The sequence below is a fragment of the Nannospalax galili genome, unplaced genomic scaffold (assembly GCF_000622305.1).
Source record: "Nannospalax galili isolate Female #2095 unplaced genomic scaffold, S.galili_v1.0 scaffold205, whole genome shotgun sequence".
NCBI lineage: Eukaryota > Metazoa > Chordata > Mammalia > Rodentia > Spalacidae > Nannospalax > Nannospalax galili.
In genome coordinates this window covers 3,185,091-3,248,522 of record NW_008353921.1, presented here as the reverse complement: position 1 = coordinate 3,248,522, position 63,432 = coordinate 3,185,091, and the positions used below count along the sequence as shown (strand labels likewise).

General features: G+C 43.5%; 2 protein-coding genes across 6 annotated transcripts in view; one reads left to right on the top strand and one right to left on the bottom strand.

The window, feature by feature from the left end:
* Positions 1 to 14,919: 14,919 nt before the first annotated feature.
* Serinc3 (serine incorporator 3) lies at positions 14,920 to 46,264 on the top strand. 2 transcript variants are annotated; one of them, XM_008851012.3, is made up of 10 exons: positions 14,920 to 15,075; positions 21,025 to 21,186; positions 23,213 to 23,406; positions 25,640 to 25,719; positions 26,409 to 26,546; positions 38,355 to 38,524; positions 39,400 to 39,490; positions 40,342 to 40,522; positions 44,393 to 44,617; positions 45,321 to 46,264. In XM_008851012.3, exons 1-10 carry the CDS (start codon positions 15,037 to 15,039, stop codon positions 45,457 to 45,459), a joined length of 1,419 nt encoding a protein of 472 aa, XP_008849234.1. In that variant the 5' UTR covers positions 14,920 to 15,036; the 3' UTR covers positions 45,460 to 46,264. The 2 variants fall into 2 exon arrangements, with proteins under 2 accessions (XP_008849234.1, XP_029410840.1); XM_029554980.1 differs by lacking the exon at positions 14,920 to 15,075 and adding an exon at positions 15,504 to 15,524.
* Positions 46,265 to 51,656: 5,392 nt separating this feature from the next.
* Ttpal (alpha tocopherol transfer protein like) overlaps positions 51,657 to 63,432 on the bottom strand; it is a 20,245-nt gene continuing 8,469 nt past the window's right edge. For 3 of the 4 annotated variants that reach the window (XM_017802696.2, XM_008851010.1, XM_029554987.1), the window contains exons 3-5: positions 61,144 to 61,337; positions 58,236 to 58,346; positions 51,657 to 55,477 (exon numbers count right to left, since the gene is read on the bottom strand). In XM_017802696.2, coding sequence (XP_017658185.1) covers positions 55,199 to 55,477; positions 58,236 to 58,346; positions 61,144 to 61,337 — 584 coding nt within the window. In that variant the 3' untranslated portion in view covers positions 51,657 to 55,198. The remainder of the gene's footprint in view (positions 55,478 to 58,235; positions 58,347 to 61,143; positions 61,338 to 63,432) is intronic. The other variant, XM_008851011.3, reaches the window with a different exon arrangement.

The window sequence follows — 63,432 nt, the reverse complement described above, 5'->3', positions numbered from 1 at the left end:
GCCGGCGCCGAGCGCCTCCCGGGGGCCGCCTGGCGCCCGCAGCCCGCCGCTGAGCCGTTGCCTAGGCGACCCGAGAGGCCGAGCTCCCGCGGCGCCTGCGATACGGCGGCCGGGAAGGGCCTGGAAGGACTCCGCGGAATGTTCGCGAGCTCTCCAGCAGCTGGCGGAGGTGGGGAAGCGGGAGCCCGGCCGGGTCCTGAGCCAGAGCTGTCAGGGCTGGGGTTGGCAGCCTGGAGCTTTAGCCGGAGGGAAGGTGGGCAAGGGTGCAAGACCCCTCCTGGCCTCAGTTCATCTGTGTCACAGGAAAGGGGACCATTTGTAGAGGGGCCCTCGGGCCCAAGCGTGCCAGGTGGTGATATATGGTTAATTCGTTTTTTTTCTTTGATTGGTTTGGGGTTTTTTTTCTTTTCTTTTTAAAATTTTGTTGGGTGTGTGTGCGTGTGTGTGTGTGTGTGTGTGTGTGTGTATGAGTGTTTTGCCCACATGTGTGCAAGTGCACCCATGTCATGCAGTGCCCACAGCCGTCAGAAGAGGACGTTGGATCCCCTGGAACTGGAGTTATGGATGGTTAGCCAACCTGTGGGTGCTGGGAACGGAACCTGGGTCCTCTGCAAGAGCAGCCAGCGCTCCTAACCACTGAGCCTTCTCACCAGCCCGTTTGTTTGGTTTGGGGGGTTGTTTGGTTGGGTTTTTTTGTTTTGTTTTTTGCTTGTTTGTTTTCGTCTTTTTGAGTCAGAGCCTCCCTGTAACTCCAACTGGCCTGGAACTCGCTATGTAGGCCAGGCTGGCCTCTAACTCACAGAGATCCACCTGCCTCTGCCTCCTGAGTGCTGGGATTAAAGGCCTGTGCCACCACACCCGACCTTTTTTTTTTAAAAAAAAAAAAAAAAAAAGACAGGGTCTCCTGTAGCCCAGGCTGGCCTCAAACTCACTATGTAGACTAGACTGGTCCTGAGCTCCTGATCCTCCTCCTTCCATCTCCCAAATGCTGGGATTACAAACTTGCACCACTAGGCAGGGCTGGATTTTTTTCCTGTTTTGTCTTTGGGTGGTGTGTGTGTGTGTGTGTGTGTGTGTGTGTGTGTGTGTGAGAGAGAGAGAGAGAGAGAGAGAGAGAGAGAGAGAGAGAGAGAGAGAGAGATGGGAGGGGGTCAGAGGACAACTTTGTGGACTTGGTTCTCTCCTTTCACCTTTATAGGGGTTCCAGGGATCGAACTCAGGTCATCAGGCAGCAAGAACCTTTACCAGCTGAACCATCTTGCTGCCACTTGGACTGGGCTTTTATTTGGTTTGGTTTTGTTTTTGTAAGATATGTGTCATGGAGCCCAAGCTGGCCTCCAACTGAGTAAGTAGCAGGGAATGACCTTGAGCTCCTGATCCTCCTGGCTTCACTCTCCAAGTACTGAGATTACAGGCTTGTGCCACCAGGTCTAGCTTTATTTATTTTTTAAATTATTGTTTCGGTGGTGCTAGTCATGGAACCTAGGGCTTGCCTGCATGTTAGGCAAGAGCAGCCAGTGCTCTTAACCACTAAGCCATCTTTCCAGCCCTTGGGTTGTTTTTACAAGCAAGAGTCTTAAGGCTAAATATACATTAGTAGGACATTGAGTAAGTAAATGATGGTACAGCCATAAAATGTTACTGTAGCAAGAATTAAGCCAGTCTAGCCAGGCACCATGGCTCACAACTCTAATCCCAACAATCTGGAAAACTATAGTGTTTTGAATGAGAGGTAAACACCCCCCATAGGCTCAAGTATTTGAAAACTCAGTCCCCAGTTGGTGTCACTGTTTGGGAAGGTCATGAACCTTTAGGAAGGATAGCCTCACTGAAGGAAGTGTGTCACTGGGGTCAGCCTTTGAGTGTTTATAGCGTCTCTCCACTTGCATTTCTGTCTCTGCTTCTTTGCTACTGGAGATATGCACTCTTAGCTCCCTGCTCCAGCTGCCTGCTGTTGGGCCTCTCTGCCGTAAGTCACTTTTGAATATCTTTGAGTTCTAGGTCAGCCTAGTCTACATGACAAGTTTCAGGCACCCAGCCAGGGCTACATAGTGAGACCCTAGCTAAAAAATAAAGTAAAATGCAATACAATACAATACAATACAATACAATACAATACAATGCTGGGAATGTAGCTTGTTAGTAAAATGCTTGAGCCATTGATAGAGTCACAGCAACAGAAAAGTAAAAATACAATCACCATGAGTTCCAGGCCAGCCTAAGCTACAGAGTGAGTTCCATATCAGCCTGGGTTAAACTAAGACACTGCCTAAAAAAAAAATCCAACAAAAAAACTTTTTTTAAGGATTATGAGGGTCCAAGCTGGGCCTGGTGGCACACGCCTTTAATCCCAGCACTCAGGAGTCAGAGGTAGGCAGATCTCTGCGAGTTCAAGGCCAGCCTGGTCTACATAGCAAGTTCCAGCCAGCTGGAGCTACAGGGAGACCCTGTCTCAAAAAAAGAAAAAAAAAAAAGGATTATGAGCGTCCAAAGTAGTTACAGCTATAGACAGTTTACATGTAGATTTATCTTTTTTTTTTTTAATGTGTGCAAGTGTATTGTCTGCATGTATGTGAGTACACCCAGGCCATGCAATTCGGAGGAGGTCAGAAGAGGGCATTGGATCCCCTGGAACTAGAGTTAAGGATGGGTCTTAGCTACCATGTGGGTGCTAGGAATCGAACCTGGTCCTCTACAAGAGCAGTCAATGCTCTTAATGGCTAACACATCTCTCCAGCCCATATGTAGATTTATCTTTAAGCTATGGACATAACAATTATCTCCTAAATAGTCCTTTCCTTGCCTCTATTCTCCTTTAAATTTTTTATTTATTTGGGGCTGGAGAGATGATGGCTCAGCCATTAAGAGTACTGATTGTTCTTGTAGAGGAGTAAAAAAAATTTTTTACTTTTCTTAATTTTATGTATATTGGTATGTATGAGTATGTGCTTTTAACTACTGACCCATCTCTCCAGCCCCTGCTTCTACTCTTAACCCCAACCCTACAGCAACCTGTACTCCAACCAGCAGCTAGAATGGTTCCTTCAAAATGGGAGCCTGGCATGGTGGCACAAGCCTTTAATCCCAGCACTCAGGAGGCAGAGGCAGGTGAATCTCTATGAGTTCAAGCCAATCTGGTCTACATAGTAAGTTCCAAGCCAGCTGGGGCTATAGGGAGACCCTGTCTCAAAAAGACAAAAAAAAATATTGCTCATCTCTTTTCACTAGAGTGTATACTCTTAAGGACAGACACATTGTTTTGTTCCCTGACATTAGTTACCTCATCACTGGGAACAGTGCCTGGCACATAGTAAAAGCTTAGTAAATATTTATCAAATGAATAAGTTAAATGTATAACACCATGTGTTTTGAATGCTACCACATGTAAAGAAGAGCAATGGATTATATATGTGTGTGTATACACACACACACAAAATATGGACATGCACATTTGAACACTGGAAGTGTCAGTAGTGGTGCCACAAGGTTGGAGACATAGCAGAGTGAAGCCTCCTGTAGCAGCCTGAGGAGTTCTTTCCAGACATCTCTACTTTGGTGAAACCAGGATTCTCAACTTCACAGAAAAGAATTTCAGGAGCCAATATGAAACATAGGTGGGATTTATTAAGGTATTTTGATATAGATTTAAGCCTGGGGTTTAATAAAAACAGAGGCACCCAGGGAAAGGGTAAGACACCCCCAAGTGTGGGTGTGGGCTCCCCAAACAAGTCATCACGCTTATTAGTAGCTATATATGCTATATATACAATTTCAGTGACTTCCGAAGTTCCTTCTTCAAAGGGCTGTTAAGGAAAGTCTTTTAGTTTTTTTATCAGTAATTAGGTAAAACCTTGGGTTAAAAGGGTTGCTCAAGGGAGTTAAGACATGTCTTCTTTTGTAAAAAGGGGCCCTTCTGAGATACCCAGAAAATTGCAGGTTCCAGCTGGAAAGGAGAAAGGCCCCATGCAAAGGTCATATACCCTTGGATTTAAATATGATTCCGTCCTATTTTAACATTCTCTTTTAAATTTATTTTTATGTGTATGAGGTTTTGCCTGCATGTACCCAAGGAGTTGGAAACCCTGGAACTGGTTGTTAGCCACCATGTGGGTACTGGGAACTGAACCTTGGTCCTCTGTAAGAGCAGCCGGTGCTCCTAAGCACTGAGCCATCTCTCCAGACCCTATTTTAACATTCTTACTTGAAACATCTCTACATAAAAGGAATACTGTCTCTATGTAGGCAGCCCTCACAGCAAATGTTAACAGGGCTGGAATTTTTAAGCTCTTCTTGCCAGACTCTCCAACTGGACTTCAGGGTGAAGGGGTTCCTTTACTTTCAAATGACCCTTAATTTTTCTTGTCTTTTTATCCTATCTTAGAAGGAGGAGATCTAGGAGATAGGGGTGAGAAGATGGGAAGAATACACACACACACACACACACACACACACTTGTTTTGTTTGTTTGTGACAAGGTCCTGCAATGTAGCTTAGCCAGACCTAGAACTCACTATGTAGCTCAAGCCAGCCTTCAACTCATGGCAATCCTGCCTCAGTCTCCCTAATGTGGGGATTACAAGCAAGTGTTATATGCCTGGCTTTTTGTATTTTTCTAGCTGAGTATGTACGTTATCTTTTCAAACAATATATGGGGGGGGGAATCTAGTTTTGACAATGGCTATGTACATATGGGAGAAACGGCTCTGGTTGTCAGTGAATTCTGTACTCCAGAAGAGATGTTGAAGTGGGTCCTGCATGAGGGGGGAAATTAGAGTAGCTGATCTCAAAGATGTGCTCTTCCACCTTATACCAACTTAGGAGATAGACATGAGTATTGAAGGCCAGAAACCACGGGAGATGGGTGGGATCCCATATTAGGGAGGCTACAGGTTTGTAACACCAGGCTCCGTTTAGATTCAAGAATTTTGAGAGCATCCAGAAAGGTTCAATGATCCTGAACAGACTGATTTGGATAGGTGTGTATCATGAAAATCCTGAAGAAAATTAAGATAAAAAGCAACTTTTAAAGAACATTTCGGGGCTATGGTATAGCTTAGTGGCTAGAGCACTTACCTCTCATGCACATGGCTATGTATTCTATCCCCTGGCATCACCAATTTAAGAGAAATGCAATTGAAACTGAAATCCCCAAACATGCACTGTGCTGCTTCCTGGGAAAGTGAATCCTTGAAATATCCAGGGTGGGGAAATGGCATAGAAGTACTAACCTTTGAAAGTGGTCAAGGTCTGTAAAGCAAATACCATCTTTTTAATTTATTTTTATTTTATGGATATGAGTGTTTTGCTTGCATGCATGTAAGTGGCAGCAAATGCATGCAAAGCCCAAAGAGGCCAGAATGGGACATTGGGTCCCCTGGAACTGGAGTTATGGGTACTGGGAACCGAATCCATGTCCTCTGCAAGAGCAGTCAGTTCTCTGAAGCAGTGAATCATCTCTCCAGCCCCACAGTTAACATCTTTATTGTAAATTACCACTGAGCAAGTGTCACACATGACCAAAGAAATCTCACTTGCAGAAAGCCCCAGTATAACAAGGACTTAGAGGTTGCTTTTTGTTAAGTGCACTACAGGCCCAATAGGAAATTAAAACCAGGATAAACATTTGGATAATCTATATTAAAAAGGAGGGGGAAGGAGGGAGTGGGAAGGGGAGAAGAAAATGAAGATGACTTGGGCTGAGGAAATAGCTCAGTCAGTAAACTGCTTGCCTTGCAAGCATGAGATCTGAGTTCAGATCTCTAGTACCCACATACAAAGTCAGTTAAAAGCATGTGCTTATAATCCCAGTGCCGGGGATGCAGAGACAAAAGGATCCCTGGGGCTTGCTCTAGCCTGATCAGTGAGCCATAGGTCCCAGTGAGAGATCCTGTCTCAAAAAATAAGATAGGGGACTACAGAGCTGGCTCAACAGTTAAGAGCACTGGCTGCTCTTCCAGAGGACCTGGGTTCAGTTCCCAGCACCCATATGGTGGCTAACAACCATTTAAAGCTCCATTTTCAAGGAATCCGACATCATCTTCTGGCTTCCATGGGCATTGCACAATATGGGTGCACTTACATGCAAGCAAAACACCCATACACAATATAAAAATAAAAAATACTAAGATGAGGAGGGTCGCTGGAGAGATGGCTCAATGGTTAAGAACACCTGCTGTTCTTCCAGAGGACCCAGGTTTGGTTTACAGCACCCATATGGCAACTAACTACTATCTGTAATTCCAGGTACAGGGAAACCAACACCCTCTTCTGGCCTCTGTGGGCATTGCACACACATGGTATACTTATATGCAGGCAAAACAGTCACACACATATAATAAATAATAATAAGTAATAATAATATGGATAGCTCATGAGGAATGACACCCAAAGTAGACCTCTGGCTTCCACATGCACACACACACACACACACACACACACACACACACACACACACACAAGTTTAAAAGCTATTTAGAAAAAAAAGACTTGAGGGCCTAGAGAGATAGCTCAGTAGTTAAGAGCACTGGTGGTGCTTGCAGAGGACCCAGGTTCAGTTCCCAGCACCCACACGACAGTGAACAAACTATCCATGACTCTAGTTCCATGGGATCTGACATCCACTTCTGATCTCCGCAGGCATTGTACAACATGAGTGCACTTACATACATGCAGGCAATACACTCATACACATAAAATAAAATCATAAATAAAACACTAAATGATGAGACCCTGTCTCAAAAAAGAAAAAAAAAGTCAGCAGGCTTGAAGGCTGTCCTGGTTAGCTTCAGCTAACACAGGACACAGATGTAGAGTCACTGGAAAGAGTCACCTAAGTGAGGAATTGTCTCCATCGGATTGGCCTGTGGTCATGTCTATGAGGTATTTTCTTAATTGCTAATTGATGTAGAAGGGCCAAGCCTACTGTGGAAGTGCCATTCCTGTGCAGGTGGGCTTGGGCTGTATAAGAAAGGTAGCTGAGCAAGCCAGGGGAAGCAAGCCAGTAAGCAGCAGTCCTCTGGCCTCTGCTTCAGTTTCTGCCTTGAGTTCCTGCAATGGCTTCCCTCAGTGAGGGAAGCTGTAAGCTGTAAACTGAAACAAACCCTATCCTCCCCCAAGTTAGTTTTGGTCAGTGTGTTTTGTTTTGTATTTTTGAGACAGAGTCTCATACTGTAATCCTATCTGGCCTGGAACTTGCTATGTAAACCAGTCTGGCTTTGAACTCACAGAGCTCCACTGCCTCTGCCTTTAGAGTGCTGGGATTAAAAGCATGCACCACCACATTGGCCATTGGTTAGTGTTTTATCACAGCAACAGAAAGCCAACTGGAACAAAGGTCATTGAAGCTGGCACTCTCCCTTCTCCATCCCTGATAACACATTTATTTTGTAAGTAAAAAATAGTGATAGGTAAAGGGAGGAGGGAGTATCACAATTGCTGCTCCATAAAATTTGAAACACCAGGTGAGATAATGGTTACAGATTAGACCTAAGGGCAGAAGTGGATGTAGCAGGGCTTTGTTGAGGCCCATCAAGGGAAGGTTATTCCCTCCTGGTGAAGTTGGGCTCTTCACTGTTCACTTGAGTTTTCTTCATGTTGTTGCTTTGTTTTGCTTTTTAGAGATACAGTCCCACCCTACAGCCCATGCTGGTCTGGACCTCACAATGTAGCCCAGGCTGGGCTTGAATTTCAAGCTCTTCCAACCTCAGCCTCCCAAGAGTCAGCATACCTGCTTACATAACTATTATTTTAATTTTTAAAAAATTACATTATTGCGGGGTCTGGAGAGATTGCTCAGCAGTTAAGAACACTGGTTGTTCTTGCAGAAAACCTGGGTACGAATCCCAGCACCCACATGGCAGCTAACCACGGTTCTAACTCCAGTTCCAGGGGATCCGACACCCTCTTCTGACCTTTGCAGGCATTGCATGGCATGGGTACACTTAGTACATACAGGCAATACACTCATACACATAAAATAAAAATAATAAAATATAAAAAAGCAAAGTTACATTATTCTGCATGTGTGTGTGTGTGCCTAGGCCATGGCATGTATGTGGAAGTGTAGGACAACTTGCAGCAATCACTTCTCTCCTTCTAGTATGTGGGTCCAGGGGTCAAATGCAGGTTGTGGGCTAGAGAGATGGCCCAGTGGTTAAGAGTTCACACTATTGCAGGCAACAGAGTTCAGTTCCTAGCACCCACGTTAGGCTGCTCACCATCACTTGTAACTCCAGCCCCAAGGGATCTGATGCCCTCTTCTGGTCTCTTTGGGTATTGCACACATGTATACACACACACACACACACACACACACACAATTAAAAAATAAAACCTCTTTATTTTTTGAGACAGGGTCTCACCATGTAGCCCTGGCTGACCTGGAACTCACTGTGTAGACCAGGCTGGCCTAGAACTCACAGAGATCTGCCTGCCTCTGGCTCCCCAGTGCTAGGATTAAAGGTGAGCACCACCACACCTGGCCTTATGTATGTGTATGTTTAATTTTATTTATTATTAAGATGTAATTTTAAAAAAATTTATGTGTATATGTCCAAGTATGTGTATGTCACATGTGTGCGGGCACTCATGGAGACTAGAAGAGGGTATCAGATCTCCTAGAGCTGAAGTTACAGGCACTGGTGAACCACCTAATGCAGGTGCTGGGAACCAAACTTGTATTCTGTGGAAGGATGGTAAGTTCTTTTAACTGCTGAACCATCTCTTCAGCCCCGACCCCGTGATTTTTCTTTTTTCTTTTGTTTTTTTTTTTTTTTGAGACGGTCTCCCTGTAGCCCCAGATGGCCTGGAACTCACTATGTAGACCAGGCTGGCCTTGAACTCACAGAGATCTACCTGCCTCTGCCTCCTGAGTGCTGGGATTAAAGGTTTGTGCCATCATACCTGGCCCTCTTCAGCCCTTTTAAAGATTATTTTTAGCTGCACAGTGAGACCTTGTTTCAAAAACAAAAAAAAAAACAAAAAAACACCACACAACCAAACAGCAGCAACAACACAAGTCATCAGGCTTGGAAGCAAGCTTCCTTACCTACCCATCCTATATGACTGTTTTATAGATTCATCGTGTTTTTTATATATACTTCTGTGTTCTCTCTCTCTCTCTCTCTCTCTCTCTCTCTCTCTCTCTTCTCTCTCTCTCTCTCCCTGTCTCTCTCCTCTCATAATCCCAGGAACAGCCTAAGTGATCATTATCTCAGTTCTGGCTCTCCAAGGGTTTCTGGAATTGTTATCTCTGTCATCATTTGAGGATAGCCGCCTGGCACCCAGGAGATAATTATTCCTCTAGGAAGCAGCTTCACCAGATGGGTAATTGCACTCATTTGCTGGAGTGATCTGTCCTGTGACTCCAGGGTACTTTTGGTCTCTTGTCATAAAGATGTTTGTCCATCATTCCTGTCATTCCCAGGATCCTTGGTAACCTCAGAAGAGAGTGACTCAGGAGGAAAAAAAGTTAGAGGCAAAAATGGAGGGACAAATCACTTAGGCCAGTGACTGGTGCCCTCCTTCAATGGGAAGGAGGAGTAAATATAATCAAAATACACTATATATATGTGAAAGTGTCAATTACTGTACGCTGATAAAAAATTCAAAATAGGCCTGGGTGTATGCCTTTAATCCCAGCACTCGGGAGGCAGAGGCAGGAAGATCTCTATGAATTCAAGGTCAGCCTGGTCTACATAATGAGCTCCAGGTCAGCTGGGGCTACAGAGAGATCCTGTCTCACAAACACACACACACACACACCACACAAAAGAAATGTCATCCCAAAAACGACTAGCCAAAATCATAGGGGGTAAAAGTACCAGAGCAGAATTAATATAACAGATTTTAAGATTTATTTTATTTTTATTTGTGTGTGTGTGTGTGTGTGTGTGTGTGTGTGTGTGTGTGTTTACAAAGGCCAGAAGAATGTGTAAGATCCCTTGGAGCTAGAATTACAGGCGTTTGGAATTGCTTGATATGGTGCTGGGATCTGAACTCTGGTTATCAGAACAGTAAGCTCTTTTAACTCCAGCCCCTAAAGGTTTTAATAAAGAATATATGCTTGAGCCAAGAATATGAAATATAGTTCAATGGATAAAGTGTTTTCTGTGCAAGCAGGAGGCCCCTTATTCCTTCTCTATTAAGATTTAAAAAAAAAAGATTTGGTGATATCTACAATGCCTATAAAATTTCTGATTTCAAACAGGTCTGACCTCTAATTTCTATCATCATTAATGATAATTAGGGTATGAGAAAAGACAATTTTATTTAAAAATTTAAATACCATATTTAATGTACATTACTTCTATAATGTAACTGTTCATTTACTTACCCAAACTAAAGTCTGGTATAATACCAAGATTTAAAAAAAGATCAAGTCAGTATCCACAAATAAAAGTTATAATAATCTAGATATCAAAGACCAATCTTTCATAAAAATTAGAGCTAGCCATTCTACAGGAAATTATAGATGTGAAATCAAACTGACCAAAACTCCAAAGTTAAAAGATAATAGATGTTTAAATACTCTAAATATAAAACAAAATAATTCATAGAACATACATAAATATACATATATATGGGGAGACATAGTTAATCTAGTTTTAAAACAATATAATTTTGCTTGGTTATATCATCCGTTTCTCTCATCTGCCAACTTTACTTAGTTTGGCAGACAATATCTTTAGTTATTTTAACTTTATGTATACTACTATTATATGTCATGTGCTAGTCAAATACAGGGAAAAAATATAAATCAAACCTGGATCATAATGACTAGGTTTGGATGATATGATCCAGGAATATATATAATGTGTATGAATGAGTGTATTGCCTACATGGATGTAAGTGCACCCATGTCATGCAATGCCCATGGAATCCAGAACTGGAATTATGGATGGTTGTTAGCCACCATGTGGGTGCGGGTAATCAAACCCAGGTCCTCTGCAAGAGCAGCCAGTGCTCTTAACAGCTGGGACATCTCTCCAGCCCCCAGAAGTTTCTTCTTTAATTGTTTTACCAGCTATTCCTCTCCTTAAGACTGCTTTCCTGCCTACTAGTCAGCCTCATCTACATCAGATACTAGGAATGAGCCTTCCTAATAAGGAGGGAAAATTAATATTTGGGCCCTCTATGCACAAAATGTGATACTTGGCCAACAGGGAAACTGCGAATGAAAGTTCCTGGAAATAACCTTACACTGAACCTTCTGCAAGGCTGATTCACTGGTTACAACTTCAATGCTTGTGGAAAGGTTGGAATGTTGCAGATCTAGTGACTGATTATAATTTCTCTTGGGCTATCTTTAGCCCCTTTAATAGTCATTCCTTGCCCGCCTCTACATCTGACCTAACATTCTTGTGACCAAGAGGTAAACCTTTCTGAAATGTATTAACAGACCATTAGCTTTCACCAACCAAAGCTACCATTGTTGTGAGATAGCATCTGACACCTACAACAGAGACTTCCCCCTGCTCTGCTGTAACTGTCTACCTGCTGTTTCCATCAATGCATTTGAAATGCCCCGATTTGTGACTTTCTTTGTTCTGATACTTTAAAAGCTTTATGAATCTGTTACCATGTTGGAACATGGAATTTAGGATAAACTAAATATGTGTCCCCAGGTCATGGTCACTCATATTTAGATCCAGAATAAACTTATCACCTTTGAGGTAAGAGCTGTGTTTTTGCCTTGACAACCTCAAATTCATGGCAATCCTCCTACATCAACCTCCCAAGTGCTGGGAATAGAGGCATGAGTCACCACACCTAGCTCTTGAATATGCTTTTTTTTTTTTTTTTAAATCAGATTTTCATGTAACCGAGGCTGGCCTGGAACTCAATATGTAGCAGAGGATGAGCTTGAATTTCTGATCCTCCTGCCTCTATTGCTCAAGGGCTGGGATCACAAGCGTGGCCTATTATCCTAGGTTTATGTGGTTCTGTGGTTCAAACAAAGGGTCTAGTGAATGCTGAGCAAGGACTTTACCAACTAGGTCACATCCCCAGGCCTTGAATAGATTTTCACTGAAAAAACACTCTCCTGTAGTATTTTTTATCTTCCCATCTCAATTCTAAGATTATAGGCATGTACCAGCACTTTCAGGAACAACTTCTTCCTCCTCCTCCTCCTTCTCCCTCTCCTCCTCCCCCTCTCCCTCCTCTTCCTCCTCCTCCCCTCCCCCTCTTCCTCTTCCTCCTCCTCTTCCTCCTCTTCCCCTCCCCCTCCTTCTTCCCCTCCTCTCTCTGGGTCTTATGTAGCCCAGACATGCCTCAACCTTAATATGTAGCAAAAGCTAGACTTGAACTCCTGGTCCTCAACTTCCACCTCCCAAATGCTGGGATGGCAGTCAGGATGCCTGGCCTGCTTAAACTTTTAAGTTTAAAACTGTTGCCAGGCATGGTGGCTCACACCTTTGGTCCTAGCTCTCAGGAGGCAGAGGCAGGTGAATCTCTGTGAGATTGAGGCCAGCCTGGTCTACATAGTGAGTTCCAGGCCAGCTGGAACTGCAGGGAGACTGTGTCTCAAAAACAGAAAAACAAAACAACCCCACAAATGTTTGTGTCTGTGCATAGACAGGTGGAGGTGCCTGTGCAGTCCAGAAGTGGGCAGTGGATCCCCTGGAGCAGGAGATACAGGTGTTTATGAGCCTGGTTCATGAACCCCCAAAATTTAGTAAGTAAGCTATGTAACTTAGCAACTGCTACCTTTCCTATGTGCTCTGGAATGTGAACCCCACCGCCCTCGTTCACCCTACCCTTGAATGCACCAACATAATAGTCAAAACATTTTTTCACTCAAGGTTATAAAGTAAAAAGTTACCAAAATAAGAAAAAATCACTAACTATAAACTACCAGATGGCACCAGATATAAACATAGTTTGTGGTCAAGTTGACCATAACATTCCTGTAAACATTTTTGTCTGTTTTCTTTTCTAAAAATCCCTTTCATATTTTTCTTGGAGATAGAATTAACCAATCATATAATGTTGAGTAGTTAACTGCTGATGCTTGCTATTTTTTTTTTTTACTAGAAAATGATGTGTAAAAATCCCAGTTTGCAGCCCAGATTTCTTTGGAGCCTGGGCCCTGGGTCCTGGCTGGTTAATAAAGCTGTTTTCTTGTGACTCAGTTCTTGTCTTCTTGGTTCTTTGGCCTAATCCTGCAACAGGTCAACTGAAGTGTGTCCTGGCCTTTGCAAGCGCTGTACAGGCTCTTAACCACTAAACTATCTCTCCAGGCCCCCGCTTGAACTTTTAATAGGCATAAAACAAAGTCATTGTAAGACTGATGAGGAAAAATTATATTTTATAATTTTGCAGTTTTCTTTGTTTTACTTACAAGATAGAGACCTTGAAATGTGGCCCTGGGATGCTCAGAGATGTTTTATTACTCTGTGATGTTTGCATTACCCTGAGATATCTTATAGCTCTGCATTAAGGTCTTGAAGCTTTATGATGTTTAGCACTCACTATATCTGACTATTGATAAGGATGTATGTTAAAGGAATTTGGAAAAGTTCACAAAATGGTTTAACGAGGCACCTGGTCAAATTAGTCTAGAAATGTGTAGCTCAAACATGTCAGAAATCTAAACGCCTGATAATGATATCTGATTTTGTAAACTGAAATGACTGTTTGGGTTCCAGTCCAATTAGCCTAACCTAGTCATAGATCAAAAGGTGGCAGATGTCCTGACCCAGAGCTGGGATATAGATGTGCTTTAAAAACTATGTTGGGAGCTGGAGAGATGGCTCAGTGGTTAAGAGCACTAGCAGCTACTCTTGCGGAAGACCTGGGATTGGAATCCCAGCACCCACATGGCAGCTAATGACCATCGGAGATGTGACTCCAGTTCTAGGGTATCTAATGCCCTCTTCTGGCCTCCGCAGGCATTGCACCACATAGTGCACTTACATATATGCAGGCGTTAACACTCATACACATAAATAAGTTTTAAAAATTAAAAACTAGGTTGGCCGAATGAACACAGGAAGAAATTTTCTGAGATAACATGGTCCGTCATGAAAAGAAACATAGGGCTCAGGTGCTAATCATAAAATTGACTATAAAATTCTCATCTGTACTACAGATGGGGGCCCCAGAATCTAATAGCCATCTGTTGCTCACTGGGATCCTCATGCTTGAGTAAGGAACAAATGAGCTTTCCAGCTCTGGGTGAGTGCTTGTTCCCTTTGCTGTCTGAAGAATTTCTCCATAACAAGACAATGTGTTTTCCAATTACATTGGTGGGAGCATCAGGCAAGCTATAGCAAGGTGGGGAAGTCTAATAGGTTTCAGATGTTCCGTCATTACTAGCTTTAGAGTTGATGGAGGACAGAGATCCAGGTAAGCTTAGTGATCTATTTAGAGAAGTTTATCTGTGAGTTACAAGAATATTAGGTCAGATACAAAAGTTAAGGTCAATGGCTTTTTGTTATTGTTTTGGAATAGGGTCTCATGTAGCCCAGACTAGCCTGGATGGAACTCACCATGTAGCCTAGGATAGCCTTGACCTAATCCTGCGGAATGCTGGGATTACAGGTCCTAAGTGGTTATTAAATGGCTTACAACCTGTTTGCCTCTGACCTACAAACATTCCATCTCTCCATAATCACAACGCTCTAGCCAGTCACAATTAAACAGTCTGCAGGATCTTTCCTACGGACGCAGCTTCTTCAGGGAAACTTAGTTCGCAGGGGACACGCGGAGTCTCTCTGCACCTCTGTGCCCCCTTGGATCAGCCGCAGGGAACCCCAAAGGAACCCAGGCGCCCTAAGCCACAAAGCAGCATCCCCAGCAACTCAAGCGGCTTTGGCCCCGCCTTCTCCCCAAAGGGTCAGCCCCGCTGTCCGCCTCAGCCAATGACACTGCGGCTGCGTGTGGGGCGTGGTATGGGCGTGGCCATTCGATTACGCGAGCTGGGCAGCGGGCGAAGGGCGGGTCGGGCTTCCGGTTAGAGAAACCGTCGCGTTTGTGGGGCGCCGCCTCAGCTGGCAGTCACCCCCGCGCAGGGCAGGGAGCCTCTCCGACACCATGGGGGCCGTGCTGGGCGTCTTCTCCCTCGCCAGCTGGGTAAGTTCGGAGGCCTGGGTCCCGCGGTGTGCGGGGAACGGCAGGGCGGCCAGGAGCCCCGCGGGCCTGGCCTGGCTCCCTCCGAGGCCGGCAGGGCGCAGCAGGCAAGCCCGGGGCTGTGGGGCCTGGCCTTGCGGGGGTCCAGGCCGCGGCTGCCGGCTCGGCGGCCCGGGGCTCGGCCCAGTTGGGCCTCGGGGTCCGCGGGGGATCGCGGGAGGCCGAGCGCCTTTGTTTACAAATTCCGACGCCCTGCCCCCGCAAACCTTCCGGACCCGGGATTCCTTCGCTGCCGCGGGAGGAACGCTTGGGGCTCTGCTGACCCGGCGCGGGCGGAGGGTTGGTGCCCTTATGATGGCGTCATTGAATTTGGGGTCGCTGGAGTCCTGTTTTTTTTTCTAGCACGGGATTTTGTTCGAGCTACGGAGGACGTGGCAGAACGGGGGTTTTAGGTAAGGCCCGCCGCAGCCCTCGTAGCTGCGGGACCAAGCTGCTCATTACCCAGGATTAGAAACCGTGCGGCCTCTGGGACAGCTCCTGGTCATTTTTTTAATCTGCGAGGGTTAGCACCCTAGCGTTCCTTTCCCCTAGAACCGTTGTGAGGATAAGGTGAAGAAACTAATCACGTTGTAAACTGTAAAACATTTGAAAAGGGAAATTTCAGCGTTCGAGGAAAGAGAATATATCGAATTCTCTCATCAGTCTGTCTCAGAGGAGCAGGATACCATGAAACCATTTCCGAATTGTTTCCTGATTCCCTATCAGATGTAATTGACCTGGGATTCAGGCTTCACACATTTCACTATCATTTTCTAGGGGCAAAGGTATCATAACTATCTTGTTCATCTGAAGTACATTTTTCCTTTGATTATAATAGGTTTGAATGGTGCTATTCAGGCATTTATATCTAGAAAGTGCTTTTATATTTTAGTAAACCTCCCTCCCTCCCTCCATAAGGGGTTGTATACCCGAGAGCGGAATGGGAGAGAATAATGGGAAATGAGATAAGGAAGCCTGTCAGGGTGGAACGTCTGTTATCGCAGCACTTCCGGAGATTGTCTCAAAACAAACCAGCAGGAAGGTGCGACTATAGCTCAGGGCCAGAGCCACTTGACCAGCATGTTAGAGGCTGAGGGTTTGATCTCCAGAGTTGCCAGCATCCAGTGCACCCAGATACTCTGGAAGAGCAGCCAGTGCTCTTAACCATTGAGCCATCTCTCCAGCATTTTTTTTCCTTTTTTTTTCTGGTTTTTTTTTTTTCTAAAAGGAGTTTATAGGCCAGGCATTGTGGCACACATCTGTAGTCCCAGCATTTGGGAGGCAGAGGCAGGTGGATCTCTTTGAGTTCAAGGCCAGCCTGGTCTACATATGTTAGGTTTTTGCAGACTAAAAGGAAAGATGGAGGAGTAAGAAACAAGAAACCAGAGCCAGACCTGCAAAAGGCAAGGAATATATCTTCCTTTATTCAAAGAAAACACTGAGAGGGAGAGGTTACCTCGGGATCAAGCATCTACAACGTGACAAAGAAACTGGGGGGTTTTATAAGAAAGTTGTTAGACCCAGCTGCACTTTGCAGGGAGTTGAATTAGTGCCCGGATTTGCTGTCCTTGGAGTGATTGAGGGTCTTTTTCCTAAGATTATTTCCTCAGACTTGGCAAGTGTGTTATCTATGACCCTAGAGTAGACAGGTGGGCTCCACAAACAGTCGTTCTCAGTCCCGGCAGTGAACAACTGATGAGGCTTGAGCAAGGCCAGACTGACTGACGTCTAGAGCCGTTTGGTCACTTGGAGAACTTTATGCTTTTACAAACAATTTAGAGCTGTTTGGCCACTCTAATGATTTTATGCCTTTATGGACTCCTCTGATGAAGCTTATGGCTTTCCTGAGGTTCACACACTCAACATAGTGAGTTCCAGGCAAGCTAGGGCTACAGGGAGACCCGGTTTCAAAAAAAAAAAGGGGGGGATTTAATTTATGTGAATAAGACATACAGGAATGCTTGGTGATGAGTAACTCAAAGAGGTGGTTAGATCTTTGGCTTGTATGTTTGAGGAGAGAGAAAAGGAAGCAAAACTGGGCTTCAAATATAAGGCCAATAATTGTTTTTTAAAACGCAAATGAGATAGAAGTTTTGTGATAAGATTTACTTACAAGCGTGAGAAGTAGTTCTTCCATGGCCTTAAAACTTTTATTTTGTGGGTTGTTTTGTTTTTTTTTCCTGTACCTCAGCTGGCCTGGAACTCTATGTAGACCAGGCTGGCCTCCATCTCACCATGTCTGGTGAAAATTCATCTTAAAAGGGGATTTAGCCAGGCGTGGTGGCGCATGCCTTTAAAGCCAGCACTCGGGAGGCAGAGGCAGGCAGATTTCTGTGAGTTCAAGGCTAGCCTGGTCTACATAGTGAGTTCTAGGACAGCTGGGGCTACAGGGAGACCCTGTCTGAAAAAGACTGTCATTGCGACAGTCTCAATTTCTAGAAGCTGCTCCTTTTAGTCAGATGGAGGAAGCTCTAAGAAAGCTTTTTAAAATTTTGAGGTGTTAGATACTGAATCTAGGGTCTCTTGCTAGGCAAGAGCTCTACCACTGAGCCATATCACCAGTCTGAGCAGCTTTGTTTTCTTGGCATCTGTTGAATTGCCAGTGTCTTCAAATTAAAGTAATCTTTAAAAACTTAACCTGTGTTGGCCGGGCATGGTGGCGCACGCCTTTAATCCCAGCACTCCGGAGGCAGAGGCAGGCGGATCTCTGTGAGTTGGAGGCCAGCCTGGTCTCCATAGCAAGTCCAGGCCAGCTGGGGCTACACTGAGACCCTGTCTCAAAAAGACCAAAAAAAGAAAAAAAGAAAAAAAAAACCCAAACTTATCTGTGTTGTGCATGTGTGTATGTGGGGGGCGGGGCATGTATGTAGAGTTTAGAGGGTAACCTCAGGTGTCAGTCCTTGCCTTCTGCCTTATTTGAAACAGGGTCTCTTTGTTTTTCTGCCAGGCTAGATGTCCTAAGAGCATCTATGGTTTCTCCTGTCTCTGCCTCCCATCTTTCTTCCCATAGGTATACTGGGATTAAGCTATCACATCCAGCTTTATGTGGGCTGCGATTTGAACTTATGTCCTTACACTTGTGCATGGGTTCAGTCCCCAGCACCACATACCAGGCATGGCAGCACACATTTGTAATCCCAGCACTGGGGAAGTAGATGCAGGAGGATCAGGAGCTCGAGGTCATCCCCAGAAAGTGGTCAGATCCTGTATATTGTTTGAGGGCAGAGACTATGTGCTGACAGATTGGATGAGGATTGTGGGAAAAGAGCAGGTATCCAGGATGACTCTAGGGTTTTGCCCAGAGCAACAGAAAAGAGTAGAGTTGTCCTTTTCCAAAGTTGGGAAAAGACAAAACGGATAGTAGGACAGTTTGCTTTATGACATTTACTGATTTCCTAGTGTATAAAGGTGCAGGAGATAAAACACTACAAGTATCCCCCCTTCCTGTTGTAAAGGTATTTACAACACAGAAGAGTAAATAGGTATATTGGTTTGCTAGGACTTTATAACAGAGGACCACCAAAAGGTGACTTTAACAACAGCAATTTGTCTCTCAAGTTTGGAGGCTAAAAGACATTAAGGTGTCTTGAGTTAGTTCCTTATGAGGTTGGAGAGAAGAGACTGTTCTGTGACTCTGCCCCCTTGGTTTGCTGGTAGTCTTTCACTTTCTTTGGTTTATAGATCTGGCATTGACAGGCAGTGATGTGAATGAATTTACCAAAGACAGAAGCAAACAGAAGTAAAGGATTTCTTAGATACACTAGTACAGCTGCAGCAGGACATTCGAAGGGCTGCTTTATGGGGTGGGGGGCTCTCAGTGGGCAGTCTGGTACTCTGGGTGTCTATGTGAGGTTCATTTCTGGGTGGTTAGACATTTCATTATTGTGCTGAGGAATGTTTTGTAGTATGCATTTTTTTTTTTTTTCTGGTGCCCTGGGTATCTATGTGAGGTTCATTTCTGGACCTTTCATTATTGTGCTGAGGAATAAGTTTTACAGTATGGGTAGTTTTTTTTCCTTGGAATTTGCTGTCTGTGCAACATAGGCATGGGTCACTAGGAGGTCAAACTTCTGAGAATCTGAACCTGCTCATTAAAGAGTAGAATTCTCTACAGTGATGTCAGGAAACCCTCAGATAGATTGCAGCCAGGGCCTTTTGAAGTTAACTCTTTCTGGTCCCACTTAAAGGCAGCAGGGGCCTTGCTCTGAGCCCAGCCTACTTTGAGGCAAAAGTAGGCTTGTTCTGTAAAGTTAGAATAAGCTGGGCGTGGTGGTGCACCCCTTTAATCCCAGCATTCAGGAGGCAGTAGTGGCAGGTGGATCTCTGTGAGTTTAAGGCCAGCCTGGTCTACATAGTGAGTTCCAGGCCAGCTGGGGCTACAGGGAGACTCTGTTTCACAAAGACCCCCCCCCCCCCCCAAAAAAAAAGTTGTATATAGTCATCCATCCCAGAATGCTGTCCACAGCCTTTGTCTTCATCTGACTTCTCTGATTGGATTTCATGCATTCAGCCCTGGCTTACATGGAACTCACTTTGTAGACCAGGCTGGCCTTGGATTTGTGCTGCTCTTCTGTCTCTGCCTCCTAAGTGTTGAGATTATAGGCCTGTACCACCAGGCCTGGCTCAAAACAAAGCACCCTAATTTCAGTTGCCAGATATAAACCACAATTTTGACCTTTTGACATGAAGCTGGGTGGTCTACTTCACCCTTTCTGTACCATTACAAAAAATAATGTTTGTCACAATATATTGAGCCTGTTCTTGGGCATTATGTCCGTACTTCATATTCCAGACGTGTCATTCTGCACACAGTAACCGTTGAGAAAGGTGGCATTAGGCTCATTTTTCAGATGAGAGAGCTAGGCTTTTAAGTTAATCGACTTCCTCTAACACAAAAGCCTGATAAAGATAAAAACTCTTGAGTGGGCAGTTGCCGACTGTGAAGGGTGTAAAGATGGCTACTGGGACCATATTATAAGACAGGGTCACCCATTGTTTACAGTTGCCACTTCTGCTGCCATCTGTCTTAGCCTATTCTTGGTGACCTCACATGTCACGGCAAGTCAGGCAGTTTCCTGAGCAAGTGTGTAATGTTGCCTTATGCTGTAACACTGGCTTGGTAGCTAAGATTCTCAGGAACCACAAAGTAGAGTTAGGTTATATCATATCTGAATGTGGTATTTGGGAGTTCTTAGTGTGTGGAAGACTCACTTACTGTAGCAAAGTCTGAAGGAGGAATATTTCACTGAGTCCATTTTACAGAGAGAAAACTAGGGTTAGATTATATAATTGGCTGAGGTAAAAATGGCAGAAATAACGTTGATTCTAGAGCCCTTGCATTATTGTTTTATATTGTTTTGTGTTTTGAAATAGTCTTCCTGTGTAACCCAGATTAGTGTCAAACTTGTGGTGCTCCTCCATCAGCCTCCTGAGTGCTGAGGTTGCACACATGTGTTACTATGCCTGGTTTTCCTTTTTCAAGATTTTTTTTTTTAAAGATTTGTTAATTTTTTCTGTATGAGTGTATTGCCTGCATGTATGTAAGTATACCCATGTTGTGCAGTGCACGCAGAGGTCTGAAGAGGGCATCAGATCTCCTGGAACTGGAGTTATAGATGGTTGTTAGCTGTTATGTGGGTTCTAAGAATTGAACCCGGGTCCTCTGTAAGAGCAGCCAGTGAGTGCTCTTAACTGCTGAGCCATCTCCAGCCCCCCATGGTTTTTCTTGATGTTTAGCCTAATTGACCTAAAAATCTCAATCTTTCTTGCCTCTGCCTTCTCAGTTCTAGGATACAGGAATGTGCTGCATTAACCTCATAATACTCTGTTTTAAAACTGTCAAACCCCAGTTTGCCTCATCTACTGTATACCAGCAGTCAAGGAGCTCTCATGGCCTGTGGTGTGTTCCTACAGGTTCCATGCCTCTGCAGTAGCGCCTCATGTTTGCTGTGCAGTTGCTGTCCCAGCATAAAGAATTCTACTGTGACTCGACTCATCTATGCTTTTATTCTCATCCTTGGCACTGTTTTGTCTGCGATCATGATGACAGAAGGCATACAGACGGAGCTGAAGAAAGTGAGTAGATGTTATAGCACCTTACCATGAGGGTTATTTTTATTGCTTTTAAATCTTTGATTGGAATTGTTCTTACTGTTATACTCAATCAGGATCACTGCAATTGGGGAGGGAGTATTATCATCATCATCATCATCATCAAAGATATGATTTCACCCTGGGCATGGTGGCACATGCCTTTTATCCCAGTACTCCGGTAGGCAGAGGCAGGCGGATCTTTGAGACAGGGGCTAGCCTGGTCTCTATAGTGAATTCCAGGCTAGCTGGGGCAACATAGTGAGACCCCGTCTCAAAAAACCAAAACCGGCTGACCAAAAAAAATAAAGACAGGGTTTCATGTAGCCTGGGCTGGCCTTGAACTCCTGACACTCCTACCTCCACTTCCCTAGTACTGGGATTACAGGCATACACCACCAGCCTTGGTATATATTATCTTTGGAGAGTAGTGAAATGTATAAAATATAAGGGATTAGCCCTTTTCCAGAAATGGTAGTCAGAATGATCGTCAGACTGTAGTCTTAACAACCAGAGGAAAACTGAACTTAGAAATGACCTCAGGACGTTTTTCTTTCCTTTAAGTGTAAATTTTAAGCTACATTAATCTTTTTTTTTAAATATATAATTTATTGAGAATTTCATACATGCATATAAGGTGTTTTGATCAAATCCATGCCCCCCCCAACTCCTCCCATATTTCCCCATCACTTTTTTCTGATAACTTCATGTACTCTTTTCTTCTTTGATTTATTATTTTTTTTAATTGGGGCTTCTAACATCCCCCCTCTGAAAAGGTAACCCTAAACTCTTTTGAGGATTAGACAAGAGCTCCCAAATACTTTTGACGTTTTTGGCCTTTGGAACGGAGTATGTTGCTAAGAGGCCCAAGGACATTGTGAGTTTTAGCCAAGAAACTGACTGCTTTTCTTTGGGGTCTTTTTACCCTAACTGCCTAGCCAATTCCTACCTCCTATTCTTATGCCATCCTCTGAAGGGGTTACCCAAATTGCCAATAGGGAATCGGGACGCAGACTGTTCTGGCTTCTTCCATGCTGAACAGGGACTCAGGATGAGGCAATTGAATATCCCTTCAATGGGTCTATCTAAAAGACTCCCATATTGCATAACTCTCATTGCTAGGGGTAAAAGAAAGTCCTTGGTACAGGGTTTCCTGTAGCCCAGCTGGCCTCGGACTCATAAAGATTTGCCAGCCTCTGCCTCCCAAGTGCAGGGATTAAAAGTGTGTGCCACCACACCTGGCACTACATTATTCCTTTTATCTTTGGAAGGAGTTTGTTGTAGCTGAAAAATCCCATGGAATAATGGAGAAACCTTACTAGCATAGCAGTAAGAAGAAAGTACTTTTTTTAAGGAGAGGGGAGTTAATTGAGGACTGAATCCAGGGCCTCATCCTATGTTCTACCACTGAGCTATATTCTTGTCTTCAGAAAAGAGCTTACTAAATTACCCAGGTTGGTCTTAAACTCACTATGTAGTCCACACTAGCCTGGAATTTGTGATCCTTTTCTTTCAGCCTCCCAACCCCTGGGATTATACAGGCATAGCTACTGCACCCAGGCCTCCCCCTTTTTTCATTGAATTTTTGCAGATTTCAGACACTATATTTTGATCATATTTTGATGCTCTCCCCTATCTGCACCCCCTAACTACTTCCACCCACTTTTCCTATACTCTAATATTTAAGTGTGAATTGTTTAAGTTCTTTGCTAACAAGATTCTAACAATATTGTTAGTCATTTGGAAGTCAAAAGTCCAATAGTCAGTCTTGCAGTTGCTGAAGGGATCTTTTTTTTTTTTTGAAACAGGGTCTCCCTGTAGCCCCACCTGGCCTGGAACTTACTATGTAGACCAGGCTGGCCTTGAACTCACAGAGATCTGCCTGCTTCTGTCTCCCAAGTGCTGGGACTACAGATGGGCGGCACCATGCCTGGCCTTGCTTCCTGGAGTGAGATAGAATTTCTGGCTCATGTTGATATTTTCATGGCATTAAAATTGCTTCCCTCTCCAGATTCCTGGATTCTGTGAAGGAGGATTTCAAATCAAGGTGACTGATACAAAGGCAGATAAAGATTGTAATGTGCTGGTCGGTTTTAAAGCTGTGTATCGGATCAACTTTGCTTTGGCCATCTTCTTCTTTGCCTTCTTTTTGCTCATGTTAAAAGTAAAAACAAGTAAAGACCCCAGAGCAGCCGTACACAATGGGTATGTAAGATTATGGACTCAATATGTGGCTCTTCCCTTTCAGCAGTTAATGTTGCCATTTGGATGGAAGCAACAGAACACATAGATCAGTGGTCCAGGTGTACCTCTCATCTGTTACACATGCATTGTCATTTTTTAAAATACCTTTGCTTCAGTGCCTAGATTTTTCTTAGAGTACATTATGAAATAGATCCAATACAATGCTAGTACTATACACCTGTTTTCCTTTCTTATTTAATGATAAGCTTGTACCTGATATATAAACTATATAAGAAAGATATGCAATAAAAGAACCATATGTACATACATATGTGTGCATATGGGCTACTGATTTACATAATCTGTTGCTTCCCATGCCTAACCACCAGTTCCTCTTTTATATATACTTATTATTTGAAAGCTGAGGGAAGCTTTGTAAATTTTGTGTTTATTATAATTTGTTTTATAGATGTAGTAACTGAACTTCAGAGACGTTCAATGTGTTGCCTGAGATCTCTTAGCCAGGGAGGGTTGGAGATAGGATTGAAGTTCAGGTCTGTTGGGTTCCAAAGCCAGATACATTATGTTCTGCCATGCATGGCACATTTTGGGTTGGTTTGGTTTCTTTGAATCTAATGAGCCATTCTTGAATTCCTGGTCTTCCTGCTTCTAGCTCTCTAGTTGGTGGGATTACAGGCAGGTACCACCACACCCAGTTTAAGGCAATATTAAAGGTTGTAGGACTGAATGTCAGATTTGTTCCCAGCTTTGCAGATAATAAGTTCTGTGATTATGGACAAAATATTCGTGTCCTGTGTTGTAAATGGAGGATTGGGGGAATAATTTTTTTTCTCATAAATGTAATCATAGCTGGGCGTGGTGGCGCACGCCTTTAATCCCAGCACTTGGGAGATAGAGGCAGGTGGATCTCTGTGAGTTCAAGGCCAGCCTGGGCTACAATGGTGAGTTCCAGGCCAGCTGGGGCTACAGGGAGACCCTGTCTCAAAAAGACCAAAAAAAAAAATTTAATCATTAATGGCTTGCCATGTAGCTAACACTGTAAGAACTTATAATTCTAGAAAAAGCAATACCTTTAAGTGCTAAAAATAAGATACTCTGTTTTTCTTATGAATGTGAGTAACTTACCTTGGGTGCTGGTTGTTAGGTTGCAGATCTTCTAGCTACCTTCTCTCCCCAAAGCCAGGCCGTGCCTCCTGCAGCTCTCTTCCAGGGAATTGATAAGCTTCCGTGACCTTGCAGCTCTTAACAAAGAATTGAACTTTCTTCCTCCTCCCTGCAGCTGTGAACAACCCCCCCACACACACTTGCATTATAACTTCACTTTTATCTAGAGCCTTCCTACCTTGTGTCTCCTGTTACATAGGCTAGGTTACACATAGGCCAGGTGTCAGATATCGCCCCCTCCACTAGGAACTTTCTTTCCCTTCAGGACCCCATCGTGCTTCTGCTGCCTGTGGTATATATATATAATGCTATAACTCTCCTGATAGTCTGGGACCTCAAGGGAATTAAAGGCTTTTTTTCTCTTCAGGACCCCTTTCATGCCATCTGTGATGGCTGCCTATGATCATGATGTCCTACTACTAATAAAGCTCATCTGGAGTAATTAGTCTCAGCTCCCTTTCTACTAAACCAGTATTTGTAACATTAATGCTTTACCTTTTTGTGTATTTGTAATGATGGAAGATTAAACCTAGGGCCTTGCACATGCTAGGCAAGCATTCTACCCCTGACCTACATCCCTAGCCCTCTTAACACTTTATTTATTTATTTATTTATTTATTTTTTGACTTTTTGAGACAGGGTCTCTCTGTAGCCCCAGCTGTCCTGGAACTCACTATGTAGACCAGGCTGGCCTTGAACTCACAGAGATCTGCCTGCCTCTGCCTCCCAAGCACTGGGATTAAAGGTGTGCACCACCACGCCTGACAGAACTTTTTTATTTGGTTACTGAGATAGGGTTTTACTCTGTAGCCCATGCTGGCCTGGAGCTTGGTATCCTTGTGCCTCAGCTTCCTAAGTAACTGGGATTTACAGGCCTGTGCCATGAGGCCTGGCTTAACGTACTTTGTGTGAGATACTGGGTGAAGTAGCCTCATGTCAAATAAAGACACATGCCTAGACTTCATGATCTAGATGCTTTTTAGGCTTTATTTTTGTATCCAGAAATGCAATTTTCTCAGTGAAAGGATGAAAATTAGCATTTCATAAGTGCATTTTTATATTTTAATAGGTTTTGGTTCTTCAAAATTGCTGCCATTGTTGGTATCATGGTTGGAGCTTTCTACATCCCTGGCGGCCACTTCACTTCAGGTATGACTTTTACTACTTGAGGGTTGTAGCATGTACAAACTCCGTAGTATTGATTTAGAGCTGCATTTCTGTTAGTGATTTTGCAGAACTGGCCCGAACAGATGGTGTCCAATTATATGACTGTACATACTAAGACAATAGTGGATTAAAACCAGGGGGCATTTAGTTCATTTCTCAGCTTTTCTGGTACTATATGTTAACCATTTTTGTAATATTTTAACCATATATCGTCTCATTTGACAAGACAGTTATCAAAGAGCTTGTCAACACAAAGACTTGGGATTCTTGTGCTGCTTTTCCCATTTTGACCTGTTTCTGTAACATGATGTGTGACAGCTGAGGATTTCCCCTGTGAATTTCCTTCCCCTAGAGTGAAGGAAAATACTTAACAGAATCATTTGGAATGTGAGGTCTTAGACTCCCTTTGGTTTAAGCTAAAACAAGTTTTAAAAAGCTCTGAAGGGGCTAGCAAAAGGCTCAGTGGATAAAGGTATTTCCTGCCAAGGCTGATGGTCTGACTTTGATCCCTGGAATCCACATGGTGGAAAGAGACATCCAACTTCTGCTGTACTGCTGGAGACAGAAAGTCTTAACGACCTCTCTCTTACCTAAAGTCTGCTTAGAGTGTTTGGCAGTCATTCTCAAATGTTATTCTTAATGGTAAGGAATAACTGTTCTCTTGGTTACAGTCTGGTTTGGTGTTGGCATGTCAGGGGCTGCTTTCTTCATCCTTATCCAACTGGTGCTCTTGGTAGACATGGCTCACTCTTGGAATGAATCATGGGTAAATCGAATGGAGGAAGGAAACCCAAGGGTCTGGTATGCTGGTAGGTATCTAAACTCACTTTTTTTTTGGGGGGGGGGTCTTTTTGAGACAGCATCTCTCTGTAGCCCCAGCTGCCCTGGAACTCACTATGTAGACCAGGCTGTCCTTGAATTCACAGAGATCTGCCTGCTTCTGCCTCCTGAGTGCTGGGATTAAAGATGTACACTACCACGCCAGCTTTACATTAAGTGGGGAGTACAATAAAATCTCCAATTATATATATATGATATGTATATATCATATGTATATATTTAAAAACTCGATGTAGAGTATCTTCTAAAATAATGTGATCTGTTAATTAAGCCAATTGTGATTTGTATGCCTTGCTAGAAGGGGAGCCCAGATAATCATTGGATTGTTGCAATTTATCATGTAACTACCTCTGTTTAGATAAAGAAAAATAATTACATTTAGTGGCATAATTCTGGTTTAATATCTGTTTCTGTGAGTGGGAAACTCAGATGATGGGTTTTACATGAGGGATAGCTACCAACATACCTCTCAGGTGGATGGGGTGATAGACTATTGCTTTATTCAAAGTATGGACCCCCACACTGTTGGAAAAACTTTCTGATGGGAATGGGTACTAAAATGTCTAGATTGGGTATAGGCCTCTTTAAATTTTTTTTTTTTTAAGTTTTTTGAGACAGAGTCTCCTTGTAGCCCCAGCTGGCCTGGAACTCACTATGTAGACCAGGCTGGCCTTGAACTCATGGAAATCCACCTGCCTCTGCCTCCCAAGTGCTGGGACTAAATAGACCTTTGGAAAAAAAAACAAAGACAGGTTTTCATGTATGTAGACTCCAACTTCCTAAATAGCTGAGGCTGGTCTTGAACTTCTGATCTTGCCTACACCTCCCATGTTCTGGGATTACAGACATATGCCGCCATACCTGGCCATACTTGATTTTTTTTTTTTTTTTTTTTTTGGTCTTTTTGAAACAGGGTCTCCCTGTACCTCCACCTGTCCTGGAACTCACTATGTAGACCAGGCTGGCCTTGAACTCACAAAGATCCGCCTGCCTCTGCCTCCCAAGTGCTGGGATTAAAGGCATGTGCCACCATGCCTGGCCCATACTTGATTTTTAAAAAGAACTGGGTGTGGTGGCACATACCTGTAATTCCAGCATTCAGGATGCCAAGGCAGGGTGATCACAAGCTTGAGGCCAGTCTAGATTATATAGTGAGGTCTAGGCAGTCCAGGCTATATAGTTGAGACCCAGATTCAAAAACAAATAGGCAAACAAAAAAACTTCAGTTGGGTGTCATGGCTCATGCCTGTCATTCTAGCAGTTTGGAGGCTGAGACAGGAGGAGGATTTCCATGAGTTTGAGGCTAGCCTAGAGTACATAGTAAGTTCCAGGGCAGCCTGGGCTACAGAGTAATACCTGTCTCCCAAAAAAAAGGAAAAAAAAAAAAGAAAAAGGAAAGGTTGGGGCTAGAGACTCTAGATGGCTGAGCAGTTAGGAGCATTGGCTACTTTTGCAGGGGACTTGAGTTCGGTTCCTAGGAAGCACACACTTTGCCTCTAACAACTGTCTATAGCGTCAGTTCCAGGCGATCCAACACCCTCCTCTGGCCTCTGTGTGCAAGTAAAACACACTGATAAAATAATTTTTTTTTTTTAAGTTGAAATTCTTTTCTCCATTGTAAATAATAAATATTTTGGGTTAAAAAATGGAAAAAAGATAGTAGGTAATATAATACTGAGCGAGAAATGGCACACAATTTTGGGTTGAATCAAGAGTCTTTTATTAGCCGGAAATGAGAGAGGGGGCTAATGCCCAAAAGAGCTCTTGACCTCAAGGAGAAGCGGGGCATAGCTCATAAAGCTTAAAACCATTATGCTAGGAACAAAGCCAATAACCACAGTTTCATCAGATCACTGTAGTTACTTGTAAGTTTCTACAAGTAAGTGTCCCAGTATTGTAGAAACAATGTACTCCCTGAAACTGCCTGCATGAGATGTTCTGCCTGACTGGCTGCAGTGGGAACGGCTGGGCAAAAACACAAGGTAAAGCAAAAGTCAGCTAGAGCAAAATGGAGTTGGTTTTACCATTTTAATAAGATGAGGTCATTGGGCAAGAGTGCTTGCTGCTCAACCATAATGATCTGAGTTTGAATTCCAGCACCCATGTAAAAAGCTGGATGTGGCTGCACGTGTCTACAGCCCCAGTGCTGTGTGGGGATGGAAACAGAGTGACTGAGGCTTACTGGCTATAGCCTAGCTCCAGGTACAGTGAGGAACCCTGTCTCCAGACAGTAAGGTAGAGAGCAAGAGAGGACACATTTTGTCCTTCTGTGGCATCCGTGTACACAGCCTGCCCATAACACACACACATAGGTGTGCACACATAATACATGTGTACACAAATGATTCCTCTCCCCCCTCCAAAAAACATGAAGGGGCTGGAGAGATGGCTCAGGGGTTAAAAGCACTTGCTGTTCTTCCAGAGGACCCAGGTTTGGTTTCCAGCACCCACATGGTGGCTAACAACTGTAACTCGAGTTCCAGGGGATCTGATGCCCTCTTCTGGCATCTGAGGCATTGCACAGCACTGGCACACTTACCTACATGCAGGCAGGCAAAACACTCATACACATTAAATAATAAATAAATAAATTTTAAAAGTAAAAAAAAAAAAAAAGATACTTGTAAAGAATAAAACAGGAGGCTGGAGAGATGACCCGGAAGTTAAGAGTATATATTGCTCTTACAGAGGACCAGAGTTTGGTCCCAGCACCCATGTTGGGTGATTCCAGCTTACCTGTAACTCCAGCTCCAGGGCATGGACCCTTCTGCCCTCCTCAGTCACCTGAACACTTGTGCACATACCTACATACAGATAGATCTGCACATACATAATTTAAAAAATTAATCTTAAACCCTGCCAGGCGTGGTGGCACATGCCTTTAATCCCAGCACTCAGGAGGAAGAGGCAGGCAGATCTCTGAGTTTCAGACCAGCTGGGACTACAGGGAGACCTTGCCTCAGAAAGACCCCCCCCCCAAGAAAAACCAAAAAAACTTCCGAATAATACAGGGGTGGTGAAAAAACTCAGAGGGTGAGGACAGTTGCCACCAAGGCTGAGTTTGATGCCCCAGGACTCACATGGTGGAAGGAAAGAACTGACTCATCCTCTGACCTCCACAGTCATGCTGTGGGACATGCTACCACTCCCCAAGTAAATGAGTAAATTAAAAAAAATTTTAAATACGAAATTCTGCCAGACATGGTGGCACATGCCTTTAATCCCAATACTTGGGAGACAGAGGCAGGTAGATTTTTTTTTTTTAATTATTTAATAACCACATGATTAGAAGAAGCCATTTCATTACAGCATTGACATATTCAATAGCAATTTCCAGAGCAAAGATGCATCTCTTTCAAAATTGCCTGTAAATTTTTAGGTTCACAGTTGAATTAATAGTTATATAATATTGAACTCGGTATAAACCCTATAAGACATAAAATTGAATGACATTTTAATTTTTTTTTTTCTTTTTTTTCGTCTTTTTGAGACAGGGTCTCCCTGTAGCCCCAGCTGTCCTGGAACTCACTATGTAGACCAGGCTGGCCTTGAACTCAGAGATCCGCCTGCTTCTGCCTCCGAGTGCTGGGATTAAAGGTGTGCGCCACCACGCCTGGCATGTTTTAACTTTTAAAAAAGATCTCTATTTCATTTTAAAATATACTGTTTCATACAGAAAAACTCATTTTTAATGCTGCTAACACTTAGATATTCCCACATGCGTCTCTAATCTAGCTGATCGCTACTAGTCACAGTTGGTTACTTTTGGCACATGAGTATGGATATAAAGTCATCAGGTAGATTTAAGTGGTAATATTTATCACCCTTACTAATATGCAGCAAATTTTTATGCTTCTTCCTAAAATATAACTCATTTTTTAAAATCTGTTGATTTTTTGGTGTGTATTTCATATAGAACATCCCAAACTTATTCATCTATATACCCATATCCCAAATGGCACCCTCCCATACCCCTCCCCCCCACTGGAGCCTATATACTCTGTCATCCCTGTTACCGTCCAGTGTGTTGTCGGCACCCCTAGCCGTTCCCCAGTGCTTGTCCATCTGCTGAATCTAGTCAGCCTATCTAGAATTCCTTGTTTTAGGAAGATCAGCTCTTCCTCATCCAGCAGCAATCAGTTGCCAGTATTCCTTTCGATAAGATTGGGGTCTGCTGTTCATTTTTCCAGTTCTATGCTGGGTTACTGTCTAGGAGTCTCTTGAGCCACCCTGGCCAACAACTCAAAGAAAGGTATCTCCTGTCTGGCATTGTTTCTTGTATGTAGCCTTTAGCTATACACATGGACTCACATTAAAGAATTATATTGACCCTTTTAATCTTTGGTTATACTTTCCTTTTGGGTGTTTAAGACCATACAGTTGGCCCAGATAAACCATTTTATTTTTATGCTTAAGGCCGTTTGAGGATCTGTTCCTCAGGGGTCACATGGGCTTGGGAGGAGCCCCTGGCTCTTTTCTTTTACCAGTTCTGTCTATGTGAAGATAAGTCAAAGATCCTGCTCGATCCTGGATGGCTTCGCTTGGAAGCATGGAGGAAATGTTTCCTCTCTGTTGACCCTCCTCTTTGTAGACTGGACACTGGTTCAAGTCCATTTGATGGCCTCCTTGCCAAGAGGAAAGGCGACTCACCACAGTTACAGGACGTTTTGAGAGATGCTCATAGTCCCCAGGGACTTAGTCAACCTAGGAGGGCAAGGAGTAAATGTCCCTCTGACCAAATTAGTATAGGCCTCAAAGTATGTCTGTTAAACATCCAAGAAGGTTAGTTCTACCAGTCTGGTACCTTTAATTACCATGTGCCATGTAGATAAAGCTTGGTCAAAAACCAAACGTTCTCAGATAAACCTTGCCTAGATATATATTATATTCCTTGAGCTAGTTGTATGCATAATTTGTCAGTAGGCTGTTCAATTAATATGGTTCCCTTTGATTTTTTTTTTCAAACTAGCTAGGCATTATTTATCGTTTACATGGTCTAACCCTTCCACCATGGTTTCCCCATTTAAAGGGCCTCCATTTTTCCCATTTCTCCTTTAATAACACCCTTGTCCTATGGTCCCACCTCTCTTGAGCTCCTTCTTTCCCTTTATCCCCTAGGTTCCCCCTCCCCTTAAAATAACCCCATTTTATCCATATCTCCCTTATTAGCGCCTGTTTCCTACTGTTTCAGATTTTCCTACTCTTTCAGATTCTTTCTTTTCCTTTACCTCCCTGGTTCCTTTTCATTATCCTGGTTCCTGTAGTAATATCTGGATACATACTCACAAGGATTTGGTGCTAGGATCCACATATGAGGGAGAGTATACATTGTTTTTTTTTCTGAGTCTGTGTTAACTTTACTTAGTATAACAGTTTCTAGTTCCATCCATTTACCTGTAAATTTCAGGATTTCATCCTTCTTTACTGCTGAGTAAAACTCCATTGTATAAATGAACCATATTTTCATTGTCTACTCATCAGTGTTGTTTCCATCTCTTAGCTATTGTGAAAAGAGCAGCAACAAACATGGATGTACATGTGTCTCTGCAATAGGATGAGTTTTTGGGGTATATGCCAAGGAATGGTATAACTGGGTCATATGATAGATTCATTTTTAGTTTTTTAAGTGTTCTCCACACTTTTTTTCCATAGGGCTTATACAAGTTTGCAATCTCACCAGCAGTGAATGAATGTTTCCCTTTCCCCACACCCTCTCCAACATTTGATATCATTTGTTCTTTTGACCTTAGCCAGTCTGACTGGGGTAAGATGAAAACTTAAAGTGGTTTTAATTTGCATTTCCCTAATTACTAATGATGAGCACCTTTTAAGATGCTTCTTTGCCATTTTATTTATTTTGAGAACTCTGGCAGTTCCTTAGCCCATCTTTTAATTGGGTTACTTCCTTTCTCGATTCTTTGTTTTTTGAGTTTGTTATATATTCTGGATGTTAAACCTCTGTCGGATATGTTAATGGTGAAGTCTTTCTCCTATTCTGTGGGTTTTCTCTTCACTTTCTTGTATAGAAGCTTTTAAATTTAATGAGGTCCCATTTATTGATTCTTGACCTTGTTTGCTGAGCTTGTTTATTGATACCCGCTTTAGAAAATCCTTTCCTACACCTATATCTTGTAGGTTATTGCCAATGTTTTCTTCTAACAGTTTCAGAGTTTCAGGCTTCACATTGAGGTCTTTGATCCATTTGGAGTTGACTTTTGTGTAAGGTGGAAGGTAGGGGTTTGCTTTCATTCTTCTACAGGTGGAGATCCAGTTTTGCCAGCACCATTTGCTGAACATGCTGTCTTGCCTCCAGTGAATATTCTTGGCTCCTTTGTCAAATATCAGGTGGCTGAAATTGCATGTGTACTCATATTTGGGTCTTCAATTTTGTTCCATTGCTCTATGGGTCTATTTTTGTGCCAGTACCATATTGTTTTTAGGATTATAGCTCTGTAATACAGCTTAAAATCTGGTACAGTAATTCCCCTGGCATTGCTCTTAGTGCTCAGGGTTGTTTTGGCTATCTGAGGTCTTTTGTGCTTCCATATGAATCTTAGGATTTTTTTTTTTCCAATTCTGTGAAGAATATGGGGATTTTTATTGGCATTGCATTGAATCTTTTGGTAGGATGGTCATTTTCACAATATTAATTCTTCCAATCCATGAGCATGGGCGGTCCTTCCATCTTCTGATGTCTTCCTTAATTTCTTTAAAGATTTAAAATTTTCATTGTAGAGCTCTTTAATGTCTTTGGTCGGGTTAATTCCGAGATATTTTATTATTTTTTTGCAGCTATTGTGAAGGGGAGTGTTTCCATGTGCTCTTTCTCTGATGGCTTGTTATTGGTATATAGTAAAGCTACAGACTTTCGTAGGTTAATTTTGTAACCTGCCACTTTACTGAACGTGTTAATAATTTCTAGGAGTTTTCGGGTGGAATTTTTGGTGTCTCTTAGATACATCGTCTGCAAAAAGGAATAATTTGATCGCTTCCAATTATTACTCCTTTAATTTCCTTCTCTTTTTGATTGCTCTTGCAAGAGTTTCAAGCATCGGGTTAAAAAGGAGTAGAGATAGTGGACAGCCTTGTCTGGTTCCTGATTTAATGGGAATGCTTCCAGTTTTTCTCCATTTAGAATGATGTTGGATGTGGGTTTGTTGTATATGACTTTAATTATGTTGAGGTATGTTCCCTCCAGTCCAATTCCCTCTAGGACTTTGAACATAAATTCATGTTGAATTTTGTCAAAAGCCTTCTCTGCATCTGTTGAGATGACCATGTGGTTCTTGTCTTTGAGTCCATTTATATGATTTTTGACATTTATTGACTTAGGTATATTGAACCATCCCTGCATTTCTGGAATAAAGCTGACTTGATCATGGTGGAAGATCTTTTTGATGTGTGTCTGTATGTGGTTTGCAAATAATTTGTTGAGAAATTTTGCATCTATGTTCATTAAGGGTATGGGTCTATAGTTTTCTTTTTTGATTGTATCTTTACCTGGCTTTGGTATTAGAGTGATGCTGGCTTTGTAGAAGGAATTTGGAAGTTCTCCCTCCATTTCTATCCTTTTGAATAAATTCAGAAGTATTGAATGTAGATCTTCTTTAAATGTCTGGTAGAATTCTGCTGTAAATCCATCTGGTCCTGGGCTTTTTTCAGTAGGGAGGTTTTGTATTACTGTTTAATTTCCTTATGTGTTATGGGTCTGTTTAAAAGCTGTTCATCTCTTCTTGGTTTAGTTTTGGTGGTTCCTATGCTTTTAGATACTCGTCCATTTCTTTTAGGTTTTCAAATTTAGTAGCTATAGGTTTTTAGAGTATTCCCTTACAATGTTCTGGATCTTTTTGGTGTCTGTTGTGATGTTTCCCCTTTCATCTCTGATTTTGTTGATTTGGAGGTGCTCTTTCTTTTGGTTAACTGGTCCAGGGGTCTGTCAATCTTGTTTATCTTTTCAAAGGACCAACTCTTGGAGTAGTTGATTCTTTGTATTGTTTTCTTTGTTTCCATTTCATCAATTTCTGCTCTGATTTTTGTTATTTTTTTCTTGTCTGCTGGGTTTAGGTTTCATTTGTTGTTGCTTTTCAAGTGTCTTGTGTTGCAACGTTAAGTCATTTGTGTTCTTTCTGATTTTTTAATGTAGGCACTTATAGCAATAAATGTCCCTCTAAGGACTGCTTTCAAAATGTCCCAGAGGTTTTGTTGTGTTATATTGCCCTTTTCATTTAGTTCCAGGAATATTTGTATTTCTTTGTTGATTTTTCCTTTGATCCATTCATCATTCAGGAGTGCGTTGCTTAATCTCCATGTGTTCATGTAGTTATTAGGGTTTCTTCTCACGTTGATTTTAAGCTTTATTGCATTGTGGTCTGATAGAATGCATGGAATTATTTCAGTTTTTTTGTATTTGTTGAGGTTTGTTTTGTGCCCCAGTATATGGTCAGTTTTGGAGAAAGTTCCATGGGGTGCTGAATAGAAAGTATATTCTTTGGTGCTTGGGTGGCATATTTGGTAGATGTCTGTTAGGCCCATTTGATGGATGGTATGATTTAATTCAGATGTCTCTCTGTTAATTCTCTCTCCTATTGACCTATGTAATGGAGACAATGGGGTATTGAAGTCCCCTACTATTAATGAGTTGGGATTAATCTGGGTCTTAAAAGTCCTGTAGTACTGTTTTTATGAAGTTGGGTGTACCAGAGTTTGGTGAATATATGTTCATGATTGTAATATCTTCTTGCTCTAGTGTTCCTTTGATCAGAATAAAGTGGCCATCTTTATCTCTTCTGATTAGTTTTAAAGTCTGTTTTATCAGATATTAGACTTGCACTGCCTGCTTTTTTCTTAGTACCAATTGCTTGGTATATTTTTTTCCATCCTTTCACCTTAAGGTAGTGCCTGTCCTTGAAAGTGAGATGAGTGTCTTGCAGACAACAAAAAGATGGGTTTTGTTTCTTAATCCATTCAACTAGTCTGTGTCTTTTGACTCGGGAGTTCAGTCCATTGATACTTAAAGTTATTAATGAAAGATGTGTATTGATTCTTGTCATTTTTATTTCTGTTCACATTCTTGGTATAGCTGTGCATTTCCACAGTTATACCTTCACTGAGTTTCTTTCTGTAACCCCTTGGGTTGTTCCTTTCTTCGGCTCTTTGTATTGCTTTAAGAACTCTCTGAAGGGCTGGTTTTGTGGACATGAATTCTTTCAGCCTATTTATGTCGTGGAAGAGTTTTTCTTTCCCCTTCAACTGTACTAGACATTTTGGCTGGGTAAAGTAATCTGAGTTGGCATCTATGGTCATTTAGAACTGGGAATACTTTGGTCCAGGCTCTTCTGCCTTTTATAGTTTGTACTGAAAAGTTAGCTGTAATTCTGATGGGTTTTCCTTCATATGTGACTTGTTTTTCTTTTGCAGCTTTTAGTATTCTTTCTTTGTTCTGTACCTTTATTGTTTTTACTGTGATATGCCATGGAGAGTTTCTTTTCTGGTCCTGTCTATTTGGTGTTCTATATGCTTCTTGTATTTGTATGGGCATGTCTTTCTTAATTTTGGAAAATTTTCTTCTACAATCCTGTTGAAGATCTGGTCCATACCATTATCCCGAGATTCTTCTCCCTTCTATATGCCTATGATTGGTAAGTTGGGTCTTTTTATGGTGTCACACAATTCCTGCATATCCATTCTTGTGTTTTCTTAAATTTTCATAATCTTTGCTTGAGTGGTCTAATTCATCCACTTTATCTTCATCTTGATATTTTGTTTTCCATTTCATTCATCCTTTTGGTGAGGCTTTCTCCTGTCATTTCTAATGGGCTTACTGAGTGTTTCACTTCCTTTTTCATTTCAGCTTGAGTATTCCTCAATATTTCTAACTCTTTTCTGAATTCATTCGGAAGTTTATCGCTATCTTCTTTCAGTTCTTTGATTTCTTTGTGTGTCTTTAAATTCACTGAGTTCTTTTATCGTGTTTATAACTGTTCTTTTGAGTTCCATTATCTCTAGGGGGTTCTCATTATACTCCTTTAGAGGACTGTTGTTACTTGGTGGGGATACATTATTTTGGTTTTTCATGTTACTATTTTTTCTCTGTGACTTTGACATGTAGATTTCTTTGTAGTTTCTGATTCTTGTGTGAGATTCCAGCCTTCCTTTGTTAAGTTTATGTCTGCTTCTTTTTGTGAACTTTATGTGTCTTTGTGGTTTACTTGTTGGGCATGAAAAGCTGGTTCCTCTAAGCTTCCAGTTCTCTCTTTTGATTTTATATTGGAGTGGCCAAATTGCTTTGTCTTCAGGAGTTCCCACAGAGGCCCAAGTCAGATGCGGAGCAGATGCTCTTAGGCTTTCTCCTAATATCCGGCTCCCTCCAGGAAAGATATGCTGGTCTCAGGAATTTGGCCTGGGCTGGCCTGGCCTGGGCTGGCCTGGGAGCAGGGCCCAGGAAAAAAGCTGGTCCCAGGAAGGTGGTGGCTGTGCCACCCAGGCATGCAAAGGGAGGTGGGGGTGGGAAGAAGCCCTGAGGGCTCCTGGGGACTACTGGGAGGAATTGGTTTGGTCTGGATGCAAAGGATCAGGAAGCAGTGGGGATTCTGGGCCAAGAGGTCAGTCCAGGGGTCTGGCTATGACAAGAAATGGGCCAGTACCCAGGCTAGGAGGAGAGTTGTGGTGGGGGAGCTGGGAGGGTTAATGAGGCTGGGTGAGTCAAGGCATGGTGGGCACCATGGGACTTACCCAGGAAAGATGTTGGCACCAGGAAGCTAGTGGCTGTGCTGCCCAGGGATGCAAAAGGAGGTGGGGGGACGGACCAGGCCCAGAGGGTTCGTGGGGACTGTAGGGAGGAATTGGGTTGGTCTCGATGCAAAGGACCAGGAAGCAGTGGGGATTCTGGGCCAAGAGGTCAGTCCAAGGGTCTGGGGTGCCAACTCAAGAAATGGCCCTGGCTAGGAGGAGAGATAGGGTGGGGGAGCTGGGAGGGTAAATGGGGCTGGGGGACTCAGGGTGTGGTGGGTGCCGTGAGACTTACCCAGGAATGATGCTGGCACCAGGAAGCTGGTGGCTATGCCACCCAGGCATGCAAAGGAGACAGGTGGATCTCTTATGAAATCCAGGCCGTCTAGTGCTACAGAGACACTGCCTCAAAAGCCCCAAAAGACAAAACAAAAACATGGAATTATCTCAACATCTGCAACTCATTTTCCTTTTTAGATATAGTAGTTACTCAATAGATTCTAATGTATTTTTGCATGCTCATTCATATTTCTTTATCACCGCTGAGATTTCTTTTTGCGTTGTTAGACAGTTCATCACTGTAGCACAGAATCATGCAACTTGTCTTGACTCCGTATTTCAGCGTGAAGTAGGATTGTGCTGTATATTTCATGAGTCGCTCTTTTCAGCTGCTTTAAGGAGCCAAAGCAGTGAGTTTAACAGTGAATCGGTTTAAAAAATTATAAAATCCTTATCTTGGGGCTTCCGAAATTTTACTGTAAATTATTGCCCACCATAGAAGTGAATTAAGCTTCTTCACTTTTTTTCTTTTTTTCTTTTTGAGACAGGGTCTCCCTGTAGCCCCAGCTGTCCTGGAACTCACTATGTAGACCAGGCTGGCCTTGAACTCATAAAGATCCGCCTGCCTCTGCCTCCGCCTGCCAAATGCTGGGACTAAAGGTGTGCGCTACCATGCCCGGCAGCTTCTTCACTTTTATAGAGTAGAAGAAAATTGGTCTTTGTTCTAGATGATTAGAATTGTGGGCATTCATTCTGTTTCCTTTTTTCAGCTTTGCTGTCTTTTACAAGCTTCTTTTATATTTTGTCAATCATCTTTGCTGCGCTGCTCTACACATTTTACACCAAACCACATGGCTGCACAGAAAACAAGGTCTTCATCAGTATTAACCTGATTCTTTGCATTGTGGTTTCTGTGCTATCCATCCTCCCCAAAATTCAGGTATGGTTGTTTTCTGCTCTCTCCTGTGAAAGGATTTTAATTAATGCTAAGCTTAATCCCTAGACAGTCTTTTGGTAATGTATGTCTAAGTTTACCTACTTAAATATTTCTCCATATTATGATGAAGTCTTCATAATTATAACTTATTAATCTTATTATGTGCTGATTATTGCCTCTCTCTGTATAAAAAATAAAAATCCAAAAATGAAAAAAGGGGGGGAGACAGAGAGAGGAAAGAAAAAGGAAGAAAGGAAAGAAGGAAGGCAGGCTGAAGAGATGGCTAAGTGCTTAAGAGCACGGACTGCTCTTGCAGAGGACCCAGGTTCGAGTCCCAGCACCCACATGGTAGCTAACAACTGGCTATAACTCCAGTTCCAGATCTGACTCCTGGCTTCCTCAGGCATGGCACAACACGGGTGCACTTATACATATGCAGGCAATATACTCATATACATAAATAAAAATAAGAAAGGTAGGGGGGAGGGAGGGAGGGAGAGAGAGAGAGAGAGAGAGAAAGAAAGGAAAGAAATGTTTTTAAAACTATGAGAAAACTGAAGTGTGAAAGAAGTAGTGGATTACCTAGCTGTTTTGTGGTAGAGCTCTTCATATAACGGGACTAGAAAACGAAAGCCTTTGTGTGATAGGCAGGACTTTTCAAGATTGTGAAATGCCTTGAGAAGCAGCAATAGATGCCTTGCCTTCCTTAATTCTTTAGTAAGCTAATTCTAACCAAAGGGCTTGTTTCCTTTTAACCCTCAGGCAGAATAAGAAGGTTCTCAATTAACAGTTCAGTGTATGTGAGGGAGGAGGCACACAGACTTTCAGAAGTTATCTCTTGTAATCCCTTTGGGATTGTTTTTCTTTTGATTCCATAGGAACACCAGACTCATTCTGGCCTCTTGCAGTCCTCCATCATCACTCTCTACACTCTGTTCCTCACTTGGTCAGCCATGACTAATGAACCTGGTAAGGGAGCATCAGTAATTCATTTGATGAAGTACTCCTTTGTGTGTACACAAACAAAAGTTACAGCAAATGTGAAACAAACAAAACTACTCGTAAATATCAGTGTTCATGGCAGGTTTGTGAATATTCACTTTTTGCATTAGATTCTGTCTGTTCACACTGATAGCCGGCAGCCAAAAGGGCTGCATCCTTTGCATAGTCTAGTCTTCATCTACGTGAACTGAGTCACAGTTAAGAATGCTGGGCTAGTTTGCTTGGCCTTTTGTTAGAGTTGTTTATTTTTTCTGTCTTTTTAAAATTTAAACTAGAGTTGTTTTACAAGCTCTAGCAGAAACAGCTGAAGGCAATACCTTACCTTTTAATAGCTCTTTTAATTTTTTTTTTTTTTTTTTTTTTGTGAGACAGGGTCTCCTTGTAGCCCCAGCTAGCCTGGAACTCTCTATGTAGGACTTAGTTCCACAGAGATCCACTTGCCTCTGCCTCCTGAATGATGGGACTAAAGGCGAGCACCTGGCTCTGTGTATTCTTTTTAAAGTATGTGGGTGTTGTAATTATGTTTTTCTTTAATATTAAGCAACTGTGTGAAAACTAGAGGGAAGCTCCTTACCATTCTATAACATTCTCTTGTCGATTTCACCACACCACTGAAGTCACCATTGACATGAAATTTGAGAAACTGTCTCTTTTTACCTAAAACTAGATCATTGACAGAGTTGGCTGCTAAGTTTCAGGTTCTTTTTAAAAGTATAGTGTGCCTGTGCTTCACATCACAGCTGAATGGTGTGTAAGCAAGTCCTCTCCTGGGAATGAGATGAGCTGAACTACTGGTAACAAACATGTTCCCCTTTCAGATCGTTCCTGCAACCCCTCCTTGGTGAGCATCATTACACACTTAGCTTCACCGACTGTGTCTCCTGCAAATTCAACTACTCTTGCTCCTACCTCTGCTCCACCATCACAGAATGGACACGTCCTGGATTTTGATAATTTTTTAGGGGTGTTGATCTTTGTTTGCTGCCTTCTGTATTCTAGGTAAGGAAAAGGTGCTTAGTACAAGATTCTCATAAAAATGAATGTTAGACTGAAGAAGCCATCTTGCTTTCCGTGCCAGCGTGAAGAATCCAGACAGTCTAGCTCTCTGTAGGAAAAGTCCTTTACTCACCTCTACTACCCAGATGTGCTTGCTTGCTTATTTATTTATTTATTTTGGTCTTTTTGAGGCAAGGTCTTCCTATATTATAGCCCCAGCTGGCCTGGAACTTGCTATGGAGACCAGGCTGGCCTCGAACTCACAGAGAGCCACCTGCTTCTGCCTCCCAGATAGATGTGCATATTTCTTTTGGTCTTTTTGAGACAGGGTCTCCCTGTAGCTCCAGCGGTCCTGAAACTCACTATGTAGACCAGGCTGGTCTTGGAACTCACAGAGATCTGCCTGCCTCTGCCTCCCAAGTGCTGGGATTAAAGGCATGCGCCACCATGCCTGGCTGTGTGCATATTTCTTAAAGCTCAGAAAAATTTATAATTCCTCCTGGTCTGAATAGAAATAACTTCTTTGCATAAAAGGATAAAATAATCTTCATTTGATCCTAGGTGAGCTAGAATAGGGGCCTTCAAAAATTAGGTGGGTTATCTCTAAGAAAAAAAGACAGTCATGGGCAGAGAGTATTGGGTCAGTGTGTAGTGGTGGTCTGGTACATGTGAGGTTTTTAAGTCCTTATTTCTTGATCATTATAAATAGTATTTATGTAAATAAATTGTAAATTTGAAGTCTAGTTCAAAGCCCCAAATAGAACTTATTTATACCCGTTCTCCCACTCATGATAGCATACATTGCTTTTATAATTTAAAAATAAGAAATAATTTAAATCGTCCAGAATAAATTTATTTATGTAAATTGGCAAAATGAGGACAACTGCATATAGAGTAAAGGACTGCAGGAAATGAGTATCTTCCCTCCAATTATACTTTATACAAGCAACATTTTTGGTACATGATATTTCGATCATTGTCACAGTTCAAGCAGCTGTCCACATGCTATACAGATTAATTTTTTAAGAACATTTTATTGTGTGTGCATGTGTGTGCTGTGTGTGCGCGTGAGCCTTCTGGGCCGTGGCATATGTGTGGAAGTCAGAGGGCAACTTGTGGGAGCTCTTCACCATGTAGGTTCTGGGGGTTGAACTAGGGTCATCAGGCTTGGTGGTAGGTACCTTTTACCCACCGAGCCCTCTTGCTAGCCTTATTTATTTTTAAAGATTGCTTAGAGTAGAGATCAGCAAACCACACTCTTTAAGCTAATTGCCTATTATTATTGTTATATTTATTTTTATTTTATGAGTATATTGCCTGCATGTGTGGAAGTGCACCTGTGTGGAGCAATGCCTGCTGGATGTCAGAAGAGGGCATTGGATTTCCTGGAAGTGGAGTTACAGACAGCTGTGAGCCGCCATGTGGATGCTGAGAACTGAACCCGGGTCCTCTGCAAGAGCATCCAGAGCTCTTAATCCCTGAGCCATCTCTCCAACCCTTAAATTGAATTCTTTTAAAGATTTAGTTTTATGTGTGTGTGTGTGTGTGTGTGTGTGTGTGTGTGTATACACACACATGTACACGTGTGCCTGTGCCTGTGCCTGTGGAGGCCAGAAGAGGGTGTCAGATCCCCTGATGCCACCTGCTGTGGTTTCTGGGAACCAAACTTGGGTCCTCTGGAAGAGCAGCAAGTATTCTTAACTGCCAAGCCATTTCTCCAGCCCATCTTTTTTTTAAAACAGTGTTGCGTTTATATATATGTCAAGCTGCAGTGTCCCTGTGGAAGTGAGGATAACTTGTGAAATTCAGTTGTCTCCTTCTGCCATGTGGGTCTCAGGGATCAAACTCAGGCCAGCAAGCTTGGGCAAGCACCTTTTCCACCAACCCATCTTGCTGGCTCTTAATTGAGGTAGAGAGGGAGAGGGAGAGGGAGAGGGTTGGTGAATCAATCAAACCTGAGGCTCGGGCATGTCAGGCATTCACACGCACTTAGCTGCACCCCTAGCCGTCTGTTGTTCTTATTTATTGTTTGGGGAGAGGCTCCAACTTCATCCTTGTGGATGTTCAGTTGTCCCAGCACCACTTGTAGAAGAGACTATTGTTTCTCAGTTTTCTTGTTGTGGCATTTTTGTCAAAAATCAGTTTTTTCAGCCAGGTGTGGTGGTGCACGCCTGTAGTCCCAGCACTTGGGAGGCAGAGGCAGGTGGATCTCTGTGAGTTCAAGGCCAGCCTGGTCCACATAGTGAGTTCCAGGACAGCTGAGGCTACAGGGAGACCCTGTCTCAAAAAAAAAAAAAAAAAAAAAAATCTGTTTGTCATGTATGTAGTGGTTCATTCCTAAACTCTTAATTCTGCTTAATTAGATGTGTATGTTGTCACATACATTGTTTTGATTACTGTAGCTTTGTAGCAGTTTTTGACATTGGGGAAATTTGAATCCTGGGTGTTTTGTTGTGGTGGTTTTGTTTGTTTCTTTGTTTCCCAGAATTGTTTTGGCTACTTTGGGTCCTTTGCATTTCCATAAGAATTTTAGAAGTTAGTTTGTCAGTTGCTACAGAAATATGTAGGTTTGTTTTGTTTTTGTTTTTGAGAAAGCGTTACATAGCCCAGGCTGGCCTTGCACTGGTCTTGAATTTCTGATGTCCTGTTGCTGCCTTCTAAGTGCTGGCATTCTAGGCACTAGTCAGTATACCTGGTTGGTAGTTCAGATTTTGATAGTGTTCACATTGGATCTGTAGATCAGTACTAAGGCTTCTAATCTGTGAATGTGAGATAACTTAAAGTCTTAAATGTTTATTTAGGTCTTTAATTTCTCTGCGTGGCTTATCGTTAGCATACAGATCTTAAACTTCTGTTAAATTTTAAACTTTTTTAAGTAATTCTTTTTGATGGTATGGTAAATGGAACTGATTTGTGGGCTGAGTATAGGAGGTAAGTACTTTCTATATTTCGATCTGACCTTGTGAATTTGTCAATTACTGGTTCTAATAGTTTGTGTTATTCCATAGAATTTTCTACACAGAGGATCAAGTCAGCTGTTGAATAAAGATAATTTTTCTAACTTGAATCTTGTTCCTCTCTTTTTCTTGTCTAACTGCTATGCCTAGAACTTCTGGTAAGAGTGCTGGGTAGAAGATTCAGGAGTGGCAGGAATGGTATCCTTGCCCTGAGCTTGGGAGCAAAGCGTTTTTCTGTTTTGTTTTGTTTTTGTCTTTCACCATTAAGTATGGCATTGGCTCTGGGCTTTTTCATTGATGGACTTCATCAGTGGAGAAAATTCTTTATTTCTGCTTTGAGTATTTTCATCTTGAAAATACACTAAATTTTGTCAGATGCTTTTTCTATCGAAATGATTATGGTTTTGGGTGTGGGTGTGGGGGGGATGTTTTAATCATTTAACTTGTTCTAGTGAGCATCTGCATTGCAGGCAATGCAGAGATGATAGAGCTGGTACTAAGGAGTTTCAAGCATGGCATGATTGACGAGTGCCAGGACAGAAGGATACCTAGAGAGCTGTGAGAGGCTCCTCATTCAGCCTTGGGAGGGAAGGCTTTCAAGAGGCAGTGGTACTGAGTCAGAGAAGGGATAGGAAAAAGGTAGATGGTACAGTCTAAGCAGAGAAGAGGCTCTTGTGTCATAATGGAAGAGGTACTATGGCATAGTGTGCTTTTGAAATTGGGCCATTGAGTAGTAACAGGTATGAGCTGTCCTTTAATTACAGACAGCAGGTTACAACTGAGCAGGGCTTTCAAAAGGCCTTCCATGTCCAAAATGGGAGTATCTCAGAAGTAGCCTCCTTGTATGTAGGCAAAAGGCATCACTTCATATAAAATCACCCCTTTCTGATTTGATTTCCTTGTGATCACTTCGTAGTGTCCGCACTTCGAGCAATAGCCAAGTTAAAAAGCTGACCCTCTCAGGGAGTGACAGTGTTATCCTCCGTGACACCACCAATGGAGCCGGTGATGAAGAAGATGGACAGCCTCGGCGGGCTGTGGACAATGAGAGGGAGGGAGTGCAGTATAGCTACTCCTTATTCCACTTGATGCTCTGCTTTGCTTCCTTGTATGTCATGATGACCATAACCAGCTGGTACAGGTAGGTCAGACAAAGGGAGACTCCTGCCCCCTCAGCATACCTGCAGTCTCCATCCATTGTCCTTCTGCAGATCCTTTTCTTACTCATAAAGAAGCCAGTTTCAGTGCCATTTTCTGAAATCCAGCTTTTTGTTCTTGTTTTGGGGGTTTTTGCTTGCTTTGTTATGTTTTGAGATAGTCTTGCTATGTAGTTCAGGCTGACTTCTGTCTCAGCCTGGGATTACAAGTCTGTGCCACCATGCTCCGCTTAAAATGGAGTCCAGTTGGGATTTCTTACAGTTCAAATCATTGGTAGCTCATCTAGACTTCAGTTATTTGAGAGAGAATTATGACATGAAGCCATTTAACCCATTTTTGTTAATTTTTTTCCTCTGTGCTTAGAGACGCCATATTAAAGTATTCTGGTCAAAGTAATAGTATTTTAAGGAAGGAATGTTTCAGGGAGCTCTTTTGCCAATAATTAGAGCAATTCAGGTGGTCCTGAAGAACCTTACCCAGAGTACTCAGGTCTTCATGCTAGCAAGAAGGAAAATGCTATTTGAGAGGCAGAGTCCTTTGGTCATAATAACTAAAAACAGTAGCTTCTCAAATCTCAACTAGAACCCTCCTGTGGCTAATCTTCGCATTGGCCAGGGTGAGTGGGGCAGGAGGGGTGTTGCCTGCTGATACCAGGCTCCTTCACCTGACTCTCTTTGTTTCCTTAGCCCTGATGCCAAGTTCCAGAACGTAACCAGCAAGTGGCCAGCTGTGTGGGTCAAAATGATCTCCAGCTGGATGTGCCTCTTCCTTTATTTCTGGACTCTTGTAGCTCCACTCATCCTCACTGGTCGGGACTTCAGCTGAACTTTCAAGGCCAAGGACACTGCTAAAACTTACAAAGGTCTCCTTTGCTCCAAAACTCACATCCCTTTTAAGTTTGCGTCAACTAAACTATCAATGTGAACGCTTTGCAGAGTTGACTATATTCAGGTTTATATCAAAAGGCAAGATTGAATAATGCTTGATGCAGAATCTGAGCTTTTCATTTCTGTATGAATAGTATGTTTATTTGTAGGGCTCTAGCACAAAGGGAACATTTTATGTTTTAACGTGAACTACAGCTGTGCTGTGAAGAGAGTTCTTTATAAAGACCTGTAGATTCCTACAACTTTGGTTTAAAATATAAGGTAGAAGAATGTTGAATATTTGAAGCTATCTTTAATATATTTCTATTGCAGTCTCCTTAAAAAGCAAAAAAATAATGCATTAATGCACACTTTCTCTGTAAAGGTCTTTACCATGTGATACAGGCACTGTTTCCTACAGAGACTCTTGAGAGATGCAGCGTCCTGGTTCTTGGGCAAGGATTATGTATGCAGGTCCTTCCCAGAGGGGTGCTTGCTGACAAGGCTTCAAGAGGCTACATCTTGAGTTTATGTATTTACCTTTTAATACTACAGCATTGATGCTGCTTGGTAGAATTCTGTGGCTTTGCCAGATATGTTCATTTCAATAAATGCTTTGTAGGTTTGATTAAAATGAAAATTCACTGGGGAAACACTGCAATGTCCATGTAATGATCTTGTTTTGAATATGTAAAAGTAAAATGCATGTCAGTTTACTATATTTGCACTATAAAGGTATTTGATTAAAATAGACATTAAGTTTGGGTTTTTGTGAGAGAGAGAGAGAGAGAGAGAGAGAGAGAGAGAGAGAGAGAGTGTTTTCTATATGTATCACAGTCTGGCCTGGAACTCCAATCCTCCTGCCTCAGCTTCTGAGTACTGAGATTGTAGGTCTGTGCTGCCCTGCTCAACTTCTTAAGGCCCCTTGTATTTTTGTTTTTGTTTTGTTTTTTTGAGAATCATATGTTAAACTGGCATTTAACAAGGATGCTCCAAATTTCCTCTATAAAATTTGACTAAGTCTTGAATTCTTTCAGAAAACTCCCCTAAATGTTTTCTCTGGGTAAAACTTTGGTAGGGAGAGACCGTTAAGGCACTTTCAAGAAAGATAACCCTGAAAGGCAGCATGCAAGGAGGTGTAGGATAAATCAGTGTTTTCAGCAAAGACTTAATGTTTGTTCTGCACCAGGCCCTTAAGGTTGAAGACAAGACAGATGTACTTTTTTATCTTGACCTACCAGTGAGTGAAAGTGAGCTGACAGGTGTGGCAAATGAGTACCGAACACTGAGGCTCCTGGTTAGAGGCTGTTACAGGGCTCTTCTAGAGAAAGTGCCCTTAGGAGTCAGTACTTGGGCTGATGATGTGGATCAGGGTTATCCATGAGATTTGAAACAGAGAAGTGGAGGGGATGGGGAGGAATTGACAGCTTAGTCCATTTTTACTTTAGTGTTTAAGTGTCTAGAGGAGAGGCAGATTTCTGGGTGATTCTGGGTAGAGGTAACACTGGTTATTTTGGACAGAGGTGGTCCCTTCAAGTGATATGTAGGTTTGGGAATCGACCTTTTGGGTTAGCTATCAACTGTCATCTAATACTTAGTGAATGTATTTTTTGTGCTTGTGACCTTGGGCACTCTGCCTATCTGAGCCTCAGTGACGGTACTTTGTACAGAAGAGTGTTTATAAAGTTCTTTTACAAAGTGCTTAAACTCATTTTAAGCACTCTTGACAGTAAGTTCTAATGTCAATATGGATTAAAGCAAGACTGGCTGCCACTCCAGAGGTCAGAGATGTTCAGAATTTGACAGAGGCTGGTTTGAGGTATTATTATACAGTTAAACAGGAACATAGTAAAGATAGTTGGTTGAGTAGAATTGGTGGTAGGGGAATTGGGTTTGATAGGAACTATTGGAACCACTGTCCTTTAGGTCCGTGTGTGGAAATCAAGGTGATAAGTATTTGTGGGGGAGATGGGGTTGGCACCTGATCTTGCCCGTGTAAAGTAGCGACCCTACTTTTCTTAACAGCAGGGTAGTCAGGCTTTAAAGGTCCTAAATTTCAAAAACAGTACCCCCTCCTTTGCCTCGTGTTTTTCAAAATAAAAGCAGTACTAAGCTGTTTTTAATGTAATGAAGTGCAGTAGTTATTAACGATGATAAGATGAATTTGAAATAATAGATTTTCTTTGAAAATTGGGAGCAGTGCCCTTTGTTCGGCTACACTGTGATGAATTCCAGCCATTCACGACTTAGTGGATTATGTGTGAGTGCGGAACTGTACACAAACATGAATAAAGGGAGTTTTGAGTGAGTCTATGATCATACTTCAAAACAGGACCGTGTCCTCTTGTCCTAGATGAGTCACCTGGTGTTTTCATCACACGTACGTCTGCAGATTGAAGGCCCTTACTCTGAGGTCAGTGGCATGCTCTAGAAATTTATCAAAAGCAACAGCAGTGGCTGCCACTCCATCCTAGCTACAGATAGGAGAAAGTTGGTAGGCCCATCTTGGATGACTTCACTTCCTAGATTGGACTTTTTGTTTGGAAATAGAGTCTTGTTGTGTAGGCCATACTGGCCTGCAACTTCCTGTTAGGCCTGGCTGGCCTTGAAATTTCAGAATTCCCGTGGCCTCTTCCACCCCCCAAATACTGAGAGATTATAGGCAATTGCCACCATGCCCAGCCTAAAATTTTATCTTGATATCAAAAGGTACTGCTAAAGAATAGCCTTGGAAGCCAGATGTGGTGGTATAGACCTGTAATCCCTGGCGACTCAGGATGCTGAGACGAGAAGATCACAAGTTCAAGGCCTGCCTTGGCTGCAGAGTGAGTTCTATCCTGAGCAACATAGGGAGACCCTATATCAAAAAAGTACTAGGTGGGGCTGGAGAGATGGCTCAGCGTTTAAGAATACTGCCTGTTCTTGCAGAAGACCTGAGTTCGAATCACAGAACCCAGATGGCAGCTAACAACTGTCCGTAACTCCAGTTCCAGGGGATCCGAAGGCCTCTTCTGTCCTCCGCGGGCATTCAAGGTTGCACTTACCTACATGCAGGCAATACACGCATACACATAAAATAAAAAATAGCCAGGTGTGGTGGCACACGCCTTTAATCCCAGCACTTGGGAGGCAGAGGCAGGTGGATCTCTGTGAGTTCAAGGACAGCCTGGTCTACATAGTGAGTTCCAGGCCAGCTGGGGCTACACGGAGACCCTGTCTCAAAAAGACCAAAAAAAAAAAAGAAAAACATAAAAAAAAAAAAATAAAACATTTTAAAAAGTACTAAGTAATATAACTTAGTGGTAGAATGCTTGTCTAGCATGTATGAGGGGAAAAAATGCCATGGACCTGAGTATCAGCAGAGCTTTGGCTATCCTGGACCAAACCCTAACTCAGGCCTGATTTAAAGCAGGACAACATTTTATTACATTACAAATCTTTGTGTTTTTCTTTTTACATTGGAAGCTAAACTAGGTATTCAGGTAATGTGTGGTCTCTATGCATTGATGTCAGACCTATGCTTGTTATATGAATGGGAGCTGCTGTTCTTCTCTTTACTCCCATTGTATTGGTCCATATACCTTGTTACCTAGGTACACAAATTACTGCTGTATGACTCCAGCCACATTATGTCTGGGTCCTCAAGTGAAAAATAATAGATGTCATATAGCTGGAGATATAGCCCAGTGATAGAGCATTTGCCTAGCATTCCCAAAACCTTCCATTCAATCCCTAGCACCTCTCCACCCCCCAAAAAGGTCACCTAAATAGCTACATGTGCAAGCAGTGACTGGACGTTGCACAAATCTGTATGGTGGCTGTTACCTCCCTTTTCCCCTTATAGCTCAAACTGGAGCTTAGAGAAGTTAATTTGCCCAAGGTTAGTAACCAGGATGTGGTAAGGCAAAGAGAAATCTAGGGCTTGACTTGAACAGACCTTATTGTTTCTGGGTCCATGAAGGTATAGGAGACCAAATATACTGGGAACTGCTTGGAGATCGGCAGGAGAATCAGCTGGCTCATGAAACTACCCACTGCTTACAAATTACCTGTAGGCTGTCACTAGTGTCTTACAAGGTCACTATCCCTAGTAACCAGCATCTAGTCAGGTAATAGTGTGACACTTGTTAACCCCCCACCACCACCAAGAAAAGTGGTACCCCAAAGGATCTTACTACTTGTCCGCTTTATTATTATTTTTGTGTTCAGGGCCTTCCACATGCTAAGCACCTGACCCATCTAAGCTACAACCCCAGCCCTACTCACCAGATTTAAATGCAATCACATTAAAGTTGAACTGCCTTAACTGTGAGTGTCCAACCAGTTGACTTTGTGTCAGGAGACCTGGAAAAGTACTGTATTTCTGTTGAGCCTCATAACTGCTGTGAGCTAAAGCATTGGGCTGTTAGTTCCCATTTCCCAGATTGACAAACTGAGTTGAAGTTCATCATGCTGTCCTCAGAAAAGGCTCTCCTGAAGACCTGGCTCTGTGGCAGCCTGAGTACTCACCTATTGTATTACTGGAAGCCAACAGCAGGCCTACATCCTGTTAGTGTTCTCAACTGACTCAAACACCATACCAGCCAGATGGGCTATGACCCACTACTGTCTGCTCTAGGGCATTAGAACCCCACCCCTGAGCCACAGGCAGTTGCTAAGGGTGAGACATTTTCTTCAGTAGTGTAGCCACCGGTAAGTTGCCCATGTAATCCTCATTAAACTCATTGGTTCACAACAAAAAAGGCACAAGCAGAAAGGGGACTAGTTGGGAAAAGGGAGTCAGTGGGAGAGGAGACAGGAGGGTAGTAGGAGAAATTACCACCAAAATATATTACATATATGAAAATGTCAATGCAGTCCATTATGTATGATTAATGTATGTTGCTAAAAACTAGTGCAATGGGAAATGAACCCAAGAAAAACAAAAAATCACTGTGGATCTAGGCATAGTGGCTCACGTCTGTCATCTCAGTACTGAGGAGGCTGGGACAGGAGGATTACCGTGAGTTTGAGGTCATCCATTAAGTACAAAGTGAGACCATCTTAAAAACAACAAAATGTGGTATACCTGTATTTCTAGCACGTGGGGGGTAGAGGCAAAAGTTGAAGGTCATCCTTGGTTAGCTAGCAAGTTTGAGGTCCAACTAGGGTCCATGAGATCCTGTTCGAATATCTTCCCCCAAAGAAAACTTGTGCACTATGTATCCAGAATGCAATCCAAATTTCTGATTTTTTAAAAGATTTATTTTTATGTATATGAGTGTTTGCCTGCATGTATGTATGTACCACGTGTGTGCCTGGTGCTGAGGGAGCCCAGAAAAAGGTGGAATTACAGAAGGATGTAAGCTGCCATGTGGGTGCTGGGAACTGAACCTGGGTCCTTTACAGAGTAGCAAATGCTCTTAGCCCTTGAGTCATCTCTCCAACCCTATTTATTTTTAAGAAATGGAATCTCTCTTTTTTTTTCTTTTTTTGCCTTTTTGGCTAAAATCAAGTGGCGAAATGGAGTCTGGCTATATTGCCCGGACTGGCCTCAAACTTCTGCCTCAGCTTCCCAGAGAGCAGGGACGACAGGCACCTGGCTTTCTTACTCTAAAAGATTCCTGCCACCTTTCCATTGTCTCAGGGGTTGGTACTTGACTGTAAGAGCAAGAGCTGTGTACCACTGAGCTCCAACCGTCGTGTCCTCCCAATGTGGTCAGACAGTCTGGCTTCGAGTCTAATCCCTACTGTTTAGCTGTGTTCTTGGCAAGCTGCTGCACTCTTCTGTGCCCCATTTTACATCACAGAGGCAATATACTTCGTTAAGGGCATGTGAAGATTAAATGAGATTATGTATTGTGTATATTTAACACACATGCCCAGCCCACAGGACCACTCAAGATCATTAGCTCTCACTGGAAGGATTCAGGGCCAGTCCAGAGAAGCAGCTCAAGCCCTTGAGAGCTGAAAAACACACACTCCTCTACCCCTGGACACAGCTAGGCTCATCCTTCAAACACTCGGATGACTGAAGGACGCATGATCTCTGGAAGTAGCCAGCCTCTGGCATACCCCTCCCACCCTCACCTACAGGGGAGGAGCCTCTGCCGGGGCTTATGGTTAGGAAAACTCAGTGTGGATCCAGACCCACTGTCACAAAAGAATGACACATACTCAGCCTTACAGGGATTTTTATTGAAGACCCAGTCATGCATACTAAAATTACATATTTTTACCACTTAGAAAAATGCACTAGAAAAATAAACTTTTGGTCAAAACAAACACTGAAGTAGATGAATCCAGCACATGTCCCTACACTCAAAGCCAAACTGAATTTCAGTTTGAAGTAAGGAATGTGAGCAGAGGCTAGGAAAACTGGCCAGGAAATTAGCCCAGTTCCCACCCAATCAGAGAGTGGTGGCAGAGGACCTGGCCACTGAGTTTTCAGTATTTCACCTGTGAGGTTCTCACGTGATATGCCAGGCGTATCCACAAGAACCCAAAGCAACAGCCACTCACTACCCAATGGAACAAGCTGCCAGTGAAACTGAAAACAAAACCCCATCTAATTGAAAACCAGTGGTCATCTCCAGCCGCAAGCCATACCAGACCTCACCTCGTGTGGAGAAGCTCCCATTAAGAAGTATTTTATGATCTTTCTTGCATTCCCAACAATGCATTTCCGGATCAGGAGAGGAGAAAGGAATTTAGATTCACAAAGTTAACAGATGGCAATGTAGAGCCCTTACCAGGACAGACGTCTTTCCTGAGCAGCCCATGTTTGGTGTCCCAGCCTCACGAGGCCACACATACCAATTTAGTTAACGTTTTCCTCTTCTAAATCAAAGGGAAACCTGGGGTATAGCTTAAGATGAGGTATTGTGACATGCCACAGCAGCCGTTAGCGGTTGCTGTCCAGATGAAAAAGCAGACCCAAGAATGATCGGAGAATGAGGCAGCACGTAAGAAACTGCCTGCTTGGTAGTAAGGCTCTGTGTCACAGGACTGCAGGGGAAATGCCCCCTGTGAATCCCCCCAGCTCTGGAAAAAAACCATCTTGTAACCTAAAGTGCTTATAAACCCAGGCTAGGTGAGTCCTCCGGAACGTGGGATGAAGTGTGAGTGGTCTGAGCCCACCTTTGGAGCAGGTAGGAAACTTGGTGAAGTCAGCACTTCTGGCTGCTGCTGTGTATTCATCTGCCTCGCCACGAAGTTAGACGAGGTTCTAGGAAACCCAGCTTCCTAGAGGTCTGAAGGGGACTAGGAATGGGAGGAAGAAAACTCATATTCCTAAACTAGCATATTTAGGCACCAATTCACTCAGATCTACATTTCCTAAATAATCTAGATTTTTTTGGGAGGGCCACTCTAAAAACACAGAACACAGTGTCCCTTATGGCAAGAGAGACATTTGGAACAGAGGATTCAGAGTTTAGCATGTAAGCCCCTATGTCCCATGATTCATGGGTGTTAAGCAGCACACTCAAGGCCACATAGGAAAATAAGAGTTGGACCCCACTTCTAATTCACTACCCCGTTCCCCTTCCCAATACCTTGAATTTCAGGAAAAGATCCTTTCCAGCTGTTTGTGAAATGACTACAACTTTTCCCTAAAGGCAGACACTCCTGGGTTCTCAGTGCTCCACTGTGTGCGCCCAGTGACTGAGGCTGGCTGCATCCCACTGCTCACCAGAGGAGCCACCTTGCTTTGCACCGGGACGTCCTGGTTTCACAGCATGCTTCAAACCTCCTGAGAGGCTAAGACTGATCTCTCAGGAGCCAGCACAAAGCAGAACAGATCCAGGAGGCTGGTAGACCAGGCTGACTCCTTGGAGGCTGGATGAAATAGCTCCTAGGTCTAGCCAGCAAGGCATGGGAAAAGAGCAATAGCCTATCTCATCTGAGATTTCTCCAGATAAGCCTGGCTATCCCTGTCCCTGTGCTACATCACATAGACAACACGCTAGTTACACGATTGGATTTAAACCCAGGGACCTTGGTGGGATTCATCCTTCCCTTTGTCTTTTCTCTCCCCACATCCCACTGTCCCACACTGGTCTTTTCTGGGTAGCCATCCCTCTAAGGTAGAAAACCTGCCAGTAGCGGAACCAAAGAGCAGAATGTCAGCCATAGGTGGCTGTGGATGGGACCAGGGGCAGTCAGCAGGGGTCTGGCACTTTCAGCTCAGCCCAGACCCTAGAAAATCCAGGGTTAGTACCTATGATGAAAAGAACTCCCCTAGAATTAGCATAATTGGGGTGAGTAATTTCCAACAGCTTATGCAGACATTCTGGGAAGTGGTGTAAGGAGGAGCAGCTTAGTTAACAACTGGCTGAACTTTGAGTGTCAGAGCACTTTTACTGCCTAACTGAGTCATCTAACTGCCTGCTTAGTCTACTAAATGCACGGAGGAGGTACACCCACAATAGAGTACTTGACACTGTCTAACACCATTACCACATGGGGAACACTGAGGGAAACACATCAGAGCCAGCAGATGAACCACCTCACTCAATGCTTGGGTTAAGGCTAAAATCTTGACGGGGTGCCAAAGTGCATGATACAGAATTCCCACACCATCAGGCCAACACTCCAGTGGGTTCGAGAGGGCCGGGCCCCAGGGTGAACTCAAAATAACCTGCCCGTGTGTTTCCAGGGATGAACAGAAGAAGCCCAAGTGTGGCAATCAAGATGGAAGTTCATACACTACCTGGGTCACCTGCCAGCCTCACAAAGTCAACTCTTTAATGGTTACACATCACTACCAAAGCTGTTAATCATCAGGTCCCAGGAATGCACATGCTCATTCTTTAAAGCCTGGGCTAAATGGCGATGCTCTCATGTAAGGCCTGGATAAGTGCCATGAAAGACCAAGACCCAACCACCTGTACCTAGCTGGTCACCTCTCCAGGCAGAAAACCTAACAGAAGCTAAACCTATTACCAGATCCATTCAGCCACCATTCCAAACAACCTCACTTTACAGATGAGAAAGCAGATGCCCATGTCTTGGCCAGTCACAAACCTGATTCCTGATCTCAAATTCTTTTAGCCTCACAGGCCTAGAATCCAGTATTTTACACTGATGTATACAATTCCATGGAATACCAGGGCTAAGGCTTTGTGGGTTTGGGAAAAGTTTCTACTGCAAGATTCAACCCAGGAACCCCAGGGATGCTTTGAAGCCTCTAGCTTCCAAGTGTGATCATGAAGTACTGCCTGGGTCCTGGTGTTTCCACAGCTCCAATAAAGTGCTTTCCAGGCCCAGTGATGACAATCGGAGCCTGGACCTCGAACTTGAAGTCTGCTGATTAGTGACAGAGGTCAGTCGACAGGGTTCATGGGAAAGAGACTTGCCATGTCTCACCTTTCAGGATTGGCCAAATTGTTTTAGGGGAGTGCTGACTGACCAGTTAGGTTTTTTTCTCCTGGAAAGTAGGATCAGAGTGACTTTGGTCCTGACTGCCTTCCAAGATGTGTAAGAAACAAAGCTTCCAGGATTCAAGAGTCCAACCATTTGGGATGTGTGCTGGGCCATTTTCTGTGTCTTCCCTGGAATAATCCAAGGAGCTGAAGGTTTGTCCTGTGATGGGCTGGCCTTGGCTCTACAGGCTGTTCGTTCATTACAGGTAGCAAGATGAGGTCTTGGCACCTTAAGTTCTGCATTTCTAAGGAAGGAATGTTAGAACTATACATGGTGGCACCCTCAGAACAGTGCTAGTAACAGGAGTAGAGCTGGGATTTCGCAGCTCGCATGGAGTCATCGCACTGTGCATCTGAGGTCAGCCCCTCAGGCAGCAGCGACTGGCCCAGGATGCTATCGCAGGCAGGCACGGGTTGGCAGAACTCTTTGACAAAGTCATCCTCAGAGGCCAGCAGCACGGCATTCCAGGTGGCAGTGTCCAGCTCTCCAGCTGTGCCCCCGTACTCCCTTGGAAGGATGCTCCTTGGAAGGTTTGTGTGAAGAGAGTTCAGGTTGGACCCATGGAGGAAGAACTAAAAGCGAATGGTATAAAAAGCAGCATTGATCACATGCACAAGACCTGTACAAGACTGGGCCCTACAACATCTCATCATGGGGGGTGGGGGAGGACTCATGGGACTCTGCCCCTCATTGAGGATCTATAAGCAATTAGTGGTTGCTAGGGGAGGGGGCAGCATTTTCTTCATCGGTATAGTCACTGAGTGCCCATGCTCCTGTAAATAGCCCTTCACCCATGCTTCTGTAAGCAACCCTAATTAAACTCATGGAATCACCAAGAGCAAAGACATGAAGGCAGAAGGGGGACTAGGTCAAAGGAGGAGGGGGATCGGCCCATGTGGACACGAGGGTAGTGGGGAGTGAATATAGTAAAATACGTGCACATTTATGGATATGTCATAATGAACCCCATTATGTATAACTAATATACTCTAATAAAAACATAAAATAAGTGCCAATGCACATCCTCAGGGACTCAGTAACGTAGCCATCTCCTTTGTGGCGGGTGCTCCAAATGTACTGAGTGAAGAAAGGTTGCTCAGTCCCAGGAGCATGGAGCGACCTGAATTCTCTTTCCCTTATCCTGCACCTCCTGTTCACTGACCTTCCAAACACCTAGGATCCCACCTGTTCCTGCCACCATCACTTCCCAGAGCCTCACATCAGCCTCCTCCCTGGCCTCCTGGCATCCAATCTTGTCCCACTACAATCAGCTCCTTTCTGTGAATCCGATCACATCACTCCTCTGTTGCCGGTCTTCCAGTGCTTCCATCTCACAGGCTAAAAGCCAGAGTCCAAATGATGGCCTAGCCATCTGGCCCTTTGACGTCTCAGATGCCTCCTCTCACCAGACTCTTCCCTTCTACCCAACACCAGCCACACAAGCCTCCTACCTGCTCCTCCAACATGCCGGGAACCCCTTGCATACCACAGGGTCACAGTGCTGGTCTCCCAGTTGCTGTGCGGCTCCTTCCCTCCCTTGCCTTCTAAGACTCAAATGCCATTTTTCTCAGTGGTACCACCTCTAACCACCCTGATGAGCACTGTGACCCCTTTGCCACCTTATACAATTCCATTCTTTGCTTCATTTTCTCTGCAGTCCTTACCAGCTTCTAGATAACACACACAATCCATTCTCTGTGTGCTTCTCCAGAATGTATCTTTGGGGCAGGGTTTAGGCCTGTTCTTTCCATGATGCCCATAAAAGATGATGAGTCAACAACTTTGAATGAATGAGCGAACACAGGAGGGAACAAACGAACAGCATCATGCACCACAAATACAGGACATCATGGATGAAAAGGTCTGTGCAAATGTTAATCTCTTTAGGACTAGTGACGGTTAGTGTCAATATAACAGGATCTAGATGTGTTGATGTGGTCCTGAATCACCTGGGAGATGGGTCTTTGTGCGTGCCCGTGGGGGATTACCTTTATTATGTTAACTGATGTGGGAAGACCCATCTGAATTGTGGCAGGGGATCCTGGACTGTAGAAAATGGAGGCCAGCTGAGCACTAAGATGAATCACCCCGCTCTTGTTTTCTGACTGGATGCTTCGTGACCAGCTACTTCCATCTGCCTTGATTTCCCCACCATCATGGACTGTATGTTGAACTGTGAGCTAAAATAAACCTTTGTCTCTTAAGTTGTTTTTGTCAGGGTGTTTACCACAGCAACAGAAAAGTAAGGCAGGCATCATGGGCTCAATTCAACCAGGGACGCCACTGAATGAGCAAAAGCCCATGATCAGAATTACCTAAGGAAATTCTGCACTCCGCAACTCATCTGTTTTTTGGGGACAGAGGGCTTGGGAATCGGGATCTGGATTTTAAGTCTCTCTCTCTGTCTCTGTCTGTCTGTCTCTCCCCCCTTGTCCCTTTTATTTTATGTGTACAATTGTTTTGCCTGTATGTATATACGTATGTGTACCTGGAAGAACAGAAGAGAGCACCAGAGCTGCCATGGGCTGCTGGGAGCTGAACTCAGGTCCTCTGCAAGAGTAGTAAGTGCTCTTAGCCACTGAGTCATCTCTCCAGGCTCATGTTTCCTCTCTTAACAACCTTGAGATTATCTATACATTTTCTCTTCAAAAAAGTATTTAGTTGTGGACCCAGTTTTGGTCCCAGATGTAGAGGAAAAAACTGCCACTGTGCCATTTCCATCAGTGGCTCTGAGAGGAGGGCTCCCCCTAAAGTGTCACTAGGGCTAGCTGTGTGGCTCAGTGGAAGAGCACTTGCCTAGCATGCATGGGGTTTTGGTCTAGAAATGACCAATCCACCTGCTTGGTGACTTGTTTCTCCTCTTTCCCAGACCCTCTTATACATAAAATGAACTGTTGGTCTGCAGTGCCTAAGCCAGGAGGCCAAGAAGTCTGGATGATTACACAAGAGAGGAAGCTTATGACAGAAATCCTGGCCTCAGCCTGGGCTACATGAGGCCCTGGCCTCTCCATGTGCAAATGATACATTCTTAGTAGTTTTATCGTCCCCTCATACAAAGGCTGGTTCATTTTCACTTGTACCCTTATACTTTCCAAGCCAGGTGTAGCAGCAAACTCCTTTAAGCCCAGCTCTTGAGGCAGAGGCAGAGGCAGAGGCAGAAGCAGCCAATCTCTATGAGATTGAAGCCAGCCTGGTCTACATACCAAGCTCCAGGCCAGCTGGGGTTACAGGGAGACCCTGTCTCAAAAAACCAAAATCAAACAAACAAAAGTTCTAGATGTCACAAATCAAGGAAGAAAAAAAAAATTAAAGCATCTGACCGCCACTTACTCTGTTTGCAATTTTCTCCTTCAGAAATGGTTTTATGATGGCAAAAATGCCTTTAAATATCCGAGGTTCATTCACTATGTGGACTGCTTTTATCCGAATGGGGAAGCCATCCTGGGGGTGGAAGGAAAGGCCATGTTAGAACATTTGCAGGGTCTGTATGCTGTCCCCTCTTGCAGCTGGCCTCCCCATTTATACCCCCATGCTAAGTCTCACACCAGTCTGATCTGACTCTCACAGCCTCTTCAAAGGCAGCCCAAGTGCAGAACAAATGGCAGATTTTAGGGAGGTCTGGGTCAGAAGACTTAGGCAAACAGGTGGAGGGCCCCCTCCTCTAGCAGCAAACAATGGCCTAAGTCCAGAGAAGCTGGAAGGAAAACAGCAGACCTTCCAGGTCATTGTCACACTAAGTGCATTTCCCAGGTGTTTTAGATGTGATGTGAAACAAGATGACACTGCAGGGACATATACCTGACAAATACACAGTCCTAAACACAGTCAAATAGGTTTCCTTAGCCAGGTCTGGCTGGTGTAGGTTTGTAATCTTAATTGGGAGGCCAAGGCAGGAGGATTGTAAATTCAAGGCCTGTCTGGATTAAAAGAAAAATCAAAGTAGGCCTGAGCCACTTAGGAAAACACTGTCTGAAAATAATTTTGTTTTAAAAGAAGGGTTGGGGCTGGGCATGGTGGCACACACCTTTAGTCCCAGCACTCGGGAGGCAGAGGCAGGTGGATCTCCGTGAGTTCAAGGCCAGCCTGGTCTACAGAGTGAGTTCCAGGCCAGCTGGGGCTACAGGGAGACCCTGTCTCAAAAAGACCAAAAAAAAAAAAAGAAAGAAAGGTTGAGGGTAAAGCTCAGCGGTATTGCCCTTGCCTGGCATATACAGTAAAACTCTAGGTTTAACCTCCAGGATCACTAAAATTTTTGTTTGTTTTTAAATTTGGTTTCCTTATGTATGTCCTAAGTTAATACACAGATGTTTATAGTGAAATTCACAAGAAAAAGGCCCTATTATCCCACATTTCCCAAACTTGTTTAAGCCTGGACCGGTTGGTCCCTTCTAAGTGATGTTACATGAGTAGAAAAACACATGTCTAGAATATCCTGACACTGACTTTCTGTGGTACTCAGCAGAAGGCATCAAGATAGGGAGCTATGGATATAGCTCAGTGGTAGAGCTTTTGCCAACATATTCGAGACCCTAAGTTCTATTCCCAGCACCCCAAGAGAACAAAAACAGGCTAGAAGCTAAGGAAAGCCAGAGTTTCGACTTTACAAGGATGGAGCTGAGTGGTGGTGCACACCTGTAATCCCATCTCTTGGGAGGTGGAGGCAGGGGATTAAGTCAATCTTCAGCACATATCAAGTTTGATGCCAGCCTGGACCACATGAAATGCTGTCTCAAAAAACAAAAACAGGCCTGGAGAGATGGTTCAGTGGTTAAGAGCACTGGGTGCTCTTGCAGGGGGAGCTGGTTAAGTTCCTAGCAAGCACATGGCAGCTAACAACTGTCCATGTGACATCCTCCTCTGGCCTCTGTGCGCATTGTACACACAGGTACACTTATACACATGCAGGCAAAACACTCATATACGTAAAATATAAATAAATATCTAGATAGATAAATAAACAGGTAGATAGATAAATAAATAGGTAGATAGATAGATAGATAAATAAATAAATCAATAAATAAAAGCCAGGCATAGAGGCACACATTTTTTACTTTTTCTTTGGTCTTTTTTTTTTTGAGATGGGTCTCCCTGTAGCCCCAGCTATCCTAGAACTCACTAGGTAGACCAGGCTGGCCTTGAACTCACAGAGATCCGACATTCTTAATCCCAGCTCTCAGGAGGCAGAAGCAGGCAGATCTCTGTGAGCTTGAAGCCAGCCTGGTCTCCATAGGGAGTTCCAGGCCTGCTGAGACTACAGGGAGACCTTGTCTCAAAAAGACAGAAAAAAAAAAAAATGAAAGAGGAACTAGAGAGATGGTTCAATGGTTAATAACAGCATGTACTGCTCTTGCAAAGGACCAGAGTTTGGTTTTCATGCAGACCCACGTTGGATGGTAACTCTAGTTCCAGTGAATCTGATGCCCTCTTCTGGCCTCCAAGGGCACCTATACTCACATGCACATATCCACATGTAGACATAGACACATATGCACATGGTTTTTTAAAAAAAATTGTGCATGGTGGCACATGCCTTTAATCCCAGGAAGCAGAGGCAGGTGGGATCTCTGTGAGTTCAAGGCCAGCCAGGGCTACATGGTGAGACCCTGTCTCAAAACCAAACCAAACCAAAACCCAAACAGTGATGTGGCAGTGGTCTGTTTAAATAAATAGGTGTGCAGCAGGGGCTCTTGAGCATTTATGGAACTCAGAGAAGGGAAGTTGTACCACTGGAACCCCACAATTCACAAGAGGAAGCATGGGGGTTGGGGGTGGGGTCAATGAACAAGAAGTCTACACCTGCAGCTGAGACCTCTGACCAGGCTACATGTTCTCTAGGCTCCAGCTGCCCCATCAACAAGAAAAACAAATTCTTGCCTAGGATCCCTGAAGGACTGGATTGGAATGACTGACTGGAACAATACTTTGTGAACCGTTAAACACTGTGGGTATATAAGGAACCTGAGGAGCAAGTCCTAGGGCCAGAATACAGTCCCACAGAATACCACACGGGCAGGAAAGGCTCAGGCACTGTAAGTAGAAGCACAGGGTTTCAGTTTTGCTCTGGATTCTCACCCTAAAGCTATTTTTGCCCAGGTAAGTAATACCTTCATCAGGTACCTGAAGGGAATCATTGCACGGGACTGAAGGTGGGAAGCGGGGCTTGTGGAACCCCATGAGACAGTATTAAGTCGACAGTAAAGTCAAAGCAAAATGGACACATGGCACATGGGGGCCATACCTGAAGGATGCCAATCACCTTTTTGGCTATAAAAGGGCCAAAATGAGATGCTTTTGATAAGCTCACTCCTTTGTAGTCTGCAAGAATTACAATTCCATTCACCTGGGTTTCTTCAGACTGAATGAGTTTTTCTAATGTCAAGTATATGGCACGGATGTTCTCGGTAATTGGATAGTTGCTCGGTATCCATCTGTCTGAGGTTACAAGAGACAGAGTTACAGAAATGAATACAAATAAGCGCTCGAAGATTTGTCTTCTTTCTGAAATCGCTGTTTCACAATGGAAGAGAAAGACATTCTTGTTGCCAAGAACCTGCACAGCGGCTGGTGTGTCTTAACTTTCTACACCCGGTAGGACATCTGGAAATGGAAAAGCAATTGAGTGTTGAGGTCAAAAGCATGAGCTCAGAAGTCAGGAGTGCTGGCCTTTCCCCAGCTTTATGTCCTTGGGCAAGACGCTTCCTCCTACCTTCCTTGTTGTGGAGCTTTCTGCCATCAAATATTACCTCACACCACTACCCTAATCTTTCTTGGGGAAACACCTCTTCCCTCTCTGGCCACACAGGTTGGACGGAGCTGACTTGATGGATGACTCCTGGGGTGGGTATGCCAATCTGGTATGACATCCTCCTGGCCACAGTGTGGGCTCTAAGCCAGGTCACAAAGAGCCAGAGAGACTTGATTCTAGAATGTGGCCCCTGGAAAAGGGAAAATCTCTCTTCCCTCTCATAGCAGTAAGGTATGAGCCTGAGATTCAGGGGCTCATGAGGCCAGAGCTGACCTGAGAATGAAGCCCCTGCTGAAGTCAGTAAAGATGGAATCAGCTCTCCAGGGCTCCCCAACCTGGCTCTGCCCAGATGTCGGGTGAGCAAATGAATTCTGGTTTCAGCTGATTTAACCTGGCTTTCAGTCATCTGCCAGCTAAAGATCCCTAAACCCCGGCATGGTGATGCCATGTCTTTAGTTCCAGCACTTGGGGAGATCAAGGCCAACTTTATCTACATAGTTCCAGGCCAGCTGGGGGTATATAGTGAGACCTTGTCTCAAAAAAAAAGGAAAGAAAAGAAAAAAAGTGAGTCTTAACTCACATACCACCCTCAGCTGGTCTTACAAGATGAAGTACAATGTTCCACAAGAACCTTCCTCACATTCCCCTTCCCAGGATGGATGCTTAATACTCATACACTTAATGATTCTTCTCTTTGGGAAAAACAAAAAACAAAAAACCAGCATGTTTGACTATTAATCACTATTCTCCTTCTCTTTGGCAGAGGTGAGGAGGTTGGGACAGGGTCTTACTCTATAGTCCAGAACTGGCCTTAAACCTTTGGGAATCCTTTCTTCAATCCGGAACACCCCACCATACCTAGTTGTTATCCACCATTCTCACGAAAAGCTCACCAGAATCTATGTACCCCTTAGAAAGACAAAGCTTAGCCAGACATAATGGCTCACACCTGTAAGCTCAGCACTTGGGAGGTGGAGGTAATAGAATCAGGAATTCAAGGTCATCTTTGGCTACATAGCAAATCCAAGGCCGGCCTGGGCTACATGAGACCCTGTGTTGGGAAAAAAAAAATTGGGGAAGGGGAGTTATATTTCTCAATGTAGCCTGTGCTCAAGTACAAGTACCTAACCCTTCACCTATGCTCATGCAGATAGCCATGATTATATTCAGTGAGGGGAAGTGGCGGGGGGAGGCGGGGGAGGAACATGAAAATGGGGATGGGGGCTGGAGAGATGGCTCACTGGACAAGAGCACTGACTATTTTTGCAGAAGGCCCAGGTTCGAACACTGAGCTTCATGTCCACCTTTCCCAGGAGACTGAGCATGCTCTGTGGGCAAGGCTAGGGCCTATCATCTACATGTTCACATGTGGTGCAAAGCCCAGGGCAGCCATGATGCCTGAGTAAGAATTACTGCTGGCTTGGGCTGGGGTTGGGGCTGTGGGAGTAGTGGGAGATGGTTAGGGTCTAGTTACATTTTGAGGGTAAAGTCAGGGATGCAGGAGAGATGTATAAAAATAGGAGGGGTGGGCTGGAGAGATGGCTCAGTGGTTAAGAGCACTGGCTACTCTTGCAAAGGACCCAGGTTTGATTTCCAGCACCACATGGTAGCTAACGACCATCTGTAACTCCAATTCTAGGGGAATACAATGACTTCTTCTGACCTCCTTGGGCACTGCATGACACAGGTGCACTTACACACACGCAGACAATATTCTCATATACATAAAATAAAAATAAAAAATATATTTAAAAAATAAAAATAAGAGGGGGATTTGGGAGG

Bases quoted from the DNA above. Each gene is read 5' to 3' on its own strand.
- Serinc3 (XM_008851012.3), top strand. From the start codon at position 15,037: ATGGGGGCCGTGCTGGGCGTCTTCTCCCTCGCCAGCTGG. The intron at 25,720-26,408 runs GTATGACTTTTA...TCTTGGTTACAG, and splicing joins TGGCGGCCACTTCACTTCAG to TCTGGTTTGGTGTTGGCATG. The intron at 38,525-39,399 runs GTATGGTTGTTT...TTGATTCCATAG, and splicing joins CCATCCTCCCCAAAATTCAG to GAACACCAGACTCATTCTGG.